Source organism: Nansenia antarctica, assembly GCF_963989245.1.
Source record: "Nansenia antarctica genome assembly, chromosome: 17".
In the NCBI taxonomy this organism is placed as follows: domain Eukaryota; kingdom Metazoa; phylum Chordata; class Actinopteri; order Argentiniformes; family Microstomatidae; genus Nansenia; species Nansenia antarctica.
Genome location: NC_137687.1, coordinates 18,583,109 through 18,655,197, shown reverse-complemented (window position 1 = coordinate 18,655,197; position 72,089 = coordinate 18,583,109). Strand labels below are relative to the sequence as shown.

General features: G+C 44.3%; 2 protein-coding genes across 2 annotated transcripts; one reads left to right on the top strand and one right to left on the bottom strand.

Annotated features, from left to right (window-relative positions):
* Positions 1-27,960: 27,960 nt before the first annotated feature.
* Positions 27,961-53,456, top strand: LOC308172466 (arf-GAP domain and FG repeat-containing protein 1-like; the record flags this gene model as incomplete). The annotated part of the gene is made up of 13 exons (XM_080547368.1): positions 27,961-28,093; positions 30,856-30,931; positions 40,244-40,337; positions 41,726-41,841; positions 42,217-42,379; positions 44,577-44,748; positions 45,142-45,264; positions 47,957-48,137; positions 48,691-48,770; positions 49,772-49,867; positions 52,013-52,165; positions 52,456-52,550; positions 53,400-53,456. The coding sequence occupies 13 exons, from the start codon at positions 27,961-27,963 to the stop codon at positions 53,454-53,456; spliced, it is 1,539 nt and encodes a 512-aa protein (XP_080403494.1).
* A 1,208-nt stretch (positions 53,457-54,664) lies between these two features.
* On the bottom strand, positions 54,665-57,686 carry LOC308172465 (thiamine transporter 1-like; the record flags this gene model as incomplete). Its single annotated transcript, XM_080547367.1, has 7 exons — positions 54,665-54,817; positions 55,289-55,430; positions 55,515-55,707; positions 56,136-56,402; positions 56,568-56,763; positions 56,978-57,241; positions 57,540-57,686. 7 exons carry the CDS (start codon positions 57,684-57,686, stop codon positions 54,665-54,667), a joined length of 1,362 nt encoding a protein of 453 aa, XP_080403493.1.
* Positions 57,687-72,089: the final 14,403 nt, after the last annotated feature.

The following is a 72,089-nucleotide window of genomic DNA, read 5'->3' as shown; positions in this document are numbered from 1 at the left end:
GTCTGGGACATCTTTTTTCTTGAAAAATCCATCCATCTGTCGCTGTTTTCGTTTAATTTTTCGAAGAAGCTCTCTGGACTGCAGCTGCTCCCGCGTTAGCATTAGCATCCATTTTTTCTTCTCCCTTCTCACCGTCACGAGCTCAAATGACACTTGTCGGCCGATCTAACTCTTAACACTCACTTACAGGACTTCTGACACCATGTCGTGTTATTCTATTAAACATACACGTGAGTCCTTCTGTATTTCAATGTAAGTGTCTTTATTTTAACTCGCTCTGTAAGCTCTACAATACCGGTCTCTTGTTGTCTCGTCGTAACCTGCCCACCTGACCTGGGGGGTATTCCATCAACGTCGCTAAAGGAAAATCCTGGCTTATTTTTGATAACTCTCGCGAGACCTATCAGAATATGCCTGGATATTTTTAAGAACTCTCGCGAGATTTATCAGACTAAACCTGGATTTTCCCTTTAGCGATGTTGATGGAATACCCCCCTGATGTCACTACGGTGGCCTGTACACAATAACAATAATACCACAGTTCACATTTAGACCAATCAGGAGCCCTTGTGTCACGTCGTCAACTGAATGTCATTAATCTGATTTTGGATCAGCGGTTAGAGAGAGATGGGTGTGGATTTAGGTGCACTTTTAGTCAACATCCATTATAGCGCTGATCTAGGATCAGATATATTTTAATCAGCTAAAATGTTCAGATTTTTTAATTTTTTTTGAGAAATTTTTTTTTTTGTGTGTGTGTGTGTGGACTGAATCAATTCGTGGCGGAGGAAATTCATTCGTGGCGGCCCGCCACCAATAAATGCATGTAGAGGAAACACTGGCTATGCTACACCCTCAAAACATTTTCATATCATTTAATAAACAGAGATTAATAGATTCAATAAATGTTTTTTTATAAACATTTTCCTTATTTTCACTTCATAAAGGGGTTTGGACGTCACGTCATTGGGCCAGTTGCTTTTGGTCCCTTGAAAAGGAGGGTGCCACGTATTAAAGAGCTGTAACATCTAAACCATTCCTCCAACTTGGATCTGGATACCCTCAAATTAATGAGGGTGTTTGACAGTCTGCACTTTAAGGCCATATTCATTCTATGACTATAACTTGAATATATTTTGGTAAACAACTAAAATAACAACAGTACTGTCAAAGAGTCCAAATGGACCTAACTGTAGCTTGGCTACTGTTTTCCAATTCTGGAAAAAGAAATGTTCAATGTTTTGATTACATTTCGTCACTGTTTTATTGTGATCATCTGTGTTGGTAGGATTCCCTGCACTGTGAACTGTCCATCTGGGCAGAGAGATGGAGGCTTATGCTTACTCAGTGTCAGAGAGCCAGAGGACACACCTTGGGTCCCCTGATGCAGAGGCAGAAGGACATAACCACCGGAAGGACAATCTTATTAGGCTCCAGCCACCACCACCACCACCACCTCCCACCCACAGGGACCATCACTCTCCCAACATTAAAGAAGAGTACGACACACCGTGGGACAGGTTTCTACGGGACTTTATCAAAAACCAAAAGGCCAAAGATGAGATGCTCAGCAGAGAAACGTCAGGGTGTCACCTCTATGAAGCAGCGAATGACATGGATAGTGACAGTAATGACATGGATAGTGACAGTAACGGCAGTTCAGAGGTCAAGACTGGAGGTCAGGAGGTCAAGATCGAAGAGTGCTATGGTAGGAATTCCTCTCAGCAAAGGCCAACCACAGGCCGCGCTAGAGCTGACCAATCACATCCTGAGTCAGGTGGTCACAAGAGCAGCTCAGTGATTGGATTACAGGAGCAGCGGAGAAGGACAGCGGCAGGGCAAACCTCTGAGCAAAGGAAACATAGTTGTGGTCATGAGGACATGCGCCAGTGCTACGTCCAGTGTGGGAAGAAACTAAACACGGCGGATATTGTGAAAATACAGCAGCGAATTAGAAGACCAGACCAACACCGTTGTGCTACAACTGATCAGTAAGTCACACATGCTGCTAACGCTAACACATGCTGCTAACCCCTAACACATGCTGCTAACCCCTAACACATGCTGCTAACCCCTAACACATGCTGCTAACCCTAACACATGCTGCTAACGCTAACTCATGCTGCTAACCCCTAACACATGCTGCTAACCCTAACACATGCTGCTAACGCTAACACGTGCTGCTAACCCTAACACATGCTGCCAACACTAACACGTGCTGCTAACCCTAACACATGCTGCTAACGCTAACACGTGCTGCTAACCCCTAACACATGCTGCTAACGCTAACACATGCTGCTAACGCTAACACATGCTGCCAACGCTAACACGTGCTGCTAACCCTAACACATGCTGCTAACGCTAACACATGCTGTGGATCCTGTCCACAAGTATCCTGTTCAATAATTCACCATAGGGTGCCAGGTGTACTGTATGCTAATGGTGGTCATTGAATTGATATGATGAGTCATACTGCAGGTGCATGACTATAATCATACTGCAGGTGCATAAGTCCATTTGTAATTGTATTAGCTCAGTATTTACACATTTCAACAGCAGCTTAACAGTTATTAAAGGGCAGTTGGTAATTAAACAGTTGGTAGTTAAAGGGCAGTAGGTAATTAAACAGTAGGTAATTAAACAGTTGGTAATTAAACAGTTGGTAATTAAAGGGCAGTTGGTAATTAAACAGTTGGTAATTAAACAGTTGGTAGTTAAAGGGCAGAACTATAAGCACGTCTAACAGATGAATGTCATGTATGATAAGGCAGCAAGCTGGCTTGGAAGGGAGCTGCCAGTCAAGTGTGCAAAGGCCACGCCCACACAGCCTCAGAACTGTCTGACCAGGAAGTAGAGCCTAACTAGAAGATTATTTTCGTAGTTTATTATGTGTTAACATTTTTCCTGGACACAAAATACAATTGGAACCATTTAATGTTTACTTTCCAGACCCTTTAATTACAGCAAATGCCATCAGTAATATTATTATTGCATTTGCAGGACGTGTCCTGTCAGTCTAGATGGGAGTTCAGTGAACTGTTTGTCTGTCATGTCTAATCGACCTGCGTTGTTTCTGCCTCCAGTGTTTCTAGCCGCAGGTCCTCTTCAGCTCATGTAACCATGGTAACCATGTCTTCCAGAGGAAGAGTGGAGATGAAAGACAGTGAGATGGATGGTAAGTCTTTGTTATTGGTCAGTGTCATTGCACTGTTGTAAAACGAATGCTGCCAGTGCAGTGTAAGTCAGTCAGTACCTGCATCGTCTGACAGTCCTGCTCTCTCCCGCTGTGTGGGGTTGATATATCAGGGCTAGTTCCCTAATCTAACCCAGTCCTGGACTACAGGACAGCCACATGTTAACACCGTTATCCCCAATCTAACCCAGTCCTGGGGGCCGTTCCACTAAAGTGGATTAGTATATCGGCAATTGAAATAAATCAGGCGATCAGGCAACTCGGGATTGGAATTCAAGCCTCAGGTGATTCCTCGAACGAGGATCAGGCTTGTGTCATGAGTGTTCACAGAACACCGGCTTAGAAATCCTCGATATGGGCGCGTGCACGCAGACATAAAGAGCCCCGAAGAGTCGATCTGTCGAAATGAAGATACTCCACTCTGCAGGGGTCCTACATTTGCGCAGCATTCCGAATTATTGATCTTTATGAAGACGGAAAAATAAGATGTAAAATAGTGCAATACTGCCGCAATTAACAAGGCGAGGGAAATGGTTTGGCAAGACATTGCTGACCGATTAAATGCGTAGGTCATACTAGCCCCAGTTATTGTTATATGTTCATATTTTAATAAATGAATATTACTACCAGTGTTTCCTCCAGGAATTTTTACATTGGTGGCGGGCGCCCGATTTGTTTTTCGCGTGCACGCGCATGAAACGCGCACGCGCGCTCAAAACAACGACGTAATTTCAGCCAAAACTAGAGGATGGCCCAAAAAAATAATATGAAAATACAGAATATAAACTTGTGACTGACAGTCACATACACACACACACAAAGATCATCAGCTATAATATAATACGAATTACAATAATTACAGAAGTAAAATCACAGTCAGATGGAGCATTCGGTAAACAGCTGAGTATCAGCTGAGTTAAAGAAAACAAACTCTTACCTTTGATGACACCCACATCAGCCCTGTTTTCCCGTACTTCTCCCGTGTGTCTCTTATTGTCTGTGTCTGCATGTTTTTCCAGCATGTAATTCTGTTGTCAATAAAAAAATCGTCTCCCCTTCTTTTCCCCTTGACAATACTGTGTCGTTGCTAAAGTGACGGCACATAAGAATCGTTTTTTGACTTGCTAATGTCTGCTGATACACCACCACAGCTAGCCGATGCTGATGGCTCTCCCGCTGTAGCTTATTTGTGCACCTAGCTAGCTAGATCAGCTTTTTGTATCTTTTAGATGCTAGGCTGATCCGGAGGCTGGATGCTGAACGTAGCACTTGAAACTGGCGCCGCTCTCTGGGGGTTATTCCATCAACATCGCTAAAAGAAAATCCAGGTTTAGTCTGACAAGTCTCACGAGAGTTCCTAAAAATATCCAGGCATATTCTGACAAGTCTCGCGAGAGTTATCCAAAATAAGCCAGGATTTTCCTTTAGCGACGTTGATGGAATACCCCCCTGGACTGCAGCTGCTCCCGCGTTAGCATTAGCATCCATCTTTTCTTCTCCCTTCTCACCGTCACGAGCTCAAATTACACTTGTCGGCCGATCTAACTCTTAACACTCACTTACAGGACTTCTGACACCATGTCGTGTTATTCTATTAAACATACACGTGAGTCCTTCTGTATTTCAATGTAGTGTCTTTATTTTAACTCGCTCTGTAAGCTCTACAATACCGGTCTCTTGTTGTCTCGTCGTAACCTGCCCACCTGACCTGATGTCACTACGGTGGCCTGTACACAGAATACCACAGTTCACATTTAGACCAATCAGGAGCCCTTGTGTCACGTCGTCAACTGAATGTTTAATGTCATTCATCAGATTTTGGATCAGCGGTTAGAGAGAGATGGGCGTGGATTTAGGTGCACTTTTAGTCAACATCCATTATAGCGCTGATCTAGGATCAGATATATTTTAATCAGCTAAAAAAAAAAAAAATTGTGTCTGGAACTCGCAACCTTTGGGACTCCAGCCGGCTGCCTTAACCACTGCGCCAACCAGACAGCTGTGATAACAGCAATGCAAGTTGATAGACATACCTATTCATTTTATTTATTTTTTTACACTTTTTAATTTATGTATCCATCGATCTATCTATCTATCACACTTTCAAAATATCTAGTTATCTATCACACAATCAAACTATCTATCGATCGATCACACTTTCAAATTATCTGTCTATCACACAGTCAAACTATCTAATCTATCTATCTCGTGTGAAGTGGGAACTAATATTTCCTAAAAGACACATGAGGAACTGTCGTTCAGGGTTTAGTTTCCGCCTGTGAGCCTTTTTTGACGTGCGTCTTACTATAGCCTGTGTTTTAGCCTGGTCGCCAGGCTAATTAAATCTGACTCAGAAGGAGCTCAACCAAGCAGCGAATTATTTGAGCCACATTGATGGCACCGAACGCAAGCTAACATTTTCGAGGCTTAGAACTTTATCGAGGCTTAGAACTTTATCGAGCTTCGTGGAATACCCCCCTGGACTACAGGACAGCCACATGTAAACACTTTTATCCAAAGTGACTTACTACATTTGTCTAAAGTAAGTGAATCAGTTTACAAAATTGGGGAATAAAACATAATAAAAACAGACAAGAGAGAAATATGATAGAAAATCAATTTTAGGAATAGCAACTGCCCTCTACTGCCCTCTACTGCCCTCTACTGCTCTCTACTGCCCCCTACTGCTCTACTGCTCTCTACTGCTCTCTACTGCTCTCTACTGCCCTCTACTGCCCTCTACTGCTCTCTACTGCCCTCTACTGCTCTCTACTGCCCTCTACTGCCCTCTACTGCTCTCTACTGCTCTCTACTGCCCCCTACTGCTCTCTACTGCCCTCTACTGCTCTCTACTGCCCTCTACTGCTCTCTACTGCTCTCTACTGCCCTCTACTGTCCTCTACGGCTCTCTACTGCTATCTCCTCTCCTGCTCTCTACTGCCCTCTACTGTCCTCTACTGCCCTCTACTGCCCTCTACTGTCCTCTACTGTCCTCTACTGCCCTCTACTGCCCTCTACTGCCCTCTACTGCGCTCTACTGCTCTCTACTGCACTCTACTACTACTACTACTACTAATAATAATACATTTATTTTATAAATGGAATAAAACATAATAAAAACAGACAAGAGAGAAATATGATAGAAAATCAATTTTAGGAATAGCAACTGCACTACTGCCCTCTACTGCCCTCTACTGCTCTCTACTGCCCCCTACTGCTCTCTACTGCTCTCTACTGCTCTCTACTGCTCTCTACTGCTCTCTACTGCTCTCTACTGCCCTCTACTGCTCTCTACTGCTCTCTACTGCCCTCTACTGCCCTCTACTGCTCTCTACTGCCCTCTACTGCCCCCTACTGCTCTCTACTGCCCTCTACTGCCCTCTACTGCTCTCTACTGCCCTCTACTGCCCTCTGCTGTCCTCTACTGCTCTCTACTGCTCTCTACTGCCCTCTACTGTCCTCTACGGCTCTCTACTGCTCTCTCCTCTCCTGCTCTCTACTGTCCTCTACTGCCCTCTACTGCCCTCTACTGCCCTCTACTGCCCTCTACTGCTCTCTACTGCGCTCTACTGCGCTCTACTGCACTCTACTGCTCTCTACTGCTCTCTACTGCCCTCTACTGCTCTCTACTGCACTCTACTACTAATAATAATACATTTATTTTATAAGGCGCCTTTCATGGCACTCAAGGTCGCCGTACAACAACAAATTTAAAAACAGTTACAAAATTCAAAATACAAAATACATAGAAATATACAGTATAAAACATAGCTAGTAGCAGAGCAGCACGGGAACAGTAAATCAACAGGGATACGCCTGCGTAAACAGGTGGGTTTTGAGGTGGGTTTTGAAAGAGGAGATTGAATCAATGTTCCTGATGTCGGGGGGGAGGGAGTTCCAGAGGCGAGGGGCGGAGCGGCTGAAGGCTCTAAACCCCATGGTGGACAGGCGGGCTGGGGGGACGGTCAGGTTGATGGAGGAGGCAGACCTGAGGGACCGGGTGGGAATGTTGATGTGGAGGAGGTCGGACAGGTATGGAGGGGCGAGGTTATGGATGGCCTTGAAAGTATGGAGAAGGATTTTGTAATCGATGCGGTGTTTGATGGGGAGCCAGTGGAGTTGGTGTAGAATGGGGGTGATGTGACTGATGACAGGGGTTCTGGTGACAATACGGGCAGCAGCGTTCTGGACCAGTTGGATCTTGTGGAGCAGTTTGTGGGGAGACCAAAGAGAAGGGAGTTACAGTAATCTAGGCGGGAAGTGACGAGGGAGTGGACCAGGATTGCGGCGCTGTTGGGAGTGAGTGAAGGGCGGAGGCGGTTGATATTACGAAGATGGAAGTAAGCAGACCGGATGGTGTTGTTGACGTGGGAGTGGAATGAAAGGGTGCTGTCGAGGACGACACCCAGACTCTTAACCTGGGGGGAGGGGGAAACCAAGGAGTTGTCAATGTTGAGGGTGAAACTGGGGTGCTTGGTGAGTGTGGATTTGGAGCCAATGAGAATTACCTCTGTTTTATTACAAAAATTACTTAGTTTGAGGAAATTTGAAGTGAACCAGGATTTAAGTTCATGTAGACAGGCACAGAGGGAGGAGGGAGGGAGGGTGGAAGTGGGTTTGGAGGAAACGTAGAGCTGGGTGTTGTCCGCATAACAGTGGAAATGAATGTTGTATTTATGGAAAATCAGACCAAGTGGGAGGAGGTAGATGATGAAGAGGATAGGGCCAAGGACAGAGCCCTGGGGAACACCAGAGGAGAGGGGGGACGGATGGGATGTGAATGATTTTAACTGTATAAATTGAGTGCGGCCAGAGAGACAGGAATGGAACCAGTGTAGAGGGGTGTCAGATATACCAATGGAGGCTAAACGGTTAAGGAGGGTGGAGTGCGATATAGTATCAAAAGCGGCGCTCAGATCGAGTAGGATGAGGATGGATATGAGTCCGGAGTCAGCTGCCATCAGGAGGTCATTTTTGATTTTGAGGAGGGCTGTTTCTGTGCTGTGAAGGGGGCGGAAGCCAGACTGGAACTGTTCATAGAGGTTATTGTTTGAGAGATGAGTATGAATCTGTAAAGCCACCACTTTTTCCATGATTTTTGAAAGAAATGGCAGGTTGGAGATGGGACGGAGGTTATTGAAGATGTTGGGGTCTGAACCAGGTTTCTTCAGAATAGGTGTTATGGCTGCGGATTTGAGAGATGATGGGACAGAACCAGAGGTGAGGGAGGAATGGATGATTGCAGTTATCAGGGGCAGGAGAGAGGGGAGGGAGGCTATGACCAGGGAGGAGGGCAGGGGGTCAAGTTGGCAGGCGGATGGCTTGGATTTCCGGATGAGTTTAGATAAATCGGCAGCAGAGGGGAGATGGAAGCAGGAGAGAAGTACAGAGAGGGGGGGATGGGGAGATAGGGGAGATGGACAACTGGACATAAGAGGGGGCAGTTGCTGGTGGATGTTGGCTATTTCTGAGTTGAAAAATGACATCAGGGAGTTACAGTGGTCAGTGGAGGAGAAGTGTGGGGGAAGGGAGTCGGGGGGGCGGAGTGAGTAGTTGACCACTGAGAACAGGGCCCTGGTGTTCCCAGCACGAGCAGTGATTTTGTCTGTAAAATATTGGGATTTGGCTGAGGAGAGGGCGTCTTTGTAAAGGAGGATGTGGGCATGGTGCATCTGTTTGTGAACAGTGAGACCGGTTTTTCTTGAAAGCCGCTCCAGCTGACGTCCTTTGGCTTTCACTCTACTGTCACACAATTATTCAGAGCTTTGAACGAGATTATTAACAGCCATGGGTGGGGTCATTAACACTAGAACAGCCATGGGTGGGGTCATTAACACTAGAACAGCCATGTGTTGGGTTATTAACACTAGAACAGCCATGGGTGGGGTCATTAACACTAGAACAGCCATGGGTGGGGTCATTAACACTAGAACAGCCATGGGTGGGGTCATTAACACTCGAACAGCCATGGGTGGGGTCATTAACACTAGAACAGCCATGGGTGGGGTCATTTGACCTAGTGAGTAAAAATAAATTCTACCTTTGAAGTTAATCAAATTTCAGGACCCTCCTTTCATGACTTTCCGAGATAAGTGCGTTCTACCTCCCAGTATCCTGACATGTTCTAAATCTACCTCATATAAAGCTATTTCTATAACAGGTTTTACCCCAGTTACATACGCAGTAGTGATAGGATATTATATGTCTATGTACAGACAGTTATGAATGATAAACTGTACAGTAGGTCTCGCTATAGCTATCGCAGCAAAGTACTTGCAGTAGCCTACATTTAATTATGTCTGTAATCCTCAACTGATGTTCATTGAACAACATGGAACAAATACACTTTTATTTATGATACAGTAATATAATGTGTATAAAGTGTATTTATGATACAGTATATGTGTGGTGGCCTGGGAAAACCCGTCGGATGTCGCTGGCGTTCGTTCGTGGCAAAGAGCAAATATAGATGGAAATCGCGATTTTGATATTATGTGGTATTCTAGTACTTTGAACTCCATACTACATTATGGTGAATAAACAAGAGAGAAAGTACTTATTTTGATGTTTTTGTGGCGGGTAGTTTGCTAGCGAAACAACATCACGTTGAACGTGTCTCATTCTCAGTTAAGCAACGCACGCACACATGAGCGAAAGGAGAGACGATACTTCCACCTGTGTTATTGCCAGTTTACTGATGCTCACAATAAGCATAAAGTAATAAAATCTTAACTAGAAGACACACAAATGGATCTGTCCCTCGCATACCGACGAGGCGAGCAGACTACCACCGCATCACAAGCAGACAAACGAGACCGGCCGATCTGCATAGGCTCCTCCCCCGAACCGGAGGAGAAAGGGGAGGATTTCTCCCCTTTCACTTTTTTTTTTTTTTGTGATCAATTTTTTATTATTATTTCAGGGAGTAAAACAAGGGGAGTGGTAACATACAAATAAACAAAGGAGAAAATAGAATAACACAAATACGGTTTACCAGTACAAATACAAAATGCGCATAAACCTTTCAACCCCCCCCCCTCCCCTTCCCTTCCCAATCTCCCTTTACCCCAATAATTCCCCACCTACCCCTCCTCCCACAAATGTCCCTCCCGCCAGATACCTCCCACCCACCCGCCCAATCACAACCCCCCCACCACCCACCCCCCCCTATCACAGCCCCCCGCCCACCACCCCCCACCCAATCACAGCCCCCCGCCCCCCCCCCCCCCCTACAGGACCCTATGGAAGGAGCAAATCGATTAGCCTATAATAGTGTCTTGAGGATGGTTATAGTTTGGTCCCAGCATGAGACATTATCCGAAATTGCATGATGCCTGTTGGCTATCCAGTGTTCCATGCTGGCTATGTCAATGAAGTCTAATATCCATCTATGCGTAGTCAAGAAATGGGGTGACTTCCACCTGCAAGCTATAAGCCTTTTGGCTGCTGTAAGGCCGGCCAGCCAGATGCGTCTTTGTTTGATGTTTAGATCCAGGTTTGAACTGTCATTTAACAATAGGACTAATGGTGAGTGTGGAATGTGTTTGGACAGGATCAGGGACAATGCATCACAAACTGTCCTCCAGAAATCAGCCACTCCCGGGCATTCCCATACCATATGAAAAAAGGTGCCAACTGTATTTCGGGTGCAAAGAGTACAGTTAGGTGAAGGTATGGTCTTTATTTTATGTAGCAGATATGGAGTGAAGTATGTCCTATGAGTAAAATTGAAATGGATAACCTGGTGGTTGGGATTTCTGGAGGAAAGGGATATGTTTTGCCAAATTAATTGCCAATTTAAGTTATTGTGTGATAAAGTATCTTTCCACACTCTGTCAATGTGTAATGGTTTTAAAGAAGCCTTAACCAGGATGGAGTAAAGAGCTGAGACCTGACCCCTGGGTCTGGTGAATGCTATGTGAAATGGATGTATGTCTAATGAGCTATTCCAGGGTACCCCGTATGTGCGCATAGCTGTACGTAATTGAAGGTAGAAAAAAAAGGACGTACCCGGTAAATTAAAGTTTCTCTGAATGTCTTGGAATGAGCGGAGACCCTCAGCCCCAAATAAATCTGAGAATGTGTGAACTCCCTTGTCACTCCACTGGGGAAATGAGATTGGACGGCCTCCCAACTGGAGAATTGAATTTTTAAATATAGGCGAATGGAGGTACCATTTGGTTGAGATTTTGCAGAGCTTTTCTGCGCATCGCCAAACTGAGATTAATTCAGTGATGATGGAGCCGAATTTCAATTTGGACTGTTTAATAGAAATGTTACAGTATATTACATCTTGTAACCTATGAGGATGGACAATGTTTTCCTCTAAGGGGCGCCAAGAAACACGAGCGGCCGGATCAAACCATGTGGAGAGAGGACGCAGCACAAAGGACCAATAATACCATTCGAAGTTTGGTAGCCCCAATCCCCCTTCATTTTTTAGCCTCTGGAGGGTTGAGAATTTGAGTCTGGGCTTCTTCCCCCTCCATATAAAATGAGAAGAGATAGAGTGTAGTTTCTTCCAATAACCACTTGGTGGGGCTAGAGAGAGCATGGAACTAAAAAAGTTTATTCGTGGAAGAATATTCATTTTAATAACTGAGATACGGGAATGAAATGTGAGGGGTGAAGTTTTCCACCCTTTCACTTTTTTTGACATGCTACATTAAAATGCTCATAACTTTTTAAAATAAAGGGCTATCTCAGTCATTCAACCAGTTATGAATAGCTGAGAACTTCTAATTTATGGAAATATAAAAAAATGGAAATGTCAAAATGCCACCATGTGAAGGGTTTTCCCAGGCCACCACACATATAATGTATATCAATTTTCAAATATTAGCATATTTATGACTATTATTTTTTAATAATGATAATTAACCTCTTCTGCATGTGCAGCCACTCCCCGTGATAATCTGACCGTAATCCTGTATGGTGGTACGATGCTTGTAGGAGGTGCTCTCTGAGAGACATACTTAGATAGAGAACACTTTAATTCATATATTTGTATTCATTGCCTATTATCTTGTTAAATGTTGATATTTAATTTCTATATATTTTTTTCTTTCTTTATATCCTAATGCTGTATGTAAAGCACTTTGATGCAAGAATGACACTATTTACAGCGCTGTCAATTTTCAAATATTAGCATATTTATTATTTAAAGCACTATTATTTTAGCACTTTGAATTGCCCTTGTTGTATAAAATGTGCTATACAAATAAACTTGCCTATGTAACCCTGTATATGTTCCTATTCTTACAGACCAGCAGAGCTCCAACCCAGGTTCAGACAGCGAGCCCAGCTCCACCACACCAGGAAACCATCAACAACACAGGAGCTCGAGGCGGAAGAATCGCCTTAAAACACACCCACAGACTTACACTGGAGAGAAGACCTACCGCTGCCCACTGTGTGGGAAGAGTTTTAGTGGAGGAGGAGCCCTGAAGAAGCATCAGAGAATACACACCGGAGAGAAACCATACCACTGCTCCCAGTGTGGGAAGAGGTTCAATACAGCAGAACCCCTAAAGAAGCATCAGAGAATACACACAGGAGAGAAACCATACCACTGCTCCCAGTGTGATAAGAGTTTCAGTAAAGCAAGACATCTAACGATTCATCAGAGAACACACACAGGAGAGAAACCATACCACTGCTCCCAATGTGGGAAGAGTTTCAATCATTCAGGAAGTCTGAAGATTCACCAGAGAATACACACCGGGGAGAAACCATACCACTGCTCCCAGTGTGGGAAGAGTTTTAGTGACGGAGGAAACCTGAAGAAGCATCAGAGAATACACACCGGAGAGAAACCATACCACTGCTCCCAGTGTGGGAAGAAGTTCAATACAGCAGAATCCCTAAAGAAGCATCAGAGAATACACACAGGAGAGAAACCATACCACTGCTCCCAGTGTGAGAAGAGTTTTAGTGAAGCAGGAGCCCTGAAGAGGCATCAGAGAATACACACCGGAGAGAAACCATACCACTGCTCCCAATGTGGGAAGACTTTCAATCAAGCAGGACATCTAACGATTCATCAGAGAACACACACGGGAGAGAAACCATACCACTGCTCCCAGTGTGATAAGAGTTTCAGTACAGCAGGACATCTAACGATTCATCAGAGAATACACACAGGAGGGAAACCATACCACTGCTCCCAGTGTGGGAAGACTTTCAATCAAGCAGGACATCTAACGATTCATCAGAGAACACACACAGGAGAGAAACCATACCACTGCTCCCAATGTGATAAGAGTTTCAGTGAAGCAGGAAGTCTGAAGATTCACCAGAGAATACACACAGGAGAGAAACCATACCACTGCTCCCAGTGTGGGAAGAAGTTCAATACAGCAGGATATCTGAAGATTCATCAGAGAACACACACCGGCGAGAAACCATACCACTGCTCCCAATGTGGGAAGAGTTTCAGTCAAGCCGGACAACTAACGATTCATCAGAGAATACACACAGGAGGGAAACCATACCACTGCTCCCAGTGTGGGAAGAGTTTCAATCAAGCAGGACATCTAAAGAAGCATCAGAGAACACACACAGGAGAGTAACCATACCACTGCTCCCAGTGTGAGAAGAGTTTTAGTGAAGGAGGAAGCCTGAAGATGCATCAGAGAACACACACAGGAGAGTAACCATACCACTGCTCTGGAAACGATCATAGCTCTACGTCGGGTATTACCTACTGGTAATGCAGAGTTATTTCAGGCATGTGAGCCGCGCTGCCTATACTGTAATTCATGCGAAGTGAATGTGGCTCGTAATAAAATTAACGATGTTGTTATCAGCCGAGAAAATGAGTTAAGAAATGATTTTCTTTTACAACTTGAGTATAAGCATTTGCCTGGTTAGTAATCAAACGTTAAATCACCCTTCTCTGCCCTCTCCCGCTTCCAGACCAACGCCTACCCTATATTTTAGCACTTGGCTTAATTCAGCCGCATTTCTTTGAGCCGCTATTCACCTGCGTTCAATTTGAAGTATATTTGGTATTTATAGAAGGAAGCACGTACGCAATGTTAAACAAGCGCAGCTCGTTTTATAAATAATGCTTACGTCCGTTTAGAAAAATGTGCTAAAGTGAAAGTCAAAGATGACATTCAAGTACCTTTTTATAATATATAAATGAGGCCCCAGGGGTGGCCAACCAGTTGGAGACTAAGAGCCCCAAAGAATTGTTTGGGTACCAGAAAGAGCCACATCATACATGCAGGCTCACAAAAGCTCTCACTTACACACATGCAATACATTTCCAATAGGCTATGAGACCAGTGGTGTCATTTCAGCAAAAGCCAAGGTATGGCAAGGTACAGAATAGGGGGGGTTGAGGGGGGGTTTCAAATCAGTTGTGCAATAGTCTATTTTGGTGAGTTGTTTCTATACAATTGACTTATATTACATTAAGGTAATGAATAAAGGGGACAGCTACAGTATGTAGGTAGTAATCTACATATTTCCTAGCAGGTGGACCTGGTTCAATCTCCTTAGAAACAAAACATTACAGATTTAGCTAATCTCAACTCTAAATCAACTGCACTGTTAAAACACTAGTATTATAAGACCTCACCTGTGTCCTGTACTTTGACCCAAAAAGATCCTTGTTATGTCCATTTTCCTTTTTCTCACTGGCATATTTGTGTTACAGCTCACCTATTACAAGTGAGACGATTGACAATATCAAAAACATGCTAAAAAACATATCTGAAGATTCATCAGAGATTCATCAGAGAACACACACCGGCGAGAAACCATACCACTGCTCCCAATGTGGGAAGAGTTTCAGTCAAGCCGGACAACTAACGATTCATCAGAGAACACACACAGGAGAGTAACCATACCACTGCTCCCAGTGTGAGAAGAGTTTTAGTGAAGGAGGAAGCCTGAAGATGCATCAGAGAACACACACAGGAGAGTAACCATACCACTGCTCTGGAAACGATCGTAGCTCTACGTCGGGTATTACCTACTGGTAATGCAGAGTTATTTCAGGCATGTGAGCCGCACTGCCTATACTGTAATTCATGCGAAGTGAATGTGGCTCGTAATAAAATTAACGATGTTGTTATCAGCCGAGAAAATTAGTTAAGAAATGATTTTCTTTTACAACTTGAGTATAAGCATTTGCCTGGTTAGTAATCAAACGTTAAATCACCCTTCTCTGCCCTCTCCCGCTTCCAGACCAACGCCTACCCTATATTTTAGCACTTGGCTTAATTCAGCCGCATTTCTTTGAGCCGCTATTCACCTGCGTTCAATTTGAAGTATATTTGGTATTTATAGAAGGAAGCACGTACGCAATGTTAAACAAGCGCAGCTCGTTTTATAAATAATGCTTACGTCCGTTTAGAAAAATGTGCTAAAGTGAAAGTCAAAGATGCCGTTCAAGTACCTTTTTATAATATATAAATGAGGCCCCAGGGGTGGCCAACCAGTTGGAGACTAAGAGCCCCAAAGAATTGTTTGGGTACCAGAAAGAGCCACATCATACATGCAGGCTCACAAAAGCTCTCACTTACACACATGCAATACATTTCCAATAGGCTATGAGACCAGTGGTGTCATTTCAGCAAAAGCCAAGGTATGGCAAGGTACAGAATAGGGGGGGTTGAGGGAGGGTTTCAAATCAGTTGTGCAATAGTCTATTTTGGTGAGTTGTTTCTATACAATTGACTTATATTACATTAAGGTAATGAATAAAGGGGACAGCTACAGTATGTAGGTAGTAATCTACATATTTCCTAGCAGGTGGACCTGGTTCAATCTCCTTAGAAACAAAACATTACAGATTTAGCTAATCTCAACTCTAAATCAACTGCACTGTTAAAACACTAGTATTATAAGACCTCACCTGTGTCCTGTACTTTGACCAAAAAAGATCCTTGTTATGTCCATTTTCCTTTTTCTCACTGGCATATTTGTGTTACAGCTCACCTATTACAAGTGAGACGATTGACAATATCAAAAACATGCTTGCACACACACATATGTGACGAGACGTCATCGAACTGCGAAACGGGCGCAAAGTGCAAAGGCTTCAAATTTGCGTTTTTGCATTTTTACACCAAAAAAATCTGATTTCGTTTTTTTGTCACCAGGCACAAGTTAAGGTTTTGAACTACCCACTCGTTATTTTTTCGAGCAGTTTTACGATAGTTAAATACGTGTACTTAGTCAACAAAATAAGCTTATTTTTCGCCTGAATGCTTCTGAGAACTTGGGGGCGGGAACGTGAGCCCAGCTAACAACAACAATCGGTGTGAATGGCTGTGAGCTCAATCGACGTAGCCAATAGCTGGGCGAGGGGGAGGGATAAAAAGCCACATGCAGGAAGCAGCGCGCTGCTTTGTTTACACCAGAATGTGTTGACCAGACTCTAAGAGGTAAGATCTTCTATGTATGTACATGCCTCTGTTAGTTAAGTTAGTTGTTAGTTACTAGTTGAAACCAGTGTGTTCGTGTATTTAGACATTTCTTTATTATTACCCACGAGCAACTAACTGAAAGCACATTGTTCTGTCTGCAAGCTGAAGATTGTTAGCATGCTAGCATTGTAGCTTGGTATTCTGTCTATGTTGTAATGAATGAATGGTCTTTATTGTCATTGCTACAGTACAGGTACCAAACAACGAAATTTAGGAGGGGTGGCTCCCCTGGTGTTAGGAAAGGAAAAAAACTAAAAACACTTTTTTTTAAAAATCACAAGAAGGGAAGGAGCTGGTTTACATAAATAAAGGCTATGTACACTATCCACTATACTGTACAGATAGACGACTAGGGTTGTCATATTGCACAATAGTGTTATTGCACATTTATTTAAAGTGTCGCAGTTTGCAGGCTTGAAATGTACATATTTGTGCCTCAGCACTACACCTGATTTTTTCAGTCCAGCAGCTGCCATCAATCCGTCCAGACTGTCCAGGGCCCAGAACCTAGGTCTTTGCTGTGTTCAGGGCCTGGACGGCCCTGTGGTAGAAGCTGTTCTTCAGTCTGTTTGTCCTTGCGGCCAAGGTCCTGAACCGCCTTTTCGAGGGCAGCCTGGTAAAGTGTTCGTACCCAGGGTGGGTAGAGTCCCTGGAGATCTTGGAGGCCTTCCTGAGACAGCGTGTGTTGTACAGCTCTTCCAGAGAGGGGAGGGGGGCGCCGGTGATCTTCTGTGCTGTTCTCACGACTCTCTGTAGCGCATTTCTCTCCGCGGTTGTGCAGCTGGAGAACCAGTTGCAAATGCCGTAGGTGAGGATGCTCTCCACTGCGCCGCGGTAGAAGGTCACCAGTATCTCCTGCTTGCTGTGTTCCTTCCTGAGGACTCTCAGGGTGTATAGCCGCTGTTGTGCCTTCTTGGTGGTGGCTTTTGTGTTGTCCTTCCAGGTCAGGTCATCCCGCATGTGCATCCCCAGGAATCGGAGGGTTGAGACTCTCTCCACGCTCTCTCCGTCGATGAGCAGGGGCTGGATCTCAGACTTTTTCCTCCTGAAGTCTACGATGATTTCCTGGGTCTTTGACTTGTTCAGCAGCAGGTTGTTAACCTTGCACAGCTTGCTCAGTTGCTCTACCTCATCCCTGTACGCCGCCTCGTCCCCCCCCGAGATGCATCCCACCACGGTGGTGTCGTCTGCAAACTTTACGATGGAGTTGCTGGGGTAGACGGGGGTGAAGTCGTAGGTGTAGAGGTTGTAGAGGATGGGGCTTAGCACGCAGCCCTGGGGGGACCCAGTGCTGAGTCTGAGGGCTGTGGATGTGTGGGTGCCCACCCGCACCCTCTGGGGGCGGTCGGTCAGGAAGTCCTTGATCCATGCACATATAGAGTGTGATAGACCCAGGTCTAGTAGTTTGGTCACTAGCCTGTCTGGAAGGATGGTGTTGAAGGCGGAGCTGAAGTCCACAAAGAGCAGTCTCGCGTAGCTGTTTCCCCTCTCCAGGTGGGATAGAGTGGCGTGGAGAGTCGTCGCGATGGCGTCCTCTGTGGACCTGTGGGCTCTGTAGGCGAACTGGTATGGATCCAGGTTGGGCGGGAGGCGTGTGAGTATGTGGGCCCGGACTAGTTTCTCGAAGCACTTCATGATGATTGGTGTGAGTGCCACCGGGCGGTAGTCGTTTAGGCAGCTCACCGTGCTTTTCTTCGGGACTGGGATGATAGTTGAGGTTTTCAGGCAGGGTGGGATGGTGGCCTGAGACAGGGACTGGTTGAAGATGTTGGTGAAAACCCCGGCCAGCTGGTCGGCGCAGTCCCTCAGCACCCGTCCCAGGACGCCATCCGCCATCCGAGGCTTTCCTGGGGTCCACCGCCTTCAGCACGCGTCTCACTTCATGCTCTGTGAGGGTGAGGCTGCTGAGAGCTGGAGAGAGTGGTGTTTGTGTTGTGGTTACCTCCGTTCGCCCCTCGTCGAACCGGGCGTAGAAGGTGTTCAGCTTTCCCGCCAGCAGGGGGTCGTCCTCTGCGGCTGTGAGCCTGTTGGCTCTGAAGTTTGTCATGTGCTGAACCCCCTGCCACATCCGCCTGGAGTCGTTGCTCAGGAGGCATTCCTCAATCTTCTCTCTGTGGTCTGCCTTGGCCGCTTTGATTCCGCGCTTTAGGTTAGCCCTGGTGGTGCTGTACAGCGGTGTGCTCTTCCCTGCGAAGAAGGCGTTGTCCCTCTCGTTGATCAGTTTTTGGCCCTTCCCAGTCATCCATGGCTTCGTGTTGGGGTAGACCCGGACCCGTTTGACCACGGTGACTGAGTTGGTGCAGTTCACTATGTGGTTAAGAACCGACGACGTGTACTGTTCCAGGTCCTCATGCCCATATTCCTGCCATGGGGTGTCATTTAGGCAGATCTGCAGTGGAGCGGACCCTTCTGGCCAGGTTCTGACAGTCTTAGTGGTGATGGGAGCACTTTTCCCCATGGTAGTGTATGCTGGGATCAGGAGGATTGACACATGGTCAGACATGCCTAGATGAGCTAGCGGACTAGCCTTGTAAGCACGTTTGATGTTGGTGTATACCTTGTCTAGTGTTTTTTCTCCTCTTGTTGCACATTTCGCATGCTGATAGAACTTGGGTAGTACTGCCTTCAGGTCGACATGATTGAAATCTCCTGCTACAATGTGAATTGCCTGTGGATCTGTGCTTTGTTGACCACTGATGACGTCATATAGCCGCGCCAATGCTAGGCTACCATCCGCGCTAGGCGCAATGTAAACAGATGTTATGTACACCGCGTTGAATTCCCTCGGGAGGTATGTGGGTCGGCATTTAACAGTCAAGTATTCAAGGTCTGGGGAACAGTGGCTACTTACAGTTTTCGTGTTTAAGCACCAGCTATCCTTCGTCGATATTATGATCCCACCTCCGCGGGACTTGCCGCTGAGCTGCGTGCGGTCAGCGCGATGTAGAGTTCGGCCCTCCAAGCTAATCGCGGAGTCCACGATAGTTTCATTTAGCCAGGTTTCAGTGAGAATGATCACACAGCTATCTCCCACGATGTTATTTTTGGCAACTTGTAGTCTCAGTTCATCCATCTTATTCGTCAGGGACCTGACGTTGGATAGGAAAATACTCGGCAACGCAGGTTTGTCTGGGCTCCTCCTTAGCCTAGCTAACAGGCCTCCCCGGCAGCCCCGTCGTTGCTTGCGGTCCTTAAGCCGGCGTTTGCGCCTCAGGGAAGGGACTGAGTACCAAGGTTCTCCCGGTAAACGGGCGATCTCGTGATAAATCCTTTGTTGCTTCAGGAACTCCGCTGTAACTGTCTTCTCGTTTTGCGTGCCAACTTCTAGTAAGTCGTGCCTGCTGTAGGTACTATTTACACAACCGTTCCCTATAAGTACTAAAATAAAAATGTACATACAAATGCACTTAAAATCACTAAAGAACACCAGTTTTGAAGCCACTCCAGCTGCAGCGACTATGCGTGCGGCCATCTTGGAATCATCCGTAAGTAAGTACGGTTAGTATGTCTACGTTGTAAAAGTTGTAAGACTCATGTTCAGTGGTTAATACTGGAATACTGTAACATGTCAAGTGTAATAGATTACAGAAATGTTAAAAGTTTAAAAACATGTGCTTTCTTTGTTAGAAACGAGCTAGCCGCTAGTTGGCTAATGCCAAACACACTACTCTGATGATTTTCAATACATGTAATGTTTTTCTTCTCTTCCTCTTTTTTCTATTATGACCTTCTCCCTTAGGTCCACTGACCATCATCTACTACCTGGAGTTACTATGGAAGTATGGAGTTGGACAAACATACTTAGTTACCAGCACTTTAGGTAATTATCATTGTCATGGTTAGGCTAGCTATTTTATGAACATGGTATGATGGTATGGTAGTATTTTAGGAACATAGTATGGTAGTATTTTATGAACATGGTATGGTAGTATTTTATGAACATGGAGTGCCAGTAACTGTAGGCAATATTTTAATGTACTATCTTCCTTTTGTTGCAGCTTTGATGCCCTCCACACCACCAGACACAGCAGCTCAACAACTCAGAGCCGAGTGCTCATTGAAGTACACCACACACTCTGGCAATATTTTGTTGAATAACAAGAACAGTTGGGCATAGATACAGCATTTTGAACTGTGTCATGATTTATTATCTATTGATAGTCAATTCACAGACCTTGCATGCTTACCTGTGTACATATAGTTGTATGTTGAACTATAAGGTTGGACATTGACTACTGAGCACTACACTATTTCCAGCACAATACATCAGCAAATTACTCTTAATGCCTCCATAATAATAAGCTGGCTAATTAGCTACAGTAATAACATTGATAGGTGATAATGTTCAGTGTTTCCTCCAGGATTTTTCCCATTAGTGGCGGGGTGGTCGATTTTTCGTGCACGCGAAAACAAATATAATTTCTTAAATAGCGGTTAAGTCATTAAAGCCGAGCAGGTGATTTTATATAGAAGGTGATCAAATACCAATATTGTTATGTACGCCAGTATGTCATTGCAGCACTTTGTTGCACTTTACGACGTCACGTTCTGTTTGAGCTTTACGACTGTGTGTGTGTGTTGTCAGAATGAATGGCACTTGACAGTAAACGGAGCTCAGTTTGTATACCTGTGTGGATCTACATTTATTAGCATAACACAAACATAATAAATTAGATAGAACAACCCTGTTCATTAATGTTCATTAATGCTTGAGTTCATGTTCGCACTGTTACTGTGTTGTGTGCCAATGCACCCCTGTGATGCTGTGTGTGTTATTGAGACCGTTGGGAGAGAGAGCTCGGGTGAACTAAGAAAGTTGTGTATGAGATAGTTTACAATTAAACGCACAGATTACATGAGAGAAGCTATCTGTCATTATTTCAACCACTGTCCAAGTGGGGACGTTACAATACTTTCGTTTTAGAACGAAACGTTAGCCGCTAGCAGTGTTTTTAGCAGTCACCATTCTTGAGCAAAACATGATACAAACAAACATTCAAATACTCGTGTCGTCTTGATTGTTTTTTCGATTTCAATGTATGACGCATCATTTGAAAGCTTGCCATCTGTAGTTTCAGACTATGTAAACAAACTAAAAATTACGTAAGCAAATGGTTATTATTTATCTGGAATAGATACCACTTCTGCGCCGAATGTACCGCCACCTGCACAAATCCGCACCCGACATTGTAATTACCGTAATTTCTAAACGGTTTGTGCTATCGAAAAAAATCCAACTGTCCATGAAAGCTGAGATGTTGCACTTCAACGAACATATAGGGTATTACGGTAAAATGTGACGTGAGGACATTCTCAGAGTCAGTTTACTCACAGTGATTGGCGGAGCGTTCAGGGACACATGCTTTTTTTTCAGTTCTCCGGTGATAATAACTCGCTGCCTAAAAAATATTTTTATTCTTGTGTACTGTAAAATAAATTCTGATTCTGATTGAAGACTTTTTTGTATCATTAAAAGACTAACAATAACAGTTACAACAACCATAAATAATAATAAGCTGGGTAATTAGCTTAGGTAATACCTTGCTAGGTAATAATGTTATAGCTGTATAACTATAGCTGTCTGACCCAGTGACCAGTATTGACAGCTGATGGCTGTCAATCTAGAGGGGGAGTGGTTGGGGGTGGGGTTGACCAGCTATTATTACCGCCCATTGCCTGCCGGTGTGAAGGTGTGAAAAAGTCCCAAATCTTTCAAAGCCGTTTCCTCAGGATTTAGTTTTCAGGGTTAACAAGTTTCAAATACTCATGTTGTCTTACATTTTTTCCCGATGTCTATGTATGACACGTCATTTGAAAGCTTACAATCTGTAGTTTAAGCATATGTAAAAAACAGAAAAATGACTTTGCCCCCTCTTTGATCATTCCACCAGATCGCTTCACATATAACTTACTCACACACAAGTTAGATCTCTTCACAACTCTGGCTCCCCGCTGGTGGAATGAGCTCCCCACGGCTGTCAGAACGGCAGAGTCACTACCCATCTTCCGTCGTAGACTGAAGACCCACCTCTTCAGGTTACACCTTAACTGCTCCTCCTGAGACATCTTCTGCCACTCAGCACTACGTCTCCTAAAGACGTCCGATTTCCCCTCTACTGTGTCCCTAAGAACTTCTATCGCCCCCTTTGTACTGCTTCTCTGTTCCTCCAGTATTTAAAAAAATAAAAAAAATAAAAACGGTTTTAGAACAAGGTGGTAGAAGAAGGTTTCTCCTTCTATCAATGGCCCCGGGCCTGGGCTAGATTACTCTTCCTGCCACGAATGGTGGACTGATGATTCACATGCTTAGCATTCAAATGTATTGATTGTTAGTCGCTTTGGAATAAGGCGTCTGCTAAATAACAAAAACGTAAAAAAACAAAATGTAAATGTAAGTTAGTGTTACTGGCCCCAATTTGGTACAATTATTACAGAAATTATTGAGAATAGAGACATGGTTGACATTAAACTAGCTGTTGTTGTACCCTTTAACATTCGCTAATTAGCTTGTTACAGTTAGCTTCACAATCGCAGGTGACGTTAGGTCGGGTTTTTCACTAAAATAAAATGTAATTAGAACATGTTTGTACTGACACAACATGACATGAACTTGTTCATTAATATATTACATTTGAACCAACAGTATTATGGCGTTTATACAGTTTGTTTAACCCACCTGAATGAATGAGAATCGTGGACAAGGTTTTAACATTAACGTTACTCATGGCTTGTTTATTGAGGAACCGATGTCCCGCTCCAGTGTTGCCAGATTGGGCTACTTTTGGTCACTCTGGACGGGTGGATTCGGCAGCTTCTAGACTGGTTGGGCTTGAAATTGTCAATCCCGTCTGGCAACCCTGCGCTCCACTACAGCGCCTGGCTGGGGGGGTCAGATGGAGCCGGGAGGATGTTGAGTTACCGTTGTGGATAAAATCACCAACATGACAACACGTGTTTCAGATACAATTTTCAGGGGATTTTTTTTTATGCAGTGCCATGAATTGCTCAACCAAAACGACGCCTATTGAGACACAGTGAGCGAGCCACACACTTTTAATGAATGGATTAAAGAGCCGCACACAGACAGGCAAAATAAAATTGTGTACGTACTAAAGTCTATAAATACCAAATATACTTGAAAATGAGCTTTGTATTTACGCCCTGAGATAGTGGCTCAATTATAGCGGCTGAATTAAGCCAAGTGAGCGGGAGAGGGCAGAGAAGGGTGGCTTCTCTGTAAGTTGCATTTGTAGTGAGGCTGATAGGCATAACAATTGTGCATTTTATGACTAAAGCATGAAACTTTCTACAGTGTTTCTATATACTGTAAACTTCATTTTTAGACGTGGAACCATTTCAGATTTGACCTCTGGCGTCAAGTAGACTAAAGGTAGACACTAATTTTCAGGAGTAAAATATTTCTGCAAATCATTCTAGAATTTTGCTGTGCAATCTAGAACTTCCATTAACTGCAATGTATAATGTCTGCTTGAGTGCATTATGACATCAAATTGAATATTTAGGATGTATGCAACATTCTTAGAACATGGAAGCAATTTACCATGAGAGGAAGGGGGTTGTGGACTCATTTACCACTGGTACAGGGTTGGAAAACCCTGTGATCATCAACCCTATGATCATTCTATAGTATAATATGATATATTATCATTCTAAGGAAAAAATAAATAACGTTTAAAAAAAAAGAACATAGCAATATACTATATTCTTTTTCCATTTTATTTTCACTTTATTATTTTTTTTAAATAATTTTGATCATTCTATGATCATTCTATAGTATAATATGATATATTATTATCATTCTAAGAAAAAGGTAACTGCATCCAGCAGAGGGCAGTAATGCAGCATCAAGGACGCACACTGCCGTTAAAGCCAAAAGAAGAAGAAGAAGACGACGTGGTCTATTCCCGCGATACCAGGGAACGAGAAGTCGATCTAAGATGGCAGAGTCAGTAAACACGCACTGTACTGAAGCTGAAGACCTTACGAGTGATTATTAGGGTAGTGTAGTGGGGTATGTAGGGTAGTGGTGGTCTAGTGGATAGTGAGTTGGACTTGGGATCGGAAGGTTGTGAGTTCAAATCCCGCCTGAAGCCACACCACTACTAGTGTGCCCTTGGGTAAGGCACTTAGCCCTCAGTTACTCCAGTGGGAATGTCCCTGTAATTCGTAATTGTAAGTCGCTTTGGATAAAAGCGTCTGCTAAATGGCAAAAATAAAATAATAAATAAATAAATTATTAAGTTTACAACTGTGACAGAGGGCAAACATTACAGCAGTAATGCAACATCTGTAGTGATGGCGAGATGAAGCTTCATGAACTGTTGAAGCTTTCCATCCAATTGCGTCACACATGGGCCGAAGCTTCGTGTTGCTTCATTTGCTCCACTGCGCCATCAAGTGGACAATAAATGTCTAGCAGGCAGAGTGATAATGACACCGTGGCTTTGGTGTGTGAAGCTTTGAATTGAATAAATGTGCTTGTGTTACTAGGAACAACAACATTGTATTCATTTATTCATTTTTATTTAAAAACAACAACTTCTCCACAGTGCTGGGCTTCAGGCGGTTTCTTCTTTTTTTTTTATGATTTCACCTGCGTTTACCTGTCCCTTTTATGTTTCGAGTCTCGCCAAGTATACTGACAGGCTGGTTGTCTGGGGGTTCTAAATTTCCCCAGCTAACTTGCGATCGGCATCATGGATATCCAACAGTTAAAAAGATTTTCAACCTTCAGTTTTGAGCAAAAACGAAATGTGATTGAAAATGGGAGGTGGGAGGGCAACACCTGACCTATCTCAATTAACCCAAAGTAAGGGACAGAAGATTGTACGAACATTTCAAACGGAATGGTACAAAAAAAAGCACTGGCTGTGTGGATGTAGCCAGGCTAACAAGCTATTCTGCTTCCCTTGCCTACTGTTCTCGTCTAGCGACAGCGTGTGGGTAAAAGGGGGCTACTGTGACCTGAACAATTTTCCAAGAGCTTTAGAGAAGCATGACAAATCCACAGCCCACATCCACTCTCAGATGGCCTTGAAAACCTTTGGCAAAAGTCGCATAGACATGGCCCTGGATGAGCAGCACCGGCTGCATGTTACTGCACACAACGCAAAGGTAAAGGAGAACAGGGAAATCTTGAAAAGCCTAATTGATGCAACATGCTACCTTGCTAAACAAGAATGAGCATTTCGGGGGAACGACGAGAGCAGTAGCTCCATCAATCGTGGGAATTATGTTGAACTTTTACATTTGATGGCAGAAAAGGATGAGAAATTAGCCGCACATTTGCCTACGCATGTTACATATGCTTAAGATAATGGAGGCTATTGCGTGCCGGTTCAAATGCTGTAGATCCTGTGTTGTTGATGCAGGTGAATTTATATTGTCATTGAGCTGTTTTGCGTGCTGCTGTAAATCCTGTTGAATGTAGGCAATGCCATACAGGCTGTTGCGCTACGCTATGTGTAGTTATGAGATAACAATACATTTGACATTTTTGACCAGCTATTTGACAGTATAGTATATATGGGCTATGTGATTGACTTTATAGTATAGTATATTAGCCTACATTACATTACAGTCATTTAGCCGACACTTTTATTCAAAGCGACTTACAATAATTGCATTTAACGTAGGAGTGTACTGCTTTTTTAAGGCAAAATGAAGAATAGCAAACTAAAAATACAGTATAGCAATAGCATAGAGAAGAATAGCAAACTAACAATACAATAGGTGCTTAACAGGGAGGATCCTGGTAGTAGGCCTACTTCTTGAAGAAGTGAGTTTACTCGCATGATTTTTTTTTAAATAGCTCACTGCCTACCCAGCCAATGACCTCACTGCACGTTACTGGGTGATAAGCATCTCTGGCAAGCAAAACCATTACTGAGTATTGTTGAATACTGAACAAAATACTGAATGATATTTTCTCTATTATTAGAATACTTCGAAAGAGGTTTTTATACAGTCAGAATGCTATATATTATTATCACTTTGGTTACAGTCACAGATATTTAGATTGTTGTATCTAAGGCAAGTAGAGAAAGGCGATTGGTCAAAACAGGTTGCCCAAAAGGTAATCTCACATCTGATTGGACCAGAAGGTAATCTCATCGCTGATTGGACCAGTAATAACCTGTAGTAACCGCCAGTCTTTGTCAACAGCGGGAATCTCCTCACTCGCGGTCTTTCCTGAGGGGATTTAGGAGAATCATCGCAACTAGTTTGAAACCGGAACAATTAATTAATTCCGAGATAGCTACCCATCAACCCCGTTTCCTTTGCAACGTTGGCACTTTTGTGAGGAAATGTTTTATTATCCAAATGTTCTTCGACGTCGCAGTGGCTGCTTTTCCACCATTTGGTAAGTCCATGACAACATGTAGCTAGCTAGCTAAGAGTTTAGCTTGATGCTAACAAGTTACTTCTGTAGCTAGCTTCTGATAAAAACCTCACTGAAAGGGATCTTGGTGTATCGTGCTCATATAACTCAACTGGAAACTGAAGCCTGCACCTTTTCAGTTCAACCTGTGAGGAATAGCTGGATATGTATTTGTATGTAATACCGCTTATATTCTTTGGGAAGAACCCTGATGTTACAATGCTGTTGGCTGTTCCATCTGGGTGGTTTTTGGTTGGCAGCCACGAAAGGAACCAGAATAACACGCAGGGAGCTTCTGAAGGTCAATGTTGGGAAAACATGGTATGTAACCCCCCCACCCCCATCCCCTCTGCTGTCTGAGGGAATACGAGGTATTGATTTAGCATTATGGTTTTATTGAAACTTCTGTCACAGCAGTACTAATTTTTGTACAGACCTTTCTGATCTCTTCAGACTACATCTTACCTGTCCTGCATTGTAACTGCCAATGGCCCCTGGTCATAGCATAGATTACTTTCTTGTAATGACTGATGCATAGATGATTCACTTACTTCAGACAAATGTATTTGTGTAAGTCGCTTTGGATAACGGCATCTGCTAAATGCTTAATGATGTACATTGTGTGTCAGACTTTACAGTACAGCATGAGGCCACCAGACATAGGTTTAAATAACATGTTATATTTCAAATATCTGTGCTTGACTGATGGCGCCTGGAGCAATTGAACCATTGTTGAATAATCCCCAAAAGTGCAAATCATGCCATTCAGGGACTCCAGACAGGCTCAAGTAAACGCTCAAGTATTTGAAAGGATTTCAAATAGTATTTGACCCCGGTCTGAAGGTCACACACTGGTGCTTTAGATCAGAATCTTTGATGGGTGTGTGTCTGATATGTGTCACGTTGATCCTAGTGATGACATCATGGACTATGTGATGGTGCGGGTGCCTCCCCTCCAACCAGGCCTCCCCCGGCCCCGCTTCTCCCTCTACCTGTCTTCCCAGCTCCAGTACGGCGTAGTCATCGTCTACCACCGCCAGTGTGCTTTTCTTCTGGGTGAGAGAGGGAGGGAGGGAGGGAGTGGGGCTGGGGGAAGGCAGGGCATTTTATGCCCTGAAATGAAGGGCATAACAAATGTGACAGCGTCTGATTAATAGGTCCCCATCTCGGCCATTGTGAAACCTCACAATCGAGCCAAACAAGTCTTGTTGTGAAAAAATGTGTTTTCCGGTTTTTGGCATAGGACGACAAACGAAGCGATGAAGAACCCACTCGATGTAATATCCAACAGTCTTACATTCACTAAATACCTACATTTAGTTATCAAAGTCGGGTGGGGGGTATTATTCGTAATATTGTGGCAGTGTGTGTAGCCACGCCCACTCCAGCCGTATTTAAGTAGCCACCTGGACCTGTTGACAAGTTTACAAGATGGATGCGGATGCTCTAGCAAGCTAATGCTATAAACCGAATTTATGAAGCCGCTAGAAATATCGACAGTGGGCAATTAATGAACTCCTTCATATTGGACTATACATAATGGGACCTCCGAACGGGAACTCCGAACTCCGATGACAGATGACAAAGGAATGTCAGACATTGATCTCCACACCAGTTCACTTTCATGGGACAGTCGTCTGCAGACAGACCTTCTGCTGTGTTCTTGGGTAAGTTTTAGTGAGTTACATGTGTTGTATACTAGGATTTTGTGTTGCTTACTTAGGATAGCCAAACAGTTATTTGTTGTTTTGTGAATAAGGTAGATAGCGCCGTTGTTGATTTCTGTCATTTCTAACTGCAATTGCGGCACTGCGCCGACGTGGTGGCGGGGGCGCTGTTTCGCAAAATAAGTTAGCTTTCGTTTTTGCTAGCGAAACAGCTGATAGTTGATGTTGACTGCTCAAGGAGAATACATATTTGAAAGTACAGAATGCCTGAGAGCCTTATATTGCATTATATTACATAATATTTTGATTGGTCATCTGGTGCCTGAATATTGTGTTTTCCTTTACATAAATAATGACATTTCCACCATAAGTTGATGCAGAAAGGTCACAAATTGGTGCATATCAATTCACCAGAATGCAAGAAATTAAGTGTTTGATGCTCGTTTAAGGACCCCCAGACAGCCCTGCTTCATGGGTCCCCCCCGATGTCAAACACCACTGGTACCACCTCCGCCTCATTTTGAGCCAGGAAAAACCCTGGTAATGGTATGTGGAATCAAAAAGAATGATTAATTCATTGATATGTAGATTTGCTGTAGAATAATACTGTGATTTGAAATGATTTCACTAGCCTACTTCAGTAGCCTACAAGTACAGTACACTGAGTCTATGGAAAACCTACACTAGAGAAGTGTCCACACCTCTGACCTGAAATTTGTGTTACAGATGAGGAGGTGAGAGGTTCTGAGAGATGACACCTTGATGAGTCACCAGCACTTCAGGTATTTGTCATTGTCATTGTATAAGCAATTCTATTTTATGAAGATAGTAGTAGGCTATTTCGTAAAAGTGGTGTTGGTAACAGTGGGCAATCATTTGAAATGTACTGTCTTCTTTTTTTATTACAGCTTTGATGCCCAGATGGGATGGGAAGGAACTACGCCGAAGTCCCACTAGATGCTTTATGGACTATAATGATAAATGCATGCACACGGACAACATTATTATTTTTTACCATTCTATTATTGTATTGCTCAATTGTATCTTGCCTAATTTTTTCCATTGCCATGAATTTTACTCTCTTGTACTTGTAATGGGATGTAATAAACTTTTGGCACACATGGCAATAAAATGATGATGAATCATGAATCTTGAATTATTATTATTATTATTATTATTATTTAGCTATTTAAACGTGTCAGCCCTGCAATTTTGCTTCCTGAGGGTTAGCTGACAACCCCATTGACAGATGACAGGTAGGTAATGACAGGTAGTGTAATGGGGGAGTGGTTGTCTTGAGGGTGTGGTTGTCTTGAGGGAGTGATTAGGGTGGAGTTAACCAGCTATTGTTCCCACTCATTACCTCTGTGAAAAACGTCTCTGAAGAAGTTTGAGGCTAGATATCTCAGTACGGTGGTTCAGGGGGTATCACCATTAAACTATCCATGACTTCTTCAACTTCTTTCAGATTTCAATGTATGACACATAATTTTAAAGCTTATAATCTACCCTTTCATAATCCGGAAAAAACAGAAAAAAGATGTTGCCCTAGTTGAGGACTTTTTAACCATGCCCTGTCACAAATGTCATTGTGGAAAGAACTGCTGTCGATACACACAGAAATGAGAGTAAGGTAAAGTAATACATCAGGTCTGACAGCTGCACAGTGAAGGGCACTGGTTGATCTGAAATGCAAACCACCAAAGCCACAGGACCTACTACTACACGCACTCACCTCCATACACACTCATTGATCAAACACAGCACATGCAGCACATTGTCGTTAGAGGTAGATACAACTCACTAAAGGATGAGGCTTACCATCTCTTCAAAACACTCTGGTACACAATAATACCTTTTATTTTATTACCTTTTAGCAGAATTAATTCGTAGTAGTAGTTTATCTTTGTCTGGCCATTGTTACCAGCCAAACTGTCAGATTTATGACCTCCTCCACCGCAGAATGCAGCATAAACCATAAACACTTCAGCAAAGTTAGTTGCGATGGTACTGTAGATGCAGAATCACATAATCTTCCAGGTCACCCACGCAGAATCACCACGGTAACTGTGCAGCCTGGAAAATGAATGTGATGTCACACAGTACCTTGACCTTATGATATACTGTAGTAACTTCCCTGCTCTTTTCCAGATGAGATTCAGCAGACCATCGAGCGCCTGCTGCGCTCCAAGATACACATAAGCATCGACTTGCCTGAGCCTGACAGGTCAGGGGACACACATCATACATGCACGCTTACACACACACATACACAATGTTACCCACACACCTGCCCCAGAGTAGGCATTTACCATTGTCTCCCCTCAACACACTCAGAGTAAAGGGTTTGTTTTAGCCGTACTTCTCAGAAGTTCTCAAAGCTAAAAAGGGAAATATTAGTTTATTCGTTAATGATCGCGGTTAATTTGGCAAACCTTTACGCGGTAAAAAAATATAATTATAATACGCGAATTAATCATATTACCACGGTATATACAGAACTCTATATTAGTTACTGGGTTCAGGTTGCAATCTCATCTGGAGTCATGGGTTCAAATCCTGCTTCTGACAACTTAGTTTTTTGCTTACATGTTACTAAATATGAAATACGGTGGAAATACACAGTAGTATTCGTTCAGACCAACAACGAGTGTTGGGTCATCGCAAATCTGAAGAGCCGCTCGTTTTGTGTGTTTGAGCTAATTCCCCTTCCTCTCACAAGGCTAAAGTACGGACCCCCTCTGGGGTCCCTAGGGTTAGGGTTAGGCCCTACGAGCCAGAACGATCGCAAGGATTAGGGTCAGGGTTAGGCTTAGGTTTAGGGTTAGAATCCTTTGTTCTGGCTCGTAGGGTGTTACGCTTGCCTGGCTCTTGACAAGGTAACAAAAAGGGAGACGACACATGGTTAACAATAATAGGATATTTATTAAAGAATATAATGTTGAATGGAAATAATGATAAAGAAAATAGTAACGACAACCAAAAACGGCTGCTGGTCGACAAAGGAAGAGAGAGAGTCCATCAATCTAACCCACTCTTAAAGTGATCCAGGGACAATTAGCATCATCACCCACACCTGAGCCCATCTGGAACACAGAGAGAAGGTAGACCGGACAACAGGTGTAATAGCGCCCACTATAGGTTCTGGTGTGGATCGTCACATCCCCCCCCCTTAAAACAGAGGCCTACTAAAATGGTCTCTGTAAATTCTGTTTCCCAGATTACAGCATAACTTAACTAGATTAATCAAATCAAATAATAACATTTTAATGAGTTTATGTGACAAAGTTGTGTAGACTGTCTACGGTTAGGAGTATCGATCAAATAATTCTGTTCGGACACCTGTCGTACAACAGAATAGGGACCAGTAATTTTTCCTGGAAAACGGGGTCACTCACAGAACAATCATTATGAGGAAGCCATTGACGAACCAACACATCCTCCAAGAGAAAACAACCACTTTCAGAGCTCTCCAGCTCATCCTTAGGCTGAATCCCACTGAGCAGCAGCTTCAGCTCAGGATCCTCCTGTTGGGCTAAAATCAACTCACTCCGAGACAAAGGCGGCGGCAGATCAGGAAACTGAAAAACAGAATTGTCAGGTGTGAACTTATCAGGCTCTTTACCATCATTAATTTTAGGGTCCATGCAACTCATAGCACGAGTCATGGCGCAGGCAGTAAAAACCTCAGGAAACTCCTTCACACTTAGGTCGGGTCCTGTTGGCCGTGTAAACCCAGAACTAACAACCAGAGGTGGGGGCACATCACTCCACACTCTTCCTCCAGCCAGGTTATTTCCTAAAATGACTGCCACACCCACCACAGGCAGAGAGGGTCGAACTCCAATGGTTACTACCCCCTGGACCAGATCAGAGTAAAGCTCAATTTCATGCAAGGGGACAGACAAAGTCTGCATTCCCATCCCTCTAATCAAAACGCTGGTCCCCACACTTGACTCCTGAGAGAATGTCAAAAACCGATTCCAATATAAAAGATTCTGAAGCCCCTGTATCACGAAGTATCTGGACAGGCACTTTCTGTGGGCTACCCACCAGAGAAACGAAACCTGTAGTAATAAACGGGTCAAAATCAGGATCCTCCTCGCTAATCTATATGGAGATAGAGCCCTGTAGTGCCACCGCCAACTCAGTAGCCGCAGGTGGGCTGGATACTGAGGATGCCATCGCCCCTGGTTTAAAGGGAGACCCCTCGGCAACCCCAGACACTCTTGCTGCTGCCCCACAAGCATGCACTGCAAGAGCCAACGGTCTAACAGAGCCCCCCTTCCCACTGTAGGTTTTCTTTCCTTTTAGGACAGGACACTCCTGTTTCCAGTGACCCTTCTCAAGGCAATAATTGCATGTCGAGTTAGGATCTACTCTACTCTGACTGCCATGCTCCGACTTTGAAAAGGGGACAGAATAACCAGGACCTTCGTTAGGGAATTGTGTACGATTTACCAATAGGTCAGTCACGTTCGGATTATTTCTATGGCTTCCCTCGCTACGAAAACGATGTTCACCAAACTGACTCTTATGAGTCAGTACAAATTCATCTGCCAACACCGCGGCTTGGCCTGCTGTTTTCACCTTGTTTTCATTAACATAAGTGGCAATGCGGTCAGGGACAATGGTTTTAAACTGTTCCAAAATAATCAAATTTGACAGATCCTCCAGAGTATTCACCTCTACCGCCACGCACCAACGATTGAAATGGCTGGTTAGTTCTCTTACAACCTCAACATGAGTTTGTTTGTCATGTTTCTTCCATTGTCTAAACCGCTGTCTGTAAGCTTCAGGAACAAGTTCATATGCCTTAAGGATAGCGGCCTTAACTGTATCATAATCTTTCCTCTCTCCACCATTAAGAGCAATATAAGCTTCCTGAGCTCGACCAATAAGCACACTCTGTAGTAATGCGGTGCGGTCTGAAGTAGACCAGTCCCTATCGTCGGCAACACTCTCAAACAGTGAAAAGAATATGTCAGGATCTTTTTCATTAAACTTTGGCAACAGTCTAACCATGGCAGACAAATTATCCCTCTTAGAATTACTCAAATCGCCACCTCCAACGTCAGATAACTTTCCCTCAGCAATCAACTTAAGGCGCTCCCGTTCAAGAGCCAATTTATCCAACTCCAATTCCCTGTCCCTCGCACGCTCTCGTGCCTGAAACTCACGCTCTCGCGTCTGAAATTCACGCTCTTGCCTCTGAGATTCCATCTGTAATGCTAACAATTCTTTCTGTTGATCAAATGTTAACTCAGTAGACCCAGATGCAACCCCAACGGATATTTTAGGGACAGACATTTTACCCTTTAGTATGCCCCTTTGAATTAATGTATTCTGTAAAGCCTCTACTACGTCCTGTTTCTTTGCTCGGCCTTTCACCACCTCAAGCTTAACCTCATAATGTTCAACAACCTTCCACAGTTGTTCCTTTGTTAATCGTACCAACCAGGGGCGGACTGGGTTCAAAAAACAGCCCTGGCATTTGCGACACAACAGCCCTATTTCCAAACCCAACACGCAACACGGATTGTTAACATAAAGCTTGAGATAATCAGACTGACTAGAATCCATTGTAGACATTTGGAACACATAACACACGCAACTGACACACACTACAATCGCTGAAGAATTCAGAGTGCCGACAACAATCCACAGTGACTGACTTAACCTGAACTGTGGCATCTATCTTAGCCAAAAGGACCTTGAGGCCCAGTTAAGCCTAATAGCTTACGTTACTCGGTGTAGCTAAATGAAGCTGCTCTGACACGGAATACAATAACGTTAGCAAAAAAAAGCTACAGTTACATGAACCATGACATGTATGAGCCTAAACAATACACCAGCCACAGTGCATATTACATTTAGCTTCACCAAAGCAGAAAAAGAGCACTGCACAGCCACAGTGTAATAAATGTGTCTTACCTTCATGTAATTAGCAGACTACTAAGTAGCATACCTGTCAACATTGGGATTTGAAAATAAGGGATATTTTCCCCAAAATAAGGGAAAATAAGGGATATCCCCCCTGCGCACCCCCGGGTCATCCTCTCCCCCCCCCACCATCCACAAACCATACCCCTTACATTTAGACAAGGGTACACACAGTCAATCCTAACATCACCACTAGACAACCATAGGATACCCCTTACATTTAGACAAGGGTACACACAGTCAATCCTAACATCACCACTAGACAACCATAGGATACCCCTTACATTTAGACAAGGGTACACACAGTCAATCCTAACATCACCACTAGACAACCATAGGATACCCCTTACATTTAGACAAGGGTACACACAGTCAATCCTAACATCACCACTAGGCATTAGGCAACCATAGGATACCCCTTACATTTAGACAAGGGTACACAGTCAATCAACCACCTGCTTCAGTGCAACAAGAATTAAGTAGTTCCTACATTAAGTAAGTGACTACAGGTGGTCAGAATCAGATACCTGGTTGAAAGTAAAATACTTTGAACATCCCTGCATGAAAACACAAAAGGGCATCTAAATTCAGCACATTTATTTATACATTACTTGACACAATGATGTCAATGGGAAAAGAGCGGGGCAAAGCTACCAGCGATCATTTCTTTTTTTTGTATAGTATAGTATAGTATAGTGGATAGTGTATATAGCCTTTATTTATGTAAACCAGCTCTTTTCCCTTCTTGTTTTTAGCATTTTCTTCTTCTTTTGGCTCTATACTCCAAAACGTTGTATTTTAAATAGTTATAGTTACTATGAGGTTAAAATGTAGATTCCCAACTTGCATTTGATGGTATTTGTGTAGGCCTACATATTGGTTTAAATATTTTTAAATAAAAAACATGTTTTATACATTGCAGCGTTCTTCCCAAATAATATAAGAATGGCACTTTACCACATGACCCATTTGGCTACTACACTGAACAGAAATATAAATGCAACACTTTTGGGTTTTTTGCTCCAATTTTTCACAAGTTGAAATCAAAGACCTAAGACTTTTTCTACACACATAATAAACGAAAAAAAGGCCACTCTAAAATATGCCGTTTTTGTGAACACAATTTGAGAGAAATAGGCCTTTTGTGTACATAGAAAAAATCGTAGGTCTTTTCAACTCATGAAAAGTGTTTCATTTATATTTTGTTCAGTGTAGACTGTTATTTAATCATAGAGTAACTATCCTTGATTCAACAGGTATTGGTCTGGTCTTTAACATGACTTGACTTGGATCTCAATTTGGTTGTTAAGTCGTGACGTGTTTCTGGGTCCAACGTTTAATTATATTTGTATAGCGCTTTTCCGAGGCTCAAAGACGCTGACAAATTATGGGAAAAACGGGAAAGTGCTGTGTCCCTTGTTGTATGAATAGATCCCAGTCAAAAAAAACGATTGAGCTGTCATTCTACCTCTTTAGTACTCTGGTGTGGGGAATTTTTGCGTGACGTCAGACTTAACAACCGAATATGCTCCTAAACCTGTCCTCGTTCCTGTGTCAGACATCCATCTGTGACAGAATGTTAGGGACACACAACGGTTGGATGACTGTTATGTTTGGTTACTCACCGAATGCATCACATTGCATTATTTTGGCTCGACTAGCGAGTGTGTCATTGATTTTCAACGACGCTGACATTTATTTTCTATTTTTCAGAATAAAGGTTTGAACATTTTGGTCGGTTTGCCGACTTTCTTCCTGCTTTCACCAGCTGCTGTCACACATACAGAACCCAGCAGAGAACAGTGTGCAGTTGCTCTACTTTTGTCATCGTCATCGTCGCTTGTCCTAAAATAACTCCATACTGCTGACATCGCCCCTCCTCCTCTACCTACCTGCTAGAGAGGTTATGTTACATTGCCGTTGTAGTGGTGTTGGGAGCGGATGTATCGGAGTACGAGTACACGAGCGCAGCGTTGGGTACGAGTGCTGGTATCAGTATCGGAGCATCCCTACTCCCCATGTTGACAGACAGCAATAACAGAGTTACTCCAAAGGCAAACACAAAGTCTAGAATCAATACTAGACATGGACAGCTCTCTTATGCTGCACACATGATGTGATGGAACACGTCTGACTAACCAGAAACACCCGTCAAGCCAATTGTCCCGGTAACTTTGATCCCCTGAACTAGGGGGACTATGTATAAAAAGTGTTGTCAGAATCAGAATCAGAAGACTTTATTGCCATGTAAACATGTTAGGAATTTGGTGTGGGACAGTGGAGCACGGTTTACAGCAGGACAGGTGCAAGACAGGACAAGACAGTGCAAACCAACATCATAGTGCAAGAGTCATAATTAATATAAATATAAGAAGTGCAAAGATCAAGTGTTCAAGTGTTCATGTCCAGACAGTCCAAAGCTCTCTGGGTGGGGGTGGAGGGAGGGTAGATAGATAGGGGTCAGGTCAGGTGGGGGGGGCGGGGGAGCAGCAGCATTTAGGAGCCGGATGGCTGTGGGGAAAAAGCTGTGTGCGTGTCGGGCCTTCACAGTTTTTAGAGACCGCACCCTCCTGCCTGAGGGGAGCAGGGCGTCATTTCTAAATAGTGAAACCAATGTTGTACACAAATACCCTCAAATAAAAGCTGAGCATCTCTACTTTAACGTCATAGTAGCCTAATTGTTTCACTGAAATGCTCCACTGTCCCGTTACTTACTCACGGCACTGTGTATGTATACGCCACTCACACAAAACCAGCGCACGCAACATGTTCACATGATGAACTACAGTAGCCGGGTTTGTTAGGAGGGTTAAATAAATTCTGTCCATTCTGAACAAATAGCCTAGCCACAATTAGGCTACGTCATGTATATCATCACCAGGTATTGGTCTGGTCTTTAACATAAATCGACTTGGATCTTGATACGCTCCTAAAGCTGTCCTCATCACTGTGTCAGACGTTCATCTGTGACAGGATGTGGCGGGGACAACGGTTGGATGACTGTTATGTTGCCGGTGGAAGACTGTTGGGTGGGACTCAAAGAGTGCGTACGGCTTAATTATTCACTGTGCAAGAGCAGCCCGGTCTAGTCTTAGGCTACAGCATCTTTGGCTTGTATAGCTTTTCCCAATTATTACCAATGAGATGATTTCAGATGCTGTCCCCAAATTCCTCACACAAATGTGTGATATCTCTAGCCTATATCATGTGTGTGTTTGATCGTGTGTTTGTGTGTGTGTGCGGACACACACGTGTACTGTATGCTTATGTGTGTGTGCCTCTGTGTGGCTAGAGGAAAGCTAACAAGGAAACTTATTACCATAACTCGGAGGCTCAGGTGACATGGCTCAGATACAGTTTCACCTGTTCTTCTAGAGACTCATTTTTCTATTGAGCTTCCAGGTGTTGTGTGTGTGTGTCAGTGTGTCAGTGTGTCTGTGTGTTTGTGTGTCTGTGTGTGTGTGTGTGTGTGTGTGTGTGTGTGTGTGTGTCAGTCTGTGTGTCTGTGTGTCTGTGTGTCTGTGTGTCTGTGTGTCTGTGTGTGTGTGTGTGTGTGTGTGTGTGTGTGTGTGTGTGTGTGTGTGTGTGTGTGTGTAGCCAAACAGCCTGGTTGATATAGCTGCACTGATATAATCATGTGTCTGGTAAACTTAGGCCTAAGTTTGTGCATGCCAATCGATGGCATGTATAGTTATTCTTCTAACTGATTTGAAGTGAGCTGAATGTGGACTCCCTTCAACATCAGGGGGGGGTTGGCGTGAACAGGCCATGGATGATAGTATGAGATGGATGTGAATGAGTATGAGAGGTTTCTGCCTGTGTCTGTGAAAAAGCTGTTTCCCAACCCCAGGGGAGCAGAGCCCTGCACAGAAAGGGCGGAAATCGAGGCAGGAAACAGTCCTCCTAACACACACACACACACACATACACACATCGCTCACACACCGCTCACACACCGCAAGAGAACCCCCACACACTCGAAAGAATACACTTTCAGACCTTCGTAGTCGAACACCCGTTGCGCTAGTGCAAGCAGGGTTATTTTGCAGACACAGAGCCCAACCGACACATGATGACGTAGCCTTGCTTGAACATATCGACTCCCAGATCTAATACTTATCGTGGGGTTTTTATTTCTATAAGCTCAGTGAGCTCTCCTAGTCTTGCAGTGGGCGGGGGGACCTGGGTTCATTAACCAGGAGTAGAACTGCTCGCTGCTTGCTCTCTCGCTCCTCTCCTCCTCTCCTCCTCTCCTCCTCCTCCTCTCCTCCTCCTCTCCTCCTCTCCTCCTCCTCCTCTTTGGAGTCCTGGTGACACTCTGCTGTCCTTGTCCTAGATCTGCTGTGGTGACACATTACTCAGCACGTGTCCCAGTCTGAAAAGAAAGTTGGATATCTGGATCTTCTCTGATACAGTACAGCGTCACTGGGGCGGCTGTGGTTCAGGAGGTAGAGCCGGCATCTAATCATCGCAAGGTTGGCAGATCGGCGGTTCGAGCCCCGGCTGGCCACATGTCGAGGTGTCCTTGGGCAAGACACTGAACCCCAAAATTGCTCCCAGTGAGCGGGCCGGAGCCTTGCATGGTAGCTTGGCCGCCATTGGTGTGTGAATGTGTGTGTGTGAATGGGTGAATGAGAGGCCGTTGTAAAGCGCTTTGGATAAAGGCGCTATATAAGTGCTGTCCACTCCAAGGAGGCCACACCCCCCGGAGGGGACAATGGTAGAAATCTCTCATATGTCACCAATTTTGTTTTTCAATACAGGTCCATCTCTGTTACTATCAGAATCCATACAAAGGTTGTGCTGAAGGATTTTGTTGAGTGGCATCAGATGTTGCGTTTGGTGTAGATCTTGGATCACCTGGGAGCTTTTTAAAAGTAGTTCTCGATAATCGGACACAGCCAGAACGCATGAGACACCGTGGGTGTCTGCTAGGCAAAATGGACACATAGGCAATTCAAGGCGATTCAAGTCCCTTTTCAAAACAGCCTTCAAAACAGTATAATGGAATCTGTGTAGAGTCTATTGAATCCGATTAAAATGTTTTGCATTGTGTAATATTCTGCGAATGTTGGTGAATATTTGTCTAATTTTATCTTGGTCTGTGTCAAAATCATTGGTCTATTTTGTCTAGGGAGGATAGTGACTGACTAGGATACTGACTTCTGATAGTTTTTGAGATAATTCTCAAATATGTATTGTCTATTAGAAATGGGCTTAGCTCTGAAACAGAGCGTAAATTACCTTTTAGTAGTTTCTTTATTTGAAAATATGATCCTTTGTTGTACAGTTGTATATTATATTTTAGCTACTGTAGGTGGACAGAGTTGGCTAGCTCCCTCCTAACTAAGTCCAGGTATTTTCATTCGCTGGCAGTAAAAAGTCTAACACAGCAACTTTTGGGCATTTTAATAGGAACATAATGGTAGGTTATCACATGTTGAAAAACAGACAGTTTCAGTTCAAGCCTTATGTCCCTCTGGGAATGTTGGGCGGGGTGCATGGTTGTGACAAAAGAACTGCCTGAATGTACCGACCGTATGTGTTGTGTGTTTCTAATTGAGTTAACCCCTTTATCTCTCTTGGGGGGTGCCAGGCGAGGGCTCAACCCACCCCACAGAGTGAAGTCCATCTCCATGACAACCTTCACGCTACAGGAAATCGAATTCCTACAGAAACATGGAAATGAGGTAGGCATAGCCACACTCCCACCTCTCTAGATGGACCTGCCTGGTCTCTGTTCACCCTTTTCACACATACCTTCTTGTCAGTCCAAGGAGTGCTGAATCCTTGCCTTGACACATTCTTAGTTCTAAACTATCCTATATGCCTATGCTATCAGTACTGTTCTAAACTATCCTATATGCCTATGCTATCAGTACTGTTCTAAACTATCCTATATGCCTATGCTATCAGTACTGTTCTAAACTATCCTATATGCCTATGCTATCAGTACTGTTCTAAACTATCCTATATGCCTTTGCTATCAGTACTGTTCTAAACTATCCTATATGCCTATGCTATCAGTACTGTTCTAAACTATCCTATATGCCTATGCTATCAGTACTGTTCTAAGCTATCCTATATGCCCATGCACAGCCTCACCTTGTCCCTTTCTTTAGCATTCCTAGGTTTTCTTAATCCTTTAAAGGATTCATGTGTTTGCTGAGAATGGTGTGGTGCCATGAGGCAGAGATGAGCTAACCGTTCCAGCTCTCATGCCTTTCACATGGGAATGTTATTTATTTAGTTCTCTCTGGCACACACACACACACACACATATATATACACACACACACACACACACACACACACACACTTGATTCTGCCAAGTTGTATTTTGAATGTCAGTTAATGTGCAACTAGAAAATCTATGTGGTACAAATCCAAGGGGTTTGTTGATGCTGTTTGGTTTGTGTGTGTCAGAGGGCACTGCAGTTCTACTGCATCTCTGCTGCATGTCTGCTGCATTTCTACTGTATGTTTGCTGTATTACATACACCGCTTACCAGCAATAACTTGGAGTATACTAGAGTGTTAATCCTTGATGATACTGCACTTTTTGTTGGGTGTATTCATGTCGGCCATGAAGGCATTAGTGGTTGAAGAGACAGTTCAGTGTCTGTGTTTCCCATATGTCTTTTTAGCACTGAGGTGTAGCTGCTCCCAATCTCAGAAGTCCAAAGAAACCCTGGAATGTTCCAGAAAGTGCCACATTCTAATGCTCTCCTGGCCTCTAGGTGTTGAAGTCTTTCATGTTTTGTTTTTTTCACTTTAAAGTTAATAATAATAATAATAATAATTCATTGTGTTTATATGGCACTTTTCCAGGGCTCAAAGACGCTGACAATATGGGGGAAACTGAAAACACAGAAACAACAAGCAACAGATAACATGAGCACATAGAACACAGAGTTAACGAACAGGCACAGGGAACAATTAACGCAGCAATGTCCAGGGGGGGAGGGGGTGGCAGGGTTAGGGGAGATGGTTAGGGGTAGGGAAGTTGAATGACATCATCAAATTGACCTGTCTCTTATTCCTTTGTTGTCCCCCCCCTCCCCCCTGTCTCTTATAGGTGTGCAAACAGATATGGCTGGGACTGTACGACGATAGAACCGCCTCTATACCCGACTTTAAAGAACCACAGAAAGTGAAAGAGTTCCTTCGAGAGAAATACGAGAAGAAGAGATGGTAAGTGACTGCACTCAGGTGACTGGAATAAGAATTCTCCATGCTTGTCCAGTAATAGCTTCTGTAATGTTCTCTCCCTCCCTCTCTTTTCCTGAGAATACTTTAACAGCTCACTGCAGTCCAACCCTCAAGCGAGACACTTTGCATCACTACAACACTCACATGTAGACTACGGATGCAAATTAGCTCACAGCTAAATCCGGCATGTTTACTGTCACCATACTTTGTATAAGTGACTGTTCATTATGTGCACTATCCTGACTAAATAAAGATCTCTCTCTCTCTGTCTCTCTCTCTCTCTCTCTCTCTCTCTCTCTCTCTCTCTCTCTCTCTCTCTCTATCTCTCTCTCTCTCTCTCTGTCTCTCTCTGTTCAGGTTTGTTCCTCCAGAGCAGGCCAGGGTGGTAGCCTCCGTCCATGCCTCCATCTCTGGGTCGTCGGCCAGCAGCACCAGCAGTACCCCCGAGGTCCGGCCCCTCAGGACCCTGCTGGGGGACTCTGCCCCCCCCCTGCACCTCAACAGAGCCACACCCAGCCAGGTAGGACCCCCCCCCCGCTCCTCCCCCTATATATATATATAGACACTGGAGAAACAGAGAAACAGTACAAGGGGGGCAGTAGAAGTCTTAGGGGACACAGTAAGGGGGAAAAGCAGGTGTCTCAGGAGACACAGTGCTGGGGGGTAGTAGATGTTAATGTTAATGTTAATGTTAATGTTAATTTTATTTATAATGCGCCCCCCATCCAACTTTTACATCGGCCCGGGGCGCAGCCCGGGTAAAGGAACAGATAAAGACAAGGACAAGGACAAGGAACACAGAAAGCAAACAGATACAGACTACTTAAACGAACAACTCAAGGGATACAATTTACAACAAATAGGGAGTAGACTTAGGGAACATCATTGACGAAGAGGTGGGTTTTTAACTTGGCTCTAAAGGAGTCCAGAGTGGGGGCAGACTTGATGGCGGAAGGGAGCGCGTTCCACAGGGTCGGTGCTATCACCGCAAAGGCACGGTCACCCTTCCTCTTGAGGTTGGTGCGGGGGACCCTCAGGCTGAGATGGGCGTCGGACCTGAGCCTGGGCCTTGAGGTGGAAGACAGGTCCAGGAGGTCCTTGATGGAGGGTGGGGCGAGACTGTTGAGAGCTTTGTAGACAAAGGTGCAGATCTTGAACTTCACTCTCTTCTTTACTGGGAGCCAGTGAAGGGAGATGAGGACAGGGGAGATGTGGTCCCTCATTTTAGTGCCTGTCACCAGCCTGGCAGCGACATTTTGGACTAGCTGCAGGCGGTAGATGGTCTTATCAGGAAGTCCAGCATAGAGTGAGTTGCAGTAGTCGAGCCTAGATGAAATTAGCATGAGGACGACCCTCCTCAGGTCACTGGGGGTGAGGAAGGACTTGATCTTGGCTATGATACGCAGTTGGTAGAAACATGACTTCACGATGGAGCTCACTTGTCGGTTAAGGTTGAGCTCGGAGTCAAAGATGACACCGAGGTTCTTGACATGTGGTCTGACAAGGGTGGACAGGCTTCCCATGTTGGTGCTGAGCTGAGTGATGGCAGTGGTGTTGCCGATGAGGAGGATTTCCCCCTTGCTCTCATTCAGCTGTAGGAAGTTCTGGGCCATCCACTCCTTCACATCGTGGAGGCAGTCCATCAGGCGCATCAGATCGGCGGGGTCGTCAGTGTTGATTGATAAGTAAAGCTGGGTGTCGTCCGCATAGCAGTGGAATGAGATCTGGTAGCGTTGAGGGATTAGACAGAGGGGGAGCATGTAGAGGGAGAACAAGATGGGACCGAGGATGGAGCCCTGAGGGACCCCACAGGTGAGGTTGGCTTGTCTGGAGGAGCTGTCTGCTATGTGGACGGCGTAGGTTCTATTGCTGAGGTAAGACTTGAACCAGGACAAGGCGGTGTCGGTGATGCCAACCTCCTGCTGGAGTCGATTAAAGAGAATGGCATGGTCTATGGTGTCAAAAGCTGCGCTGAGGTCCAGGAAGACCAGGGCAGCACATTTCCTGGAGTCTGCGATGAGGAGGAGGTCGTTCCAAACCTTTAAAAGTGCCGACTCAGTGCTGTGGCCAGGTCTGAAGCCAGACTGAAACTTCTCCAGGATGTTGTTCTGTTGGAGGTAGGGCCATAGCTGGCTGAGATGAGAGATGTCTCAGGAGGAGCAGTGCTGGGGGGTAGTAGATGTCTCAGGAGACACAGTACTGGGGGGTAGTAGATGTCTCAGGAGACACAGTGCTGGGGGGTAGTAGATGTCTCAGGAGACACAGTGCTGGGGGGTAGTAGATGTCTCAGGAGACACAGTGCTGGGGGGTAGTAGATGTCTCAGGAGACACAGTGCTGGGGGGTAGTAATGTCTGAGGGACAGTTAAGGTGTAACCTGAAGAGGTAGGACTCAGCCCCCCACCCTGCACCTCAACAGAGCCACTCCTCCATAATAATACATTAGACTTATATAGCGCTTTTCTAGACACTCAAAGACGCTTTACAAACTGAAAAGTAGTAAAAAATAAAAGTAAACCAAAAAGAAATAAAAGAAAGTATAGGGGCCTAATTAAGGTAGTGCTGTGGACACATGGGAAAGGGAGAGGGGGAGAGGGTTAACTGGTGAAGGCGAGCTTGAAGAGGTGGGTTTTGAGGGCCTGTTTAAATGTTGGCAGGGTGTTGGCTGGGTGTTGGCAGGGTGTTGGCAGGGTGTAACACTGTTCTCTCTCTCTCTCAGTCTCCGGTGATGGGGCGTGCCCAGGCCCTCCAGATGAGCCAGCAGTTTCAGGAGAAGAAGTTTGACCTCCTCAGCGACCTGGGCGGTGACATCTTCGCTGCCCCGTCCTCTCAGACTGCTGCAGGCTCTGCACCCAACTTTGCAAACTTTGCACATTTCAACAGCCACCCAGGTAAGGACTCGCGCACAGCGCCACTGGTCCCTGAAATGGACCATGGTCAGGACCACCCACCCAACTCTTAAATATGAGAACAGTTTCATTTTCCTTTATGGAAATCAGTGATGATCGTAAAGCGTTGCCGCACACGCATTATCATGTATGTTATTGTCATTACCATCATCATCATCATGTATATTATTGTCATTACCATCATCATCATCATGTATATTATCGTCATTACCATCATCATGTATATTATTGTCGTTAGCTCCATGCCCTCCAGTCCATATCTCTGTGTGTTCAGTACGATCTCTCATTCCTTTTGTTGTGTGTGATCATGACTCATCTCACCCATTGTTTCCTTTTTGGTTTATGTGTTTGACCCTCCTGACCCCTGACCTCCAGCTGCTCAAAACACAAACGCTCCAAACTCAGACTTTGCAAACTTTGACGCGTTTGAGAGCTCAGGTCCACCTGGTGCTTTCCCCTGCTCCGCGCCCCAGACTCCCTTCCAGCCATCTCACACAGGTAGATCATCCTCTGTTCACCTGTGTTGCGTGTCTCTCTCTCCCTCTCTCTGTCTCTCTCTGTCTCTCTCTGTCTCTCTCTCCCTCTCTCTGTCTCTCTCTGTCTCTCTCCCTCTCTCTGTTTCTCTCTCTCTCTCTCTCTCTGTCTGTCTCTCCCTCTCTCTGTCTCTCGCCACACTCGCACACTTCTCACTCACAGCCATTATTATGTGCACTTTCCATGCATTATTTGTCCACGTTGGTCTATGATCTATATTTAATTGGCTGGCACACACACACACACACAAACACACACAAACACACACACACACACACACACACACACACACACAAAACACACACACTTTATCACTTAAGAACCGGGGGCCTGAATTACTGATATTATTATTAAATATTCTTGTCACCTACAAGCACATTAGTATCGCGCTATACATGGGTGGAATCATAATCGTGGAAACATAAGTATTGGAAATCATTTGAGTCTGAGATCAGATGAATCTCTCCATATGGATGAGTAGGGTTAGTTACTTGTCGTCCGCTCAATGTAAAGGGATGAGAAGCTCTGCCAGGCTGCCTTCAGGGCAGGAGAAACGGCGAGAGAGAGAGAGAGGATCTATTGTTTCTCTCTCTCCCCATTGTTTCTGTTGCCTACTGTGTCATCGACTGCGTTAACATGCACACCATATTCCTGTATTAAGCGGCATATTGCTCAATATTCCGATTGGCAAGAGTCATGTAAACACGTACCAAATTGGATTAAGGCCATATTCAGATTCGGAAATAATCCGATTAAGACCCCTGGCATAGGCCTGTTTGAATCGGAATATTGTGACATGTAAAACACCTTAATCGGCATATGACCCTTTTCCAGGAATATTCAGTTACATCTGTGCAGACAGACAGACAGACACACAGATAGACAAGGCTCCTCATCCTACCCTGAGACAGACAGACAGTTCATATTGCAGATTAGCCAAGTCACTTCATTCATATGCGCTCACATTGATCCATAGTTCATAGGGATTCTGTGCAGGAGGTGAAGCTGTTCCTGATGAAAGATGGTACTGTACTGTACTCTGAAGATGCTGCAGGTGTCCTAGTGTTGTGTAGTAGTTTCAGCCACGCCCCAGATTCTGAGCCACTGCAGCTACCTGCGTTTCCTTGACACACATTCCCCATAGGTGTTGTGGTGCTGCAGCACATGGACACACACACTGCAGCCCTCTCACGGTTCTCTCTGTCAGCTCTCTTCTCACATGCAGGTAACACTTCGGGGGAACTAGCTAATGCCAATTTAGTTTCCCCAAATCCTGTAGCACTGACTGTGGATCCTTCGGGTCCTCCCAGAGTAACTCTACAGGATCAGATAGGGGCTCAGGAGGTAGAGGCTGTGTCTCAGGAGGTAGAGGCTGTGTCTCAGGAGGTAGAGGCTGTGTCTCAGGAGGTAGAGGCTGTGTCTCAGGAGGTGGAGGCTGTGTCTCAGGAGGTAGAGGCTGTGGCGCAGGAGGTAGAGGCTGTGTCTCAGGAGGTAGAGGCTGTGTCTCAGGAGGTAGAGGCTGTGTCTCAGGAGGTAGAGGCTGTGTCTCAGGAGGTAGAGGCTGTGTCTCAGGAGGTAGAGGCTGTGTCTTAGGAGGTAGAGCCGGCGTCTAATGATGGCAAGGTTGGCAGATCGGCGGTTCGAGCCCCGGCTGGCCACATGTCGAAGTGTCCTCGGGCAAGACACAACCCCAAATTGCTCCCAGTGAGCGGGCCGGCGCCTTGCATGGTAGCTTGCCGCCATTTGTGTGTGAATGTGTGTGTGAATGGGTGAATGAGAGGCCGTTGTAAAGCGCTTTGGAATAAGGCGCGATATAAGTCAGTCTGTTTAGGACCAGCCATAGAGGCTGCAGACAGCTAGCGTCCCTGCTAGCGTCCCTGTTAGCGTCCCTGCCCATAGACACGCAGCTCTGACTGACCTGGATGCCATCTTTAGCTCTGCCCAAACGGAGCAAGGTAACCTCCCTGCCAGCCTCTGTGTAGCAGAACTAAAGGTGGGATAAACATGCTGGAGGTTGGGCTGGTGCGCATGAGTGGCTAAGATGAAGTAGCACCTCCTCTCTGCACCACCAGCAGTTATTCATGTTTAGAATCAGAGGTTGAGGTCTGTTTCTTACAGCATATCCCCAAGAAGGGTTCTATGGTGGTTGGTGTCTTGTTTACAGAGTGGTTCTAAGTCAGTTATGGGGGGGGGGGGGGTTTATAAAAGAAAAAAAATACTGACTGTGCAACCATTTCATATCCATGATGCCATTGCGGTCTCCTGCACAGTTGCTACCCTATATTTAAGATATATATCTATATTTAAGATTGCTCTAAAATGCCCACTTGAGCAGTTATTACGAGTACAGTATTATGAGGCTAACGTGCCTGTTAGAAAGCCTAATTGAGGTCACTGGACTATGTGCTATTATTGGACACCTTAGTGTGGCGGGACAGTGAGCGCAGTTTGAAAGGGCAGACTTAGACGTGACTGGTGTCTCTCTGAATATGGGGGGGGAGGGAGGGGGGGGGCAATCAGCAGGAACAACAGTCAACTATGACCTGCTGAAATGTATTTCTGAAAATGGTAAGTGATATCAGTTTGAGTGTGTTCTGTAAGGTGGTCCAATCGATTGCTGCCGCAAAACTGAAGGATGTGTGTTGTGTGTGTCCAGGAGGGGGCGCTCCAGCAGGGTTCAGCTCAGCAGCTGCATCATCAGGAGGAGGAGTCCTTCCCAAGAGCCAGCCAGCTCTGCTAGGATTGGACCGCTACGCCGCGCTAGCAGAGCTGGACAACGTCTTCGGCTCCTCCGGCCCCCCCACCAGCGTATACAACACCTGCAGCACGTCACAAGTGTGAGAGACCCAAACCACGCCTCTCCTCTTTTTTTTACTTTTTGTTCCTTTTGACTTCTTTCTACCTTTTCCTATCACTCCTCCCATAACTTGAAATGAGTTATTTTTCCACATACTAACTAAAGTAATTAGCTAAGTACTCCACTATTTACTTGTTGATTGTCGTGTCTTTTTCCTGAAGCTCACTCATCTTTTTAAAATACCCAGTCTCTCACCTCCTTTGTTCAATGTTTCTTTAGTATCGGTGGTCATCTACTGATCCCTGTGTTGTGTTGTGTGACAGGGGGTAGTTTGGGGCTGTGGTCATTCACTAACCCCTGTGTTGTGTTGTGTTGTGTTGTGTTGTGTTGTGTTGTGTTGTGTGACAGGGGGGTGTTTGGGGCTGGGGTAATACACTAACCCCTGTCTTGTCTTGTGTTGTGTTGTGTGACAGGGGGGTGTTTGGGGCTGTGGTTATACACTAACCCCTGTCTTGTGTTGTGTTGTGTGACAGGGGGGTGTTTGGGGCTGTGGTCATACACTAACCCCTGTGTTGTGTTGTGTTGTGTGACAGGGGTATGTTCGGGGCAGTGACGGGCGTGTCGTCAGCCCAGCCACAGCAGTGCATACCCAGCATGCCCCAGGGTTTCGGAGGTGAGTGAACTCTGAGATGAAGCTAAAAAGGAAGTCACAAGTATCTTTATTGGGTTACCAATACCAAATAAACAAACTGTTCACCCGATTTGAAATGTTTAGAACAATACAAAACAAAAACAAAAAGGACAGTACAGTATAAAAAAGGAGGAACCTAAGAAAAAACAGTAAAAGAGAGGACTCAAAACAAAACAAAGAAATTACAGTGTTGCGCATAGGGCTGAATGAACATTCACACATCAAGAAAGACAATCGTTTATCATTGTGTTATTACCAACCAGTGTCAAATGAATATATAAATACAAATAGTAGCGTACTGTGTGCTTTGTAAAATAAGTAATAAGACTATCTAATCACCCTAAAGAATGAATGAATTAACAAAATAGAGAATAGGATCCCATGTTTTTTTTTACTTATTAGAGCAGCCCCTTATATTATACTTCATCTTCTCTAGACATAAAAAGGACATTATGGTCATGTTCTCACATGAAAGTCTGAATCAGGACCCGGAGCAAGTGGATGAGTTTGCAACATGTTGCATAAATTATTTCTCTGATTTGCGTTCTCACAGCCCTTTATGTAAACGAAGTAACATACGCAATCGAAGCAACAGACGTGGTAGTTGATTGGTCAGAAAAATCGAAAATTGCCCGTTCGTCCCGCTCTTATCCAGATCAACACGCATGCGCTGTTGTTTCCCTATGGACAGCCTCGACGCTTCGTTTCTAACTGGAGCGAAACCACCCTTTTCAAGCGGAGCATCCGTCGGTTGTTTGCTCCGGGAGCGACTTCGAATGCGCGTTCTCACAGCTCCAAACGACGCAAAAAGGGAAGCGAATTTTCCCCTAAACTCTGTTTCCAAGTGAAGCAAATGTTCTAGTGAGAACACACCCTGAGTCCTTCAACCAAGAATTAGACGATGGAACAAGTTATTTTTGTTATTCTCGTCTTTACTGAAGGGGAAATATTTGATGTCTTCTTCTTCTTCTTCTTCTCTGCAGCTCCGTCAACAAACCCCTTTGTAGCAGCGGCCCCAGCGCCCGCCCCCACTAACCCCTTCCAGAACAACGGCAGAGCCGCGGCCGTGGCTGCAGCAGGTAGGGAGGGGGAGCAGGGTGGGTTTATTTAACACTAGAACAGCCATGAGCGCTCATTTGACCCTGTGAGTCAAAAAAAATATATATATCTTTGCACTCAATCAAATTTCAGGACCCTCCTTTCATGACTTGTGCGTTCTACCACCCAGTATCCTGACATTTTCCAAATCACAGGATCAGGATAAGCTAGGATAAAGCTATTTTGCTAGTTTTTTCTGTGGAGGCTAATTTACAAGACGGCGCCAACTAGTGGTCGTTGTGTGTAATGGTCATGGTTGACCCCTGTGGCAGCTCTTATAGTAGGTAGAAAAGGCATGGCTGGGGCGCTTAGGTGGCGTAGTGGATTAAGCGCTGACCATGTACCGCAGGGCTCCCGGTTCGATTCCTGCCGCGGACATGTCCTGCATGTCATCCCTTCTCTCACCTTCCTGTCATAATCTCTACTATATCTGTCATTAAAAAGGAAAAATATGAGTGGTACTGCCCCACTCAGAAAAAATTACTTAAAAAAAAAAAAGGCACGGCTGTTCTAGTTAGCTGTTCTATCAATGGTCAGTGGCCATTTTGACTGAATATGTTGTAACACTATGCAAAATACCCCCGTCTTTACAGAGGCACCATGAGTATGTGAACACTTTTCTTAGAAGCTAAAAAAAAGAAAGAGAGGACGGGCAGTGTTTGTGTTCTGAGGGGCGTCAGAGATACAACCAGGTCCTTATTTAGCAGATACCTGCACCTCACCACTCAGCTGAGCTCGTCATGTGAATCCCTGAGGAGGTCTTCTGAACCCTGGCTTTGTATATGTAAATGGACTGACTTATATAGATAGATATATATACTTATATAGCGCCTCTCATTCACCCATTCACACACACATTCACACACCAATGGCGGCAAGCTACCATGCAAGGCGCCGGCCCGCTCACTGGGAGCAATTTGGAGTTCAGTGTCTTGTATGTACCTAACATAATTATTTACTGTTTTGTGAACATAGAGAACATAGTCCAGCATTTTTTCAGTCCAACAGAGTAAGTCGCTGAACATGTGGCTGAGCGAGATTAAGATGAACTGTCAGAGCGGCCCGCTTGGGTGTGGGGGGTGTAAGTAAGTAAGTAAGTAACATTTATTTGTACAGCACCTTTCCCAGGGGTCACAAAGTGCTTTACATAGAGAACATAATAAAGAAGAAACACAATAAAACATAATAAAAGAGCGAAAGTCATACCAGGTTAAAACAGGCAAACAAGTGAAAATAAAAACAAGTAACAGACACAGGTTTACAACAACATCAACAGGACACAGAAAGACAGGCTTTTGGGGCTATCCAAAAGCCTGTCTATACAAGACAGTCTTAAGCTGTTTTTTAAAAGCCTGGGTGCGTGGGTGTGTTTGAGAGCTGAGGGCCTGACGATGGCTCTGTCTGATTGGTGGGGTGGGGGGGTGTGTGTTTGAGAGCGAGGGACTGATGATACCCTGCAGCTCACTTTGGTAGGTCCCCCTCTTCCTTCTCCCTCCTCCTCCTCCTCCTCCTCTAGCCACACCCCTCCTCCTCTCCCTCCCTTGCTTGATGTGGAAGTGCTTCCTAGAGTTCACCTGGGGCCTCTACATCTCTTTCCCTCCCAGTGCATGTGCAGTGTGCTCTGAACTTTGACCCTTGCGCTGCTTCTATGAGGGTCGGCGGGGGTGATTATGCCTCAGTCGCCATCTTTCTTTTTCCCTCGCTTTGGTGAGGGTGGCTTTGCCCCATCCTGCCCCCTGCTGGTCAGTAGAAACACTACTCATTGCTGCTCATAACGGTTAGCAGAACATCCTAGATGAAGACGTAATATGTCACCACCTCCAGTGAGGTCAGGAGCTAGTGTTAAATGAACCAGTGAGGTCAGGAGCTAGTGTTGTAAATGAACCAGTGAGGTCAGGAGCTAGTGTTGTAAATGACTCAGTGAGGTCAGGAGCTAGTGTTGTAAATTACTCAGTGAGGTCAGGAGCTAGTGTTGTAAATGAACCAGTGAAGTCAGGAGCTAGTGTTGTAAATGACTCATACGGCCGTGTAATCATTATGATCATCTTTATATCAGGAGAGGTGTGTGTGTGTGAGGTGTGTGTGAGGGGAGGTGTGTGTGTAACAGTCCTCTCCTCCTGTGTCAGCCTCGTTTGGGACCGGCTCTCTGAGCATGCCGTCTGGGTTTGGGAACGCGGCCGCCTACAACCTCCCGACCAGCTTCTCTGGAACCTTCCAGCAGCCCTTCCCTGGCCAGGGGCCCTACCCCCCCCCGCCCGCCTACCCCCAGCAGCACAATGGTGTGTGTGTGTGTGTGTGTGTGTGTGTTGGGCCCCTACCCCCCCCCGCCCGCCTACCCCCAGACGCACAATGGTGGGTGTGTGTGTGTGTGTGTGTGTGTTGGGCCCCTACCCCCCGCCGCCTGCCTACCCCCAGCAGCACAACAGTGGGTGGGTGTGTGTGTGTGTGTGTGTGTGTGTGTGTGTGTGTGTGTGTGTGTGTGTGTGTGTGTGTGTGTGTGTGTGTGTGTGTCTGTGTGTGTGTGTGTGTGTGTGTCTATCTTAATTCATGTGTGTCTCCTCTCCTCCAGGCGGGGGGTTCTCAGCCTTCGGCCAGCCCAAGCCCATGGTCACCCCCTTTGGCCAGGCCATGGTCGGACCCGGGGTCTCCAGCAACCCTTTCTTAGTGAGTGGAACCGTTTGTTTGGTGTTTGAAACTTCAAAGTGCAGTCTTCTTCTTTTCAGGGCCAAACAGCTGAAAGTTCTTCACTGGCCAAGTCAGTCAGATTTTAGATGTAAAGCCAATTGAACATGCATTTAATTTCCTGATGTTAGTTCTCTTTTCCAAAACTGACAATAACTGAAGATAGTACAGGCCTGGCAGAGCATGACCAGAGAATACAGGGGGAGGATGTTTGGGGGGTTTTAAAATTCCCAATCTGAAAAAAAACAACAACTCAAAACATTGACTTATAGATCAAATCCAAACAGTTGAGTGGAGTACAGAGCTACAAGAAGACAAAATGGCTTCCTCTTGTCAATACGTAGAGGAAGGGCAGAGACTAATGTCAAGACTTGTCTTTATTCCCTTGCTCACGGTTTGTCTCTCTCTCTCTTCCTCTCTATCTGTCTGTCTCTCTCTCTTCCTCTCTATCTGTTTGTCTCTCTCTCTTCCTCTCTATCTGTCTCTCTCTCTATCTGTCTCTCTCTCTCTTCCTCTCTATCTGTCTCTCTCTTCCTCTCTATCGGTCTCTCTCTCTCTTCCTCTCTATCTCTCTCTCTCTCTCTCTTCCTCTCTATCTGTCTCTCTCTCTTTCTCTGTCTGTCTCTCTCTTCCTCTCTATCTGTCTCTCTCTCTGTCTCTCTCTTCCTCTCTATCTGTCTCTCTCTCTCTTCCTCTCTATCTGTCTCTCTCTTCCTCTCTATCTGTCTCTCTCTCTCTCTCTGTCTGTCTCTCTATCTGTCTCTCTCTCTCTGTCTCTCTCTTCCTCTCTCTCTGTCTCTCTCTCTCTCTTCCTCTCTGTCTGTCTCTCAGGGAGCTCCTGGCGCACAGTTTCCAGCAGGAGGATCCTCCACCAACCCCTTCTTATAGCGCCGCTACCAGACCGCACCAACAGGAGGGTGTCGACCAGCACACTCACGTCTCGTTGTTTTGTTTCACAAATAGCTTTAAAACACAAAACGTTTCTAAAAGTTGTATTTTTATTGAAGAAGAACAACAACAATTACAACAACAACAATGAAGCAACAGTGACAATGTCTACGGCAACAAAACAACACACGGTAGCGGTGTGCCGAGGAAGAGGAAGAGGTGATCTCCTGATGAAGTCCTCAATTTAACCCATGAACTGTCTTGGCCTCAACAGACACCACATGTATATTTAAACTGGACCCATACTTAAGTTATTGCAAATATCCCATCCATCATGCTGCAGTTATGTACATAGAAGCTCTTTGTGCATATCAGTATTTGTATCTTTATCACACAGCGTTTGTTAAGGCAGAGCTGTAACCTGGTAACTTGGGGGTCTACTGTGAGTTTACTGTATCTGTAAAAGAACCAAAAGCAGTTTGTGCAGTACGGCATCGGAAAGAGTATTTTTACAGAAAAGAAGAAGAGGACGAGAGGACAACGTATTCTGTTTTTAAGAGACTAAAGGTGGGGGGGGGAAATCTCTCTTCTGCTGCCCATTCAACAAGTCATCAAGAGGCAGTGCTCTCTCATCTGTGCTTTCACCTGGTGTGGGGTCCAGGTGGGAACCAGGGGCTGTAGTCACCTGGTGTGGGGTCCAGGTGTCAACCAGGGGCTGTATTCACAACGCTTCCTACTGTAGTAAGAATAAGTCCTACCTGGCAACGTTCTGAGAAAAACAATCCAATGTTGGTCAAATTATTTTTTTCAAATCCTCCTTGGGTAATACTTTTTAGCGCAATATAGAAGTACTTCTAATAACTTTCTCAGAATCTCTGTGAATCAGGACCATGACTATAGACTGAAGACCACTTTTGTTGGGTGTTACTGAAATTTAAGTTAATGTGTATATATATATTAAATATATTTTATAATATATATATTAATTTTAACGAAAAATCTAACGAAAAAATTGTTTATTTGTATTGCTGTACATCTCTATATATTGAAACATTTTGTATAAATGAAAGATTTCTATCAATTTGAAAAATGTCGCTGTCTAAATAATTTGAAGCTAGCTGCTGTACTATTGACAAGGCGAACACTGAGACAAACTGACCTGTCGTTCTGAAATGTATTCAGGTTGCCAGTGCTCGGGTTTCCTCTGGTCAGAGTCTGTGTTCAAGGCAAGTGTCCTCTGGGGGGCGCTCTTCTATAGGGAAAGAGTCTTTGTGGCTTCGCCGTGCTCTCAGAATAGTGAACACACCCTTCAGAAAGAAAATGACACTGATAGCCGTGAAGTAGCTTCCGTATATGGTGAACTGCAAGAGAAATGGAGACTGGGGTCTGAAAACATTTCTGTACTTTTTAAGGCAAGGCAACTTTATTTGTATGGCACATTTCATACAACAGGGGCAATTCAAAGTGCTTTACATACATTATTTAAAAATACAGCAACAGGAGCATAGTAAGAAAATAAAAATGACAATGAATAAAAGCAAATATAAGAAGTAAATAGATAAAACATTTAATAAGACAATAGTTAATGGAAAAAAGACATTGATAGAAGTGTTTGTGTTTAATCATAACTCTTGCAAAACATGAAGGTTTTTAGGTTAGATTTAACTATTTTAAGGGTTTGGGCCTGTTCGATTTCTTCAGGGAGTTTGTTCCAGGAGCATGCGGCAGTGTGACTGAAAGCTGCTGCGCCGTGTTTTGTTTTCGCTCTTGGAAATGTTTAGCTTAAAAGCAAAGAAGGGACTTCTGCGTTTGTCCCTGAACAACAGACTCACCTGTGGTATGATGTCCAGGCCCAGACCTCTGCTGTCCACCACCACTAACGTGAGGATCGTCTGAAGGACCAAAGCACCGAAGTTGTTCGATCCAAAGATCAGTGCGTATCTCTCCATCGACAGGTCAGCAGCGATTTGGAACCTATGGTAAAGACAGAAGCTGGCGAACGGTGACCTTTTTAAGAAGTTGGCATTTGTTTTCCTGGTATGTCTTGGAAAAACTCACATGGCTATGGTAATAAGCAGCATGTAGAAGCACTTGAAGACGATGTAGCCGGCGTAGCACACCCAGATGCTGCTGGTGAAGGTCATGAGGAAGAGTGCGGCGGCCCCCAGCCCAGAGAAGGACCCCAGAGCCACCTCCCCCCACTGGGCCCAGTCCACCTGCGTGAAGCCTATGCCGTAGGCCGTCACCGCACCTTTAGGGAACACTTACGTTTATCTGAACTGATCAACTCTTTATGATTCTTTATCTCGTGTTATTTTGGATAAATAACAACGTTCTGTAATGTATTTTCCTCAGTATATTTTCACAAACTTGTTTTATGGTTTGATCGTTTTTTGTTATTGTGTGGTTTTCCCCAGTAAACAAAGAGTCCCAAAAGACGTCCTCCAGGGAAGCCGGAATGTGGGTCCAGATGACGTCTTTCTACGACGTCCACATGACGTCTTTTTAGGACGTCCAGGTGACATCTTTCTAGGACGTCCAGATTACGTCTTTCTAGGACGTCCAGAAAAGAAAGACGTCATCTGAGCCCACATTCCGGCTTCCCTGAGGACGTCTTTTGGACTCTTTGTTTACTGGGTTTGTTTGAAGTCTAAAGATGTCTACGGGAGCTATACTCACCAAATAGATTGGACACAGCCTCCACCCCTCCGTTGTAGACTGTGAAGTTGTGGGAGGGCTCCACGTGTTCCCACAGCACCTGGACGTAGTTGACTGTCTGGTTGTACCCGCAGGTGGCCAGCGCCCACCACACCGACCAGTACACTATCTGCTTGGTGGAATAGCACTGGAGGAAGTCTCGCCACAGCTGGAGGAGAGCCCGACAGCAGCCTCCTGCCCTTACTGGACCCCCAGGACCGCCAATCACGTCCCCTCCTCCTGCCCTTCCTGGCCCCCCAGGACCCTCAATAACGTCCCCTCCTCCTGCCCTTACTGGCCCCCCAGGACCCTCAATCACGTCCCCTCCTCCTGGCAACGCTAGCTGCTCATGCGGGTCAGTTTTAGTGTTTCTCTCGATACTTCCAGTCGTACGCTTCCCCTCTCTATCGTCACCCGGACCGCGGTGGAAGAACATGCTCCTCTGCGGCATAGGCAGGAAGCAGGAAGTCACCAGAGCGATGGAGGTCAACACCAGGGTCAGGACCAGGATGTTGTGGTAAGACATGAGGCTGAAGCTGACCAGCAGCTGTCCCGACACGGAGCCCACGGTGTAGCCCAGCAGCTGCACGCTGCGGCAGTAAGACGTGGCCTTAATAATAATAATAATAATAATAATAATAATACATTAGACTTATAGCGCTTTTCTAGACACTCAAAGACGCTTTACAAACTGAAAACTAAATCTAAGTGTCTTTGTAGGACAATCTACTCTGTATACTGCAATTACACCTAGATTTCGGGTGGAGAAGCCGCGAACAAGCAACGCTAGCGTCCTCTCTCAACCGGCATTTTTCGGTAATTACCTTGCGGTAGTGTTCCACGTCCACCACGCTGTAGACGTAGGAGAAGTAGGCCACCTCGCTGGCTGTCACCACGCCGTAGAAGAACTGCATGGCCTGCATGGCTGCCACACCCTGGACCCACAGCAACATGGCTGTCGTCACTGTGAGGTTGGTACACTGGAACACCACTACCGGCTTGTAGCGGAGCCAATCGGTGAGCAGAAACACAGGGACCAGCACGGCCAGGTAAGAGTAAGTCCACACAGGGAAGATTTCATTGGTCACCTGGAGTTCAAAGGTCACTTAAGTCAAAAGACTGGAACCCAGAGTGGGTTTCTCATATTTTTAATACATCATAAGCTTGTAAAACCTTGTCTGTCTTTAACCTTTAACCTTTAACCTCACACACTTGATTGAGAGATCAAATGGATAAGGATTGCATAAAGTGGCATATTTAAACACGGTCTGAAACTGCTCTTAAAAGAGAGACTGCGCTGAAGTTGTTACTGTACCTGTTCAGTGTCTTTGAGCCCCGGAAAAGTGTTATATAAATACAATGAATTGTTGTTATTATTATTATTACCTGTTCCACTGTCAGGTTCTTGTCTGGCCCCGTCAGGTATGTGAACAGGAAGGGTTCCAGAGGTTTCACAGTACTGAAGAACCCGTAGGTGCAGAGCACACCTGTGGGATAGCCCCATCCTGCCTTCCATCGCTTCACAGTTTCCATCTCCACGTGTCACACAAGGCTACTGGTTTACCTGACCAGGTTTGGTCCTCCATGCACTATCATTAGTCCTGCCTCTACCTAGTCATTGTATGGGAGTCGTCTTAAGTTGTGTTTATGTAATCGGTTAGCTCAGTCAGTCAGTCAGTCAGCGACCTGCTCAAAGTGCACCACTGATGGCCCACATTCCTGCTCAGACTGAGATATGCGGTGAATACAACGTGAGGCAGAGGGAGGCGTACCCATTTAACATGCGGCATGCTATGCTATCAGTCATAAATCAGTCATAAATATCAAATGGATTTCAACAGTAGTTGGACAGAACAATGCCTAAGAAAGCCTGCGTGTGGAAAAAAACGTTATCTTTATAATAATAGGCCTAATCATAATATTAATAATAATAACAACTTTTTATTTGTATAGCACGTTTCCTGCAAACGTTGCAGCTCAAAGTGCTCCAATCATTATATAATCATAATTTAATTATTTAGTAATTTAAAGGCAATATTAAAAAGATGGGTTTTTAGTCTTGACTTGAACATATTATGTGCTGAGGTTGCATCCCTAATGTAAACTGGCAGTGAAGACACAATCTGGGTGCATAAAATGAGAATGCAGCCTCACCAAACCTCTTCTTTTGTACATGTGGTACACAGAGAAAACCAGCGTCAGAAGACCTGAGAGCTCTACTGGGCTGATATGCTAGCAAAAGACCTGAGAGCTCTATTGGGCTGATATGCTAGCAAAATATTAAAAATGTATCATGAATTAACAGTACAAGTACAGTACAAGTACAGTACAAGTACAAATGTACAAGTACATTTTTTTTTTTTTCCCCTTTCCTAACACCAGGGGAGCCACCCCTCCTAAATTTCGTTGTTTGGTACCTGTACTGTAGCAATGACAATAAAGTCCATTCATTCATTCATTCATTCATTCATTCATTCATTCATTCATTCATACATGTCCTAAAGCATACCTTCATGACGTTTTATTTTAGAGTTAATATTGGGAGAGCTCTGTTGAACATTACGCCTCCTCCATTAATTGGCTCCCACAATAACCTCTCCCTAATCGCAGACGTAATTGAGCACAATTTGATTACGGGAAACTTTAACCGTACAAATCCATTGACACCTCTCCATACTCACACTAATCACATTAAGAAAGTAAAGCTATCTCTTAAATGACCCCCAAAGTATATCACCTTAATTAAAGCAATAACTATTCTAACTTGGACCAAAGCCAGCAAGATCCATGGAATTATTTAAACTTTAAATGTTTAATAAGCCAATCTAAACACAGTGTGGTAGAAATTAATTCTCAGGAGACTAGGGAGTCAGATGGATACAGGTTTTTATTTATCATAACAAAAGCAACCCAGATTTGGTTCTAAATTGATACATTGATACATCAGAATTATATACAGACCCACATACCTCCCGAGGGAGTTCAACGCGGTGTTCATAACATGTGTGTACATAGCGCCTAGCGCGGACGGCAGCCTAGCATTGGCGCGGCTATATGACGTCATCAGTGGCCAACAAAGCACTGATCCACAGGCTATTCACATCATAGCAGGAGATTTCAATCATGTCGACCTGAAGGCAGTACTACCCAAGTTCTATCAGCATGTGAAATGTGCAACAAGAGGAGAAAAAACACTGGACAAGGTATACACCAACATCAAACGTGCTTACAAGGCTAGTCCGCTAGCTCATCTAGGCATGTCTGACCATGTGTCAATCCTCCTGATCCCTGCATACACTACCAGGGGAAAAGTGCTCCCATCACCACTAAGACTGTCAGAACCTGGCCAGAAGGGTCCGCTCCACTGCAGATGTGCCTAAATGACACCCTATGGCAGGAATATGAGCATGAGGACCTGGAACAGTACACGTCGTCGGTTCTGAACCACATAGTGAACTGCACCAACTCAGTCACCGTGGACAAACGGGTCCGGGTCTACCCCAACACGAAGCCATGGATGACTGGGAAGGTCCAAAAACTGATCAACGAGAGGGACAACGCCTTCTTCGCAGGGAAGAGCACACCGCTGTACAGCTCCACCAGGGCCAACCTATAGCGCGGAATCAAAGCGGCCAAGGCAGACCACAGAGAGAAGATTGAGGAATGCCTCCTGAGCAACGACTCCAGGCGGATGTGGCAGGGGGTTCAGCAGATGACAAACTTCAGAGCCAACAGGCTCACAGCCGCAGAGGACGACCCCCTGCTGGCGGGAAAGCTGAACACCTTCTACGCCTGGTTCGACGAGGGGCGAACGGAGGTAACCGCAACACAAACACCACTCTCTCCAGCTCTCAGCAGCCTCACCCTCACAGAGCATGAAGTGAGACGCGTACTGAAGGCGGTGGACCCCAGGAAAGCCTCGGGGCCGGATGGCGTCCTGGGACGGGTGCTGAGAGACTGCGCCGACCAGCTGGCCGGGGTTTTCACCAACATCTTTAACCAGTCCCTGTCCCAGGCCACCGTCCCACCCTGCCTGAAAACCTCAACTACCATCCCAGTCCCGAAGAAAAGCACAGGGAGCTGCCTAAACGACTACCGCCCGGTGGCACTCACACCAATCATCATGAAGTGCTTCGAGAAACTAGTCCGGGCCCACATACTCACACGCCTCCCGCCCAACCTGGATCCATACCAGTTCGCCTACAGAGCCCACAGGTCCACAGAGGACGCCATCGCGACGACTCTCCACGCCACTCTATACCACCTGGAGAGGGGAAACAGCTACGTGAGACTGCTCTTCGTGGACTTCAGCTCCGCCTTCAACACCATCCTTCCAGACAGGCTAGTGACCAAACTACTAGACCTGGGTCTATCACACTCTATATGTGCGTGGATCAAGGACTTCCTGACCAACCGCCCCCAGAGGGTGCGGGTGGGCCCCCACACCTCCACAGCCCTCAGACTCAGCACTGGGTCCCCCCAGGGCTGCGTGCTAAGCCCCATCCTCTACAACCTCTACACCTACGACTTCACCCCCGTCCACCTCAGCAACTCCATCGTAAAGTTTGCAGACGACACCACCGTGGTGGGATGTATCTCGGGGGGGGACGAGGCGGCGTACAGGGATGAGGTAGAGCAACTGAGCAAGCTGTGCAAGGTTAACAACCTGCTGCTGAACAAGTCAAAGACCCAGGAAATCATCGTAGACTTCAGGAGGAAAAAGTCCGAGATCCAGCCCCTGCTCATCGACGGAGAGAGCGTGGAGAGAGTCTCAACCATCCGATTCCTGGGGACGCACATGCGGGATGACCTGACCTGGAAGGACAACACAAAAGGCACCATCAAGAGGGCACAACAGCGGCTATACACCCTGAGATGCCTCAGGAAGGAACACAGCAAGCAGGAGATACTGGTGACCTTTTACCGCGGCGCAGTGGAGAGCATCCTCACCTACGGCATCTGCAACTGGTTCTCCAGCTGCACAACAGCGGAGAGAAATGCGCTACAGAGAGTCGTTAGAACAGCACAGAAGATCACCGGCGCCCCCCTCCCCTCTCTGGAAGAGCTGTACAACACACGCTGTCTCAGGAAGGCCTCCAAGATCTCCAGGGACCCGACCCACCCTGGGTACGTACACTTTACCAGGCTGCCCTCGAAAAGGCGGTTCAGGACCCTGGCCGCTAAGACTAACAGACTGAAGAACAGCTTCTACCACAGGGCCGTCCAGGCCCTGAACACAGCAAAGACCTAAGTTCTGGGCCCTGGACAGTCTGGACGGATTGTATGGCAGCTGCTGGACTGAAAAAATCAGGTGTAGTGCTGAGGCACAAACATGTAAATTTCAAGCCTGCAAACTGTGACACTTTAAATAACGTGAAACAATACTATTGTGCAATATGACAACCCTAGTCGTCTATCTGTACAGTATAGTACAGTGGATTGTGTACATAGCCTTTATTTATGTAAACCAGCTCCTTCCCTTCTTGTGATTTTTTTTTTTTAAGTGTTTTCTTTCCCCTTTCCTAACACCAGGGGAGCCACCCCTCCTAAATTTCGTTGTTTGGTACCTGTACTGTAGCAATGACAATAAAGTCCATTCATTCATTCATTCATTCATTCATTCATTCATAGGAGGTATTGGTTGTCATAGGGCCTCAGATGACTGTTGTCATGGTGATGAGTACATTTCCATGTGAGGACCACACCTCCACCATTTATTGATCCAGTCTGATTTCAACGACGTGGTACAATTTAGTGATGAGATCATCTTTTCCCCAGGTCATGATGAAAGGTCCCAAAGGTCATGTCACTCGCTCAATAACAATTTGATACACATTGAATCATTTACATAAGGCTTCATTCATATGAGACACAAGTAAAGTGTTATTGTTCATGAGTATGTGGCGGGGTGGTATACTAGCTGGGTTTCCCACACATGTCCTGTCACATTTAAATGAACTCCCACAGAGGCAGTGGTAGAAAAAGTATAAATATAATGTTTATTTTTAAATAACCATAGAATGCAGATAAAATAGCACCACAATATAACACTGGACATTCAACCAGGAAAATAATAAACGCTATCAAACTATCTTGTGATCACACAGATCATATAACACATAACACACCAAACACTTTAGGCTATTATGGGTAAACTGTTGTCAACAATCAAACCGTGGACGTTTACAGCTACCGAGTAGGGTAGCAAGCAGCGACTTGTACCCTAAGACTGAACTCCGAGGATTGTTATCCACATTGCCACCAGAAGGACTGAGTCCGCGTGTGCAACGCGCCAACCCAACCCATCTTCCTTCGTCGCTACCGCATTTGCTTCACCTCCACCTGGAACCGTGAGTAGGCTAATTGGGATTTACCGTATCAGTGATACCAATTGGGACTTATTTTTCTTTCATATAGTGCACCAACAAATCCAAGCGCTTGGTAAACCTAACACGTTAAACCTAGAACTCTGGACTTGAACTTTCTATATTATTTTTCATTGAGTGTTTAAGTAAGGTTTGTGTTTGTTTCAACCTGATTTGTTATTTTTGTTTTGTACACACAAACACATACACATACACATACCACAAACCCAAACACATACTATAGCACACAATATATATGAAAATAAAAGGAACACATGTTTGCTATTCCTTCTAAATTGCTGTCCTTTGTATTTTGTTTGTATATGGGTTTATATGCTTACTTGGTTTATGGGGACACACAATTACATACACTTATCTGATTTGTTTGTAAACAAGAAGAGTTAGTCAGTTCACCATCAACAGCTAAGAGTCAGAATCCTGTTACATCTTAATTAATTGAAATAGTAGGCTACCTCAGGAGAGGGTTAAACAATCATGAAAATCTGAATGATTTTCTATAAGAATCGCCCTTCATCTACAGAAAGAGGGGGTAACCTACATTCCATCCTGTACCTATTTACTATCATCGTCATGTTCTTATATCCAGTGTTGGGCACGTTACTTGAAAAAAGTAATTAGTTATAGTTACTAGTTACTTATCCTCAAAAGTTACTGAGTTAGTAACTGAATTACGTCATTATAAAAGTAACTAGTTACTAGGGAAAGTAACTATTGCGTTACTTTTTACCGCGGGCTAAGTTAAGGTCAGCTAAGTCTTTACAGCGGGCTAAGTTAAGGTCAGTCAGCCAAATCTGACAAGGAAAAGCTTACCCACTGCCATATTAGAAGATAAATGTGATCTTCTTGTGAAGATGGATTTTTTCTGAGCAGGTTTCAGCAGGGAACTTTTCATATTTATTGCACTTCAACAGACCACAACTGGTAGACATATTGTACTTCAAGTATTTTCTTCATTACAAAAGTTAACAGTTAAACAATATGAAGTGCTTTTAAAGTAGTACTGAAATAGTGCCTGTAGGCTACTTCCACCGTGAAAACGCCACGTTCACCTCAGAACACTCGGGACTCGCCATTGCTGCGTGTATCTCTCTGATAGTTACAGTGTGTGTGTGGTGCTGTGCGCGTGTGTGGTTTGTGTGTAGAAACATCCGCACAACACTGAACTATGGTTGGCTTACCATGAAATGTTCTCTACCATAGCCAATCATGATCACTTAACTCTACCATAGCCAATCATGATCCCTTAACTCTACCATAGCCAATCATGATCACTTGCGCGGTTGTCTCGCCCCTCCCCTCCCCAACAAACAAACAAAAACACCTTTGCGACTGAGGTCGGATGACAATGAGAAGCTTCAGTAGTAACTAGTAACGCGCCGCATTGAATTACCGGTAACGGTAACGGCGTTATAACGATGAAAATTGTAATTAATTAGATTACCCGTTACTGGGAAAAGTTAAGCCGTTAGTAACGCCGTTTATTTTAACGCCGTTATTCACATCACTGCTTATATCACATGTTTTATCATGTTACACTATTTGCGCTTCTGCACAGTAAATCTTGCAGTGTTAAAGTAACACTTAAAGAATTAAATGTAACACTATTCCGGAGTGTATATGGTCCTACTCCAAATTGGATTTAAACTGACTCTTTCCCTAGTGTTAAAGTTTTAGAGTTAAATTAACTCTAAATAGAGTAAAAAGGTAACACTGGTGTACACTGTTTTGTGTTGTTTAAACTTAACACTACAGGTTAATTAGCTCTGTGGAGTGTTAATATCACTCCCAGTAGTGTTGATAATTCTCTCTTCTGTGATAACAAATCAACTCTGATTGAGTTAAATTCCTATGCTCATTAACACTGCATTGAGTTATTAAACGTTAACACTGGAGGGTCAGTTGACTCAGATAAGTGTTGATTTTACACACTGCTGTGTTGATAATTTACTCTTACAGTGAAAAACCAACTCTGATAGAGTAGAATTTTAACATCAATTAACACTGCATGGTGTCAAAGAAACGTGCCACTATTTGTTAAATAAAATCTGTGTGGTGTTATTTTTACCCTTAATTTAAAAGTCTAATTACAAATATTCCATGAAGTGAGTAAAAATGACAACTTAACACAAATTAATGCATTCAACAACTTTATTTTCAGCTCCAAACCATGTGAGCCCAAAATATCAAAAGATGGAGAATATACCATCATATACAAATTCACATCAAATGCACTGTGGGGGACATGGCACATTCTAGCCTGCAGGTAGAGCTAAGCTTTAGTGGAGTGGGGATGATGGGATGATTGGCAGCAGGTGTCACCAGTCAAACCATCATCCACATGACTATTTCACCTGTGTGTGTTTGTCCCTCTTGGCAGGGAATGAGACAGAGGAATCCGGAGAGCAGGCAGAGGAACGGTCGCTCGTTCCTCTGCCTGCTCTCCGGATTCCTCTGTCTCATTCCCTGCCAAGAGGGACAAACACACACAGGTGAAATAGTCATGTAGCAACGTAGAGCCGAAAGGGCGAAACACCGGGCGCTAAGAAATGTGTTCACACTGGATGTAGCTGTGTGTTTGGTACTTTTTCTGGTTTTAGGAAACATTCAAACACACTGAGAATTTTGACCAACAGGTTGACAATGATGTTCCTTTAAGCAGTGTAGAAGAGGGGGTGACAGATGGTCTAGTTGAGACGTCGACATCTTATCTTTTAAGAAAGTCCAATAAGAGCACCATAGATATGTGCCACTGCTGTCGCACAACTCAAAGCAGGTGGATTAAGTCAGTCTAGTGTAAATAGTTTTGTGTCATCCATGGAAGAAGTTTTTTTTGATATTCATAGTCAGGCTAAAGATGCAGCTTTACAGTGCGTATCCTCACAGGACACAGATAGTAAAGAAAAAATAGAACAATCCTTTAAAAAAATTGGAAAACCCATTCACACCTTTAAATTCTGAAGCTAAAAGAAACAAACACTTAAAAGAAAAATGGGGAAGTGTTGTACCTATTGAAAAGGTGCTTGGCACAAGATTTGACAGTAGAAGAAACAGAACTACAAGAACATAATGACCAGGTTATTGTAACTGATAAGTTTGCATATGTTCCCATTTTGGAAACACTTAAGAACATTTGTCAAAATCCAGAACTTGCAGACATGTTCAAGCCCAGGCACATTCACAAGGAAGGTGTGTATGCAGATTTAAGAGATGCCACCTATTTGAAAGAAAGTCCCCTATTTTCTGTAGAAAAAGATGCCTTGCAGATTCAGCTGTTTTATGACGACTTTGAAACGGCAAATCCCTTGGGCTCTAAAAAGGGCTTACATAAATTAGGTGCTATATATTTTACATTAAGACATTTCCCCCCAATCTTTAATTCCTCTTTGATTAATATTAAATTGTGTGCTCTTTTCCATGCGCAGGAAATCAAGCGTTATGGGTTTAATTCCATACTTGAGCCCCTTGTTCATGATCTTAAAATACTGGAAAGAGAGGGACTTCAAATTCCCATGTTGAAACACGTGATTCATGGTACCTTAGTTCAGGTCACTGGAGATAATCTTGGTTTGCATGGTCTGTTTGGCTTTGTGGAATCATTTGGGGCTCGCTATTGTTGTCGTTTCTGTCTGCTTGTGAAACATTGTTTTCAATCTGTGTTCTGTGAGGACGATCCGAAAGTTGTACTAAGAACTGTTGAGATGCACGCACAGCACTGTCAAACTATTCAAACAGATCCTACACTATCTCATGTATATGGTGTGAAACACAGTTGTCTGTTGAATTCACTTCAGTATTCAATAAAGATTCAATAATTTTTCTGTAGACATAATGCATGATATTCTAGAGGGGGTTGGTCAGTTTGAAGTGAAACGTTCTGCAGTACATTAAGGACAACTTCCTAAATGCTGAACAACTGGCTGGTAGAATACATGCTTTTGACTATGGTTACAATCAACAGCGAAATCGTCCGCCAAGAGTGAAGTTGTTTGATGGAAGTAATGATTTGAGGTTGAATGCCATACAGTCTTGGTGCTTATTACGCAATATGCCTTTGCTATTTGGTGATTTGATACAGACAGATGATAAGTACTGGCATCTTCTACTTTTGCTTCTTCAGATCGTCAACATTATATTTTCACCAATCCTGTCAGAAGGCATGACCAATGACCATATACCTCAAACATTTAATCATTGACCACCATCGACTCTTCAAGCAGTTATTTCCTTCAATCAATCTCTTACCAAAGCATCACTTCATGCTACATTATCCTCGCAATATAAGGAACATCGGCCCAATTCTGCACATGTGGTGCATGCGTTATGAAGCCAAACATAATTTCTTTAAGAGACAATTAAAAAAACATTACACTGACATTGGCCAAAAAACGTTTCGAAGTCGTCATAAAACAGATGAATCTTCAAGGCATCTTTTTCTACAGAAAATAGGGGACTTTCTTTCAAATAGGTGGCATCTCTTAATGACATTTGATGAGTGCATTTAATCAAAGCTGTATAAAGTTCTTTTGAATGAGTATCTGCATTTGGCTTACACTTACTCTACTGGTTTCAGGATTCCATGTGAATGATTGTAGTCATCCGGATTATGTCCCATCTATTTTTCCACATCGGCAGCAATTGACACAAGGCAGAGTTAAATTACGGCGCTACAAAAATGCCAGGAAGAGAGAGGCTGGTGATGATGGGAAGGTCCTGTCAGCCAAAAGAAAACAAAGGTCACCTTCAGAAGAAGAACCTCTCACTGAGCCTACTGAACAACCTCTCACTGAGCCTACTGAACAACCTCTCACTGAGCCTACTGAACAACCTCTCACTGAGGACGGTACACTGAGCAACAGGCCAGTTTCGCACAGGGAGCAGGTTGCTATTGTAATAGAGGTAGCCAATCTCAGGAGAGAGAGAGATGAGGCCAGAAGAGAATGTGATGCTGCATTGCAGCGATTGTCTGTGAATGCTGTTCGAGGCAACAACAGTGCATGCAGGGCCATGACTGGGCTTGACTGGGCAGTGTTTGACTGTCTACATCGCTACCTTCTTCAGTTTATCAAGTCACCACCTAAGGTTTTTCTATTGTCGACCGAGGACCAGCTTTTCCTCTGTTTGCTCAAGCTACGCCAGAATCCGTCTATTGCTTTGCTGAGCCAAATACTGGACCAACGACAGTCTACCATCCGCCACATATTTCAACGTTGGCTGAATCTTCTGTATGCAAAGATCACCTTTCTCATTCACTGGCCTGACAGGGATTGCATCAGACAAACCATACCACTAACGATAAAGGCCACATTTCCTCGCCTCACATCAATCATTGATTGTTTTGAAATCAGAATTGTACATCCAAAGGGGCTTAAAGCCAGGTAAAGACACCAAAAAATATGTAATTCATGATTACTTGGCCAGGTAACTTCTGAATGCTAACCATGCTTTGTTTTTTCCACAGGGCCAAATCTTACTCCAGCTATAAGAAGTGGACTACGGTAAAATATTTGATTGCGTGTAGTCCTGCAGGCAGCATCACCTTCTTGTCCAAAGGCTGGGGTGGAAGAGCATCCGATGTTAAGATAGTGAGGGAATCTGGCTTCATTTCACCACTGTACCACCATCCTGGGGACCAGGTAATGTAGAACTCTACATACTGTATACTATACTGTAACAGTTCATCACATACACACATTTTTTTGTACTCATTATGTACAGGTGTAAATTAGTGTTTCACCACAAACATTAAAAGCAATAGACTTACTCTATTCAATCGCATTCCTTGTTTCAGATCTTGGCTGACCGGGGTTTTACGCTTAAAGATGACTTTGGCCTGCTTGGTGCCAGTCTCCTAACCCCAGCCTTCACTCAGGGCAGGAAACAACTTCCAGGCAAAGACGTGGAAGAGTCCAGCAGAAAATCCAAAGTTCGGATTCATATTGGCAAGTATATATATTTATTTATAAATTATTAACAATTTCATTGAAACTCCTGCCAATATTCAACAACACAGCACAACGTATGACTGTAGCCATTTGTATAACAGTGCTATGACAAATACTGAGAACATGGGTAAAGGTATGAGAAGTTTTTCCTAAAAAGATTATCAAAAGACTTATTGGTATTTTACAGAACGTGTGATTGGCGTCCTGAAGTGCAGATTCCAAATCCTGGGTGGGCCGCTTCCTTTTTGCTTCGTGAAGTCCCTGCGGGATGAGATTGAGAACAGGGATGTAGCTACTACAATTGACAAGATAGTACACGTGTGCGCTGCCTTGGTCAACATGTCAGGTAGCATTGTGTTAAATAAAAACAGACAGGGGGATGTATAGTCAGTTAATCAGTCCTGCTCTCTTTTCTGTTTGAGCTCATATGAACATACATCTTACAACTTAACATACACCGTAATGTGTCTGGTGCTTAGGTCACATTTACTGTAAATGGCATCATAGTCAGTCTTTTGACAACTATTTGCTCCCTCATCTTCCAAAATCTACCTTACTGCACTGCTCTCCACCCTGCACTGACTGTGGACTCCACCATAGTCTCCTGTGAATGTAAAAAAAAATCATTTTTGATTAATTATGTTTCCATGAACGCTATTTATTCCTTCATTATTTCTTTATCAATTAAGCAGGTAAAAGGTCTGAGTTGATTCCAAGTGTGGCATTTGCATTTGGAGGCTGTTGCTGTTGCACAACATGCAGTCAACAGAGCTCTCAATGCAAGTGAAACAGGCCATCCTTAGGCTGTAAAAACAAAACAAAAATCCATCAGAGAGATAGTGGGAACATTAATACTGGCCAAATTAACTGTTTGGTACATTCTGAGAAAAAAAGAATGCACTGGTGAGTGTGATGACATGGACATGCATGGCTTCCAATGGCACTGGGTCACTAGTGTTTATTGATGATGTAAAGACAGAAGCAGACAGATGAATTCTGAAGTGTTTAGGGATATTCTGTCTGCTCAGATTCAGACAAATTCAGCAAAGTTGATTGGATGGTGCTTCACAATACAGATGGACAATGACCCAAAATATAGTGTGTAAGCAACCCAGGACTTTTTTAAGGCAAAGAAGTGGAATATTCTGCAATGGCCAGAGTCAATCACCTGATCTCAACCCAATCAAGCATGCATTTCACTTGCTGAAGACAAAACTAAAGGCAGAAAGACCCACGAACAAACAACAACTGAAGACTGCTGCAGTAAAGGCCTGACAAAGCATCACAAAGGAGGAAAACCCAGCATTTGGTGATGTCCATGTGTTCCAGACTTCAGGCAGTCATTGCCTGCAAAGGATTCTCGACAAAGTATTAAAAATGAACATTTTACTTACTGTATGATTGTTAATTTGTCCAATTACTTTTGAGCTCCTGAAAATAGGGGACTGTGTATAAAAATGGTTGCAATTCCTAAATGTTTCATACAATATTTTTGTACAACCCCTTGAATTAAAGCTAAAAGTCTGCCCTTCAATTACATCTTGATTGTTTTATTTCAAATCCTTTGTGGTGGCATACAGAGCCCAAATTATGGAAATTGTGTCACTGTCCAAATACTTCCAGACCTAACTGTATATAAATAAAAGAAAGTCAATGACCCCAGGTGTGGGACTTTATTAGGTCAAACAGGTTTGAGGGGTCAGGCAAAGGACTTGGTGGAGTCAGGCGATCATCGTTGTAATCCATGGAGCAGGGCAGGAACCGTGGTGCAATGTGCTGGGCTGGAGGTGTCCATGGTGCTGAGTGCCCACTGATGAGCTAAATAAAACATTCTATTTCTGATGAGTCAACAGCACTAGGGCTCCTTCACAAAACCCTTACTGGAATCTTCATACACTCTGTGAATTAGTCTTTACTTTCTGATGAGTCAACAGCACTAACCCCATCCAGTGCGACATGTAGATAGCATATATTTAGAATATGTAAAATGCAAACACCAGAAATGCAAGAAAGTTTGAGGTATACCAAATGGAATTAATAACAAGTGTTACGACCCTTCTGTCTAGAGTAAAATAAGGGCCTAGGGTAGAGTGCACAATGTACAGGTGTGTTGCAACACAAATGCCCAAAAAAGTGTACAAGGGATCAAATCAATTCAAGTTTTATTTGTATAGCGCATTTCTTACAAGATGCGACTCAATGTGCTTCACGTAATGACAGATGTTCAGTGTCCAGTGTAGTGTAGTGTTCAGTGTTGTGTCCAGTGTCCAGTGTAGTGTTCAGTGTTGTGTGTAGTGTAGTGTTCAGTGTTGTGTGTAGTGTAGTGTTCAGTGTTGTGTCCAGTGTCCAGTGTAGTGTTCAGTGTTGTGTCCAGTGTTCAGTGTTGTGTCCAGTGTAGTGTAGTGTCCAGTGTAGTGTAGTGTTCAGTGTTGTGTCCAGTGTCCAGTGTAGTGTTCAGTGTTGTGTCCAGTGTAGTGTAGTGTTCAGTGCTGTGTCCAGTGTCCAGTGTAGTGTTCAGTGTTGTGTCCAGTGTCCAGTGTAGTGTTCAGTGTTGTGTGTAGTGTAGTGTTCAGTGTTGTGTCCAGTGTCCAGTGTTGTGTCCAGTGTTCAGTGTTGTGTCCAGTGTAGTGTTGTGTCCAGTGTAGTGTAGTGTTGAGTGTTGTGTCCAGTGTAGTGTAGTGTTGAGTGTTGTGTCCAGTGTAGTGTAGTGTTGAGTGTTGTGTCCAGTGTAGTGTAGTGTTCAGTGTTGTGTCCAGTGTCCAGTGTAGTGTTCAGTGTTGTGTCCAGTGTCCAGTGTAGTGTAGTGTTCAGTGTTGTGTCCAGTGTCCAGTGTAGTGTAGTGTTCAGTGTTGTGTCCAGTGTAGTGTAGTGTTGAGTGTTGTGTCCAGTGTCCAGTGTAGTGTAGTGTTCAGTGTTGTGTCCAGTGTCCAGTGTAGTGTAGTGTTCAGTGTTGTGTCCAACCCCCAGTGGTCAGACACGGACAGCTCCGTTGGTGGCCAGTCATCCCTCTGCTCGGGACCACAGCTCGGCGCCTGCAAAAAGTCAGCTCTCAAAAACAAGAAAACAAGCAATAAAAATAGGGGGATAAGTAATCGGTAGACATCTGAGAATGTATCTATTGTGAACTTTTAAATTACATTAAGTGGTTGAAGACAACGCGGCGTTTTTTTAGCCCTGCCAGCTGTACATCATTATCTTTGTTTTGTCACTGTGTTGTTCGTGTCGTTCAATGAGAAACAGTTCAATGAGAATCTTTTTATAACTTTTATTCACGTGCTCTGGTTACATCAACTCCATCTACCTAGTACCTAATAGTTCCTGTCTTGTCACTACCACTACATCATCTCCGGTCCTGTCCTATAACAAGGACCTCTACTGACACCTAGTGGTAGGAGTATCCAATCGTCACATCCTCCTTTCTTTGAGGTAAGAAAAATAACAAACAGCTAACAGTTCAAGTTACACAAATTACAGGTATCAGCTACAATCTTAACTGCAGCTATGTCCTTAAAGCATTTTACTGAAACACACAACCAAACATGTTTACTATGAACTAACCCTTAAACTTTCTTTTATATGTATAACATATCAACTCAAAACATTAAACA